General features: G+C 33.3%; 5 protein-coding genes across 9 annotated transcripts; all 5 read right to left on the reverse strand.

Moving 5' to 3' along the window:
- Nucleotides 1–2,093: 2,093 nt before the first annotated feature.
- LOC110806900 (uncharacterized) lies at nucleotides 2,094–4,736 on the reverse strand. Its single transcript, XM_022031889.2, has 2 exons — nucleotides 3,136–4,736; nucleotides 2,094–2,560 (listed from the first exon to the last, which is right to left on the reverse strand). Exons 1-2 carry the CDS (start codon nucleotides 3,782–3,784, stop codon nucleotides 2,223–2,225), a joined length of 987 nt encoding a protein of 328 aa, XP_021887581.2. The 5' UTR covers nucleotides 3,785–4,736; the 3' UTR covers nucleotides 2,094–2,222.
- A 2,662-nt stretch (nucleotides 4,737–7,398) lies between these two features.
- Nucleotides 7,399–20,998, reverse strand: RL2 (Root hair defective 3 GTP-binding protein (RHD3)). Of its 4 annotated transcripts, none has more exons than XM_022031876.2 (23): nucleotides 20,809–20,998; nucleotides 20,384–20,617; nucleotides 19,457–19,523; nucleotides 19,239–19,341; nucleotides 18,191–18,261; nucleotides 16,966–17,029; nucleotides 16,818–16,883; nucleotides 16,658–16,705; nucleotides 16,514–16,576; nucleotides 16,360–16,416; nucleotides 16,045–16,203; nucleotides 15,894–15,962; nucleotides 15,723–15,814; nucleotides 15,291–15,369; nucleotides 15,044–15,209; nucleotides 10,532–10,656; nucleotides 10,179–10,441; nucleotides 10,010–10,106; nucleotides 9,750–9,920; nucleotides 9,440–9,544; nucleotides 8,652–8,746; nucleotides 8,436–8,532; nucleotides 7,399–8,006 (listed from the first exon to the last, which is right to left on the reverse strand). In XM_022031876.2, the coding sequence occupies exons 2-23, from the start codon at nucleotides 20,529–20,531 to the stop codon at nucleotides 7,716–7,718; spliced, it is 2,496 nt and encodes an 831-aa protein (XP_021887568.2). In that variant the 5' UTR covers nucleotides 20,532–20,617; nucleotides 20,809–20,998; the 3' UTR covers nucleotides 7,399–7,715. The 4 variants fall into 4 exon arrangements, with proteins under 4 accessions (XP_021887568.2, XP_088069913.1, XP_088069914.1 ...); XM_088213787.1 differs by having other exon boundaries at nucleotides 20,384–20,656; XM_088213788.1 differs by having other exon boundaries at nucleotides 20,384–20,706.
- Nucleotides 20,999–23,415: 2,417 nt separating this feature from the next.
- Nucleotides 23,416–27,867, reverse strand: LOC110806891 (Haloacid dehalogenase-like hydrolase (HAD) superfamily protein). 2 transcript variants are annotated; one of them, XM_022031874.2, is made up of 11 exons: nucleotides 27,492–27,866; nucleotides 26,998–27,047; nucleotides 26,852–26,915; nucleotides 26,591–26,639; nucleotides 26,411–26,479; nucleotides 25,608–25,669; nucleotides 25,369–25,449; nucleotides 24,679–24,833; nucleotides 24,512–24,596; nucleotides 24,120–24,263; nucleotides 23,416–23,761 (listed from the first exon to the last, which is right to left on the reverse strand). In XM_022031874.2, the coding sequence occupies exons 1-11, from the start codon at nucleotides 27,758–27,760 to the stop codon at nucleotides 23,659–23,661; spliced, it is 1,131 nt and encodes a 376-aa protein (XP_021887566.1). In that variant the 5' UTR covers nucleotides 27,761–27,866; the 3' UTR covers nucleotides 23,416–23,658. The 2 variants fall into 2 exon arrangements, with proteins under 2 accessions (XP_021887566.1, XP_021887567.1); XM_022031875.2 differs by lacking the exon at nucleotides 23,416–23,761 and having other exon boundaries at nucleotides 24,116–24,263; nucleotides 27,492–27,867.
- A 1,483-nt stretch (nucleotides 27,868–29,350) lies between these two features.
- LOC110806896 (nucleotide/nucleic acid binding protein) lies at nucleotides 29,351–45,202 on the reverse strand. Its single transcript, XM_022031884.2, has 15 exons — nucleotides 44,855–45,202; nucleotides 44,543–44,650; nucleotides 44,310–44,424; nucleotides 43,294–44,090; nucleotides 43,054–43,185; nucleotides 36,962–37,051; nucleotides 36,682–36,805; nucleotides 33,935–34,258; nucleotides 33,752–33,816; nucleotides 32,351–32,525; nucleotides 30,868–30,972; nucleotides 30,678–30,779; nucleotides 30,413–30,586; nucleotides 30,103–30,234; nucleotides 29,351–29,963 (listed from the first exon to the last, which is right to left on the reverse strand). Coding segments are annotated over exons 1-15 (2,619 nt in total). The 5' UTR covers nucleotides 44,857–45,202; the 3' UTR covers nucleotides 29,351–29,789.
- A 5,205-nt stretch (nucleotides 45,203–50,407) lies between these two features.
- Nucleotides 50,408–52,346, reverse strand: LOC110806897 (LOB domain-containing protein 4). Its single transcript, XM_022031885.2, has 2 exons — nucleotides 51,858–52,346; nucleotides 50,408–51,136 (listed from the first exon to the last, which is right to left on the reverse strand). Exons 1-2 carry the CDS (start codon nucleotides 52,224–52,226, stop codon nucleotides 50,798–50,800), a joined length of 708 nt encoding a protein of 235 aa, XP_021887577.2. The 5' UTR covers nucleotides 52,227–52,346; the 3' UTR covers nucleotides 50,408–50,797.
- Between the last annotated feature and the right edge of the window lie 11,741 nt (nucleotides 52,347–64,087).

The raw sequence follows: 64,087 nt of genomic DNA on the forward strand, positions 1-64,087 counted from the left end.
TTTGAAGAGATCTCTTTCCTTATTTTAGTTATTATTGCTTTAAAAGATTTTGAGCATTTTCAAATAAATACAAAAAAAAAAAAAAAAACATATTTCTTAATAAGGAATTGGAAAAAAAATTCATAAGAATCAAATAGAGAGTTTGAGATCAGAGGACAACAATACAAATGTTCTATACTAAATATTTTATTAACTACTTCAATAAATTGTTTAAGTAGTATTATTTGTGATTTTACCACAGTTTACTTCATTTAGTCTTTACATATTAAAAAGATGGTTATTACATGTATATTAAATTATCTAATTAGAATATTTTTATTTCATTACTTTATGTTTTATGACATTTCACTAATTAAAAATAATTTGGATTGCATTCTTTCAACTAAGACATAGTGAAGCATATTATATGCTTAGCACTTGGAGTAAATATTGTTAAAAATCACAAGAAAATAGTTATATGTTTATCTCAACAAACTTATATTTATAACATTTTAAAGAGATCTTATACAAATAACTTCAAACTCGTTGACGCTTTAATGGTTAAGAGTTGTAACTTGAGCATAGGTCAACTCTTAAGGATCGAAGAAAAAGAGAATTGAATGTCCAAAGTTCTAATATGTAACAATATCGTAACTTAATTTATGAAATCTTTTGAAATAAGCACTTTAACATTTTGTATATAGTCGAATGGTCAATCACCATTAATGTTTGGTATTTTTTTGTTTTAAAAGAGAATTAAAAGGACACCCTAATATCTTTATAAGACTACTAATATATTTTATATTACTATAAAGACGACTTAAAACTCAAAGATTATAATAATAATAATTGATATCATGTTTAAAGGCATAATGGCACAAATAGTGTTTGTATTTACATATATCTCTACCATATTGATAATATAATATTTATTCATTCGATAAAATTTGTTGTTGTACGGACATCTTTTTCTTATTAATATCTATGATATCATTTTTATTCATTTCATAAATTTTGAGTCAAATCATATTGATTATGTGTATTCAATGATTTGAGTACAACTCATTTTTTAAGTGATTAAAGAGTGTTTTAGTAAATATGCAATTTTAGTAGAGTATAAATTAATTTTATGTAATGTACAATATTAATAGTGCACTCTTTGTTCTCAAACACTTTTTATATGATATGTACATGAAGATAAATATAAGACGAACTAAAAGATTTTTTATTTATGTATTAATTAATAGTAGTTTAATAAATTCTTTAACTTTTTAGGTTTTCAATACGTATATATTAGATGCACGGTGATGTATCGTTTTAAATTGATACAAGTCAATACGGATTGAAAATTTTAATCTCAATATTCTGATACTAATAACCGAATTACGTCGAGTTTAATCTAAAAAATCGAGTTTCGAGTATCCCTCGGTAACATAGAAATGAAAAGGGGAAAATGGGCATTTTAGATTCCCGGCCTACCCATCATATCATCATGCACCTCGTCTAGGAATATTAAAGAGAAAGGAAAAAAAAAAAGGCAACTTTAGTACACTCTTTGCTTTTTAGAGAATTTTACAGCCAAGCCTACCGATTTGCCCAATTATGGCCCCTCCTCCGCCTCTTTGTGAATTCTCATTATTAAAAATGAAGACAATTTATTTATTTATTATTTTAATTTTGAGAGGGAGGGGTCACGGCACGGCTTCTCTTGAGAATCCCGCGCAGGAGACGATGGTGTTGTCACCAGTAATAACAACAAAATGGCATTTTGGTAAATATAAGACTGTGGCAGAGATCCATTGACCGGTCGCCTTTGACCAGTTTCAGACAAGTACTGCTCACTGCAACCCTGCTCCTGCCTCTCTTTCTCTCTTATCACATTTCTAACACTCCCCTACCCCCTCCCTCACTTCTCCTTCCCCCGCGTCTCCCCCACGCTCCACCCGTAATAATACTCGTATACATGCATGTCGTCATCAACTGGTTATTACTCGGGAGACTTGGGTTAATCATATATAATTAACATGCATGCAAGAAGTTATAGTAAGGGAGATGGGAGTTATAGTATTATTGAATCTTATTATATGGGCAACAAATTAAATGGGGATTAATGATGAAAAATAAAGATAGCTGTTTATATATTACTCTTGTAATGAGATGCTTACATTAATATATATCTGCAAAATTATAGATATTAATTTAATATGGTGGGTGATGGATGGATGGATGGATGGATGGATGGATCATTTGGGAGGAGAGTGATTCTTGTGAGAAGCCAAAGCCATGATAGAATTAGCAAGCTTGTTAATGGCATCAACCAGACCATTAATACCTTGTCTGCTAATCTCAGTGTTAGATTCTTCAATCTTGAGTCTTCTTTCATGCAAACTTACAACTTCTCTGTGTCTTCTCTCTTCTCTCTCTTCACAAGCTTCAAGTGCTTCTGCTATAATGCTTGCACTTTTCCTTATGGCATTCCCCACTTCTTCACCACTACTGCTTCCTCCCCCATTGTAATCTCTTCTTGATCTTCTTCTTCTCTTTGCTCCTGATGTCTCTGAATCCTCACTTGTATCACAATCTGAATATTAATTGAACCAAATATTATCAACATTGTAATTACCAACAGTCACCTTATGAAATATCACCAGACCCAGAAGGCAAGAGATAAGAAATTTCAAAAAGACACTAATTAATTTACTAAAGAGTTGCCGCTGTTATTTTCTATAAAAGAAAATGTTTGCAGTGCATTCTGCCATATTGCAGAAGCTAGCGAGAGAAAAAGGCAAACCCATTTCCCATTGGGATACTACTATACTAGAATGCTTACTTAATTATTTGCTGTTCCTTAAATGTTCAATGCATGAAGAAGAGTATTAACTGACCAGCAATTTAGAAACTAATTAAAAAAATTTTTCCCTAAATAATCGGAATATGATAAATCTTTTCTAGTTTGTTTGTTGAGATATTACTGAAAAATACATTAACGTTAGAAAATCATGGGAATATGGAGATCATAACATATATCAATAAGAGAAGAAGAAGAAGAAGAAGAATAAGAAGAAGAAGCCAATATGTATAAATATATATATTTTTATGTGTGTAAGATGGATATTAGAAAGTTTTGGTTGAGAAAGAAAGAATGAAAGAGAGTACCTACTGGTTGAGAATGCGAAGGAGGAGATGGTTGAGGTTGAGGCATCGGTGGCTGAGGTAGTACTAATGGCGGCGGCAATGGCAACACTGCAGGCATTAATGGAGTAGAAACTTGATGTTCCAACAATGGAGATGTGATCAACATCGGTGTCTGAACATTACTACTAGTCATCACATGTGCAGCTTTCTCCATCCCCATGTAACCTAAACTTGGATTCGTATTTATATTATCATGACCTCTTCTCTCCACAACCTCAACCAAACCTTCATATATCTGAGCCAACATGTTGCTGGGTAAGTTTTTTGCTTTTCTCTCACCCTTCTCCATTTTCCAATATGATTCTTCACCATCTCTACTAATCTTCCTCTCGTACTCTCTCACTTTCTTGTAATCTCTCATCAGATTATCCCATTTGTCGTTACACTGGTTTTGACTCCTTAAACATCCTTTTCTCCAACAGTAATCTTCAACCCATTTCCATCTTAGCTCTGCTCTTTTGTTTCTTCCTTCTCCCACATCTCCTACTCTCTTCATTCTCCTCTCCTCCTCCATTCTTTTTGCTTCTATTAACACCATAGTTTCACTTACCGTCCAGTTTCCTTTTCTGTACTCTGTCATACTACTGTTGCCACCTTGCTCAGCCATCATCAAAATGCATGCAAAACACCACCGTATAATGGCTAATGGAATTAATTAGAGATGAATCAAAATTTTGAAAGAAAAAAGAAGATGGGCTATCTTTGCCTTGTGTTGTTCTCCTTTTGGAGACTTGATTTGATGTGGATTTTGTTTTTCAAACCAGTCAAATCTAACTAAGGTTGCCAAATTAGGCAAGAGATATTAATGGGTAACCCTAAACAAACATCAATATAAACTGTAAACATCAGTCTTCTTAAAATGAATCCTCCTGCTAATTTCATGGCCTCTGAGCGAGAAAGAAAAGAAATTAAAGACAAAATTATTTGGTGATTTGATTATATACGATGATCAGAACATCAAGAGATAAAAAAAAAAAGAAAAAAGGAAAGAGAAATATTCACTCCGATATATGTAGCGCCTGATCTAATGACTCCATATAATTACAAGAATTACTAAAACTTCCAAGCTTTATTACTTGATCAAGTACTTGGGTTTGACTAATCAAGACAGGAATCAGTCTCTCTCTACTTAATCTTGTCTTATAAAAGGAAGAAAGAACGAATCCTCCATGGCTAAAAAATTGAGAGTAGAAAAAACCCACCTAAATACTCAGCGTAGAGAAAAGTTTGAAGAGAGAGAGAGATAGAGAAAGGGAGAGGAGAAGTCATGTGAATTATGAGGAAAGGCCAAGCAAATCCATTAAAACTGACATGGAAGAAAAATTTCACCCAGAGCTAGATGGAATCGAGGGAAGCAAGGAAATTTTTCTTGGGAGAGAAAGAAAAAGAAAATTGAGAGAGAAAATTAGAGAGGAAAGAGAGATGAGAGAGTGCTGCCCACACACGTGGTCTAGGCACCAATCATGATCACATCCTTTTGAAGTAGAAGAGGTGGTGTTCAACACTTTAATGAGCATTCTAAGATTTTGTGAGCATCCTAGGCAGATTCTAAACTCTCTTCAAATCCTTTTCCCAAACCCATTTCAGTTATATATATATATATATATCTCCACTCATTCATAGCCTCACTTATTAATTATAATTCATGCATGCGCCACTATAGATAAATGGCGTACATATATATTGATGGTTCATTTTGTGATTGGCTTGCTTATGAATTGAAATTCCTCAATGTTCCCTTTTCTTTTCCATTTAGATATATGATTTTTTTTTTGCAAAGTTTGTGTATGTGTGTGTATATATATATTTAATATTTTGTCGGTGATGTGACTTAATTTATAACATGTCTGTTATTAATGAGATAGCCACACAGTACTTACATAAATATATAGTCCCATGAGAGATTCAGGAATCAAAATTTTCTTCATTTATTCATTTTGTTTTCTAGCTTTTAATGACACATTTACTCTTCCTATAAATCATTTGCTTTTAATTTACCTAAATGAGATTAGCCTCTAACATATCTTTGGATTGTCAACTATATATATATATATGTACACACACACATTACTCACCAATCAATACTGAATTTTAGTTTTGTAGTGAGATATCTCAATTAATAATAATAATAATAAATATAAATTATCTGCACAGTTAATTTAATAAATTATAAACGTAAAACTATAAATATACCTATTGTTGAAGATGACTTTAACATTATATTCTATATTTTTTAAAGTTTTCTTTTTGAGAGTAAAATAAAGCTTTTTTCTTTCATAATATCTTCTTCGATCTATTCTCAAATGCAAGAGGAGTAAAACATCTACTCGGCTTTCGACTATTCTTCTCAAGAGCAAAAACAAGACTCTTTCTTGGTGTATTTCTCCCAAAAGTAAGAGCAAGTATTTTTCTCTGATATATCTTATCAAAGTTTTTTTGATAAACTAAAAATTATAATCAAGCCTCCAAAAACTAAATAAGAGTTCTCGTTAAACAAATCATATAAAAAATTGAACAATCTTCGTCTCTATTTATCGACATTCAATGATTTAAGAATAATTATTGGTTCCTTCAACGGATTATTCTCCACCAAAAATAACAAACAGTTAGAGATTGAAGGAAGGAAATATTGTTCTATAAAGAAAAAATAAGGACAGAAATTGCATCTCATTTTCACAAAAATATATATATTTAGATTTTTATATGATTGTCGTTAACATACAGTATATATATATGTGTGTGTGTGTATATGTAAAAGGCGAGGCCAGTTTGCAACAGTGGTCCATGGTAGAAATTAAATTAATGATACAAGACTGTCAAAAAAGATTCTGGCAAATATAGTCTACTTTTTCTCGTGAGAAAATCAAAAAACAAGAAATCTACATTAAAAGACTCAGTAACATGTTTATCATTTGCTTAACCTCGTAATCACCTCCACCTCCTTACCATGCAACATTACTGTTACAAATATTTTATATTAACACCAAAACAAATATGAAATTACACGAGGAGCCCCTGCACTTTCTCTTAATTACTAAAACAACCCCCCCAAAGATGTTTACTGTTGTTTGGGGATGTCCTTTTAGAAAAATAAGTAGGTCAAAATCGTCTTTTTATAGAAAAGGGCGTACGTGCATCTAAAGCCCGTGTGCCACGTCAGCATCATTTTTGTTTCTTTTTCTTTTTCTGTTTGCCAGGTAGGACACGAGAGAGGGGTGCGGTTGGGTAGGAAAAGTTCAGGCTCGGTTTGACTAGGGCTTGACTGAAGTGGGGACCACAGAGCTCTTTGACTGGTTCTTTTCGTTCCAAGTTTTTGGACTCTAGCCTGCGTTACTCTCAAAGTGTATTATGTATGCATACACAGTGGATCTCTGGTTATGTTTAAATTTTATATCAAACAAAATTTACCCAAATTTGCTACTTTTACTTGTGTCTTTTCATATAATATTTATATAAATGTTGTTAGAATAATTGTAGTATTCATAATTCAATTTGATTTTATAACAAAATAATTTCAGTTGTATCAATATATTGTAATATTTGTTCAAGAAAAAAAGTTTAATTTAAATTGATTCATTCAATTCTAACTATTTACAACTAAATCTACTCATTTAAATAATCTACTTTTCGTTGTTTATCGTAAGAATTAATAATTTGGGATTTATATGAATAATTGTCTTAAAAATTAATAAATATTTAGCAAATTACTAAAGAAAATTAAAATAAAAGCAATTAAAGTAATCTTAATTTGAATAGCAATAAGATTTACATTAATAGCAAATTTCAGTTGATTGTATCTGTTTTATTCTAATAAATGTATTAAAAGTAGTTACATTAAATTAAACATAAATAATAAATTCATATATTATTTTTAATTATAATTTTTTTTTTTAATATTTATTATATTATGCCATAATTATTACTAAAACATGCTTTCTTTAAAGTGTTTATGTTTAATATATTTATTATTCAATAAATTTTTTAGATTATATTCATATGCAGCAGCAGGTTTACTGCGTAAATTTGTAAACAAATAATCATTTATAAATTAATGTGACAATAAAAAATAAAATAAATTATTTAATATTTGAATCAACATCAGGTAGTCAAAGAATTTTGTTAAAAAAAATTAGAACTTGTAACCCTCCTTGTGCGAGGCTCTCATAGGTCTGATTAATTCCGGTAGCACCAGCACAAAAAGTGCACTTGTCTGTTTCACAAAGATGAATCGATAAAAGCAGAATCGATTTTATTACTAAATCAAAAGGACATTAACGTTGTATAACTTACACATCGCCCCAAAATTGATTTTCTTACAGTTAAAAATACACGTTAACGCTGTAACGACATACATATTTTCTCAGCATTTCTGGACTAACTTGTTCACCCATCTGAATATAACAACAAGCAGTTCATCCAGTCTTAAGACTCTAAAATGGTCTTCCACTCCCCCTTCTGTCTTCGGCAAGAAAGCTACAGTATTCATGGCCAAGTAGAGAAGCTACCTTTCTTCGATACATTATTCAACATGGGATTTCAAATTAAGAGAGTTCTGCCTCCTGGACTTTGATACTTCGCCTCTGAGTCAAACTAGGACTCGTGTACTCGTCTCCGTCATCAGAAGATGCAATATTAGATGACACTGATGATCGAGGCATTGAACTTGATGACAGGGGTTTAAAGGATTGATTGCCCAAACTTTGAGAAGGAAGAGACTGAGATGGTCTCGAAACTTCTTGGGTTTGATGACCTTGTGCCTCCTCTGCAAGTCTTCTTAGAAGGTTCATGATGGTGGGAAGAAACCTTGACGAAAGGGAAAGAAGTCCAGGAAGCTGATAATACAGGCAACAAAGCATTAGAGACTAGTTTTAAGGGGGAAATTTATCAGCCAAGTAAAGTTTATTACTGGATTTGATAAATTTTTCTCTTCATTACCCTTAAGCCAAGGCTCAAGGAAAAAATTTATTGCCCAAGGGATTGTCCAGCGACACTAAATATAAAAATCTTGAAAATTTCACAATCCATGCTTCAAAAAGAAATGAACTAGGGAAATGTGGATGATTAAAGAAACAAACAAACAAATATTTTCTTTAAAACTAATTCATGTAACCAAATAAGACAGACAGATACTTGGGGATACTGCTGAGTATGTGCATGACAACATTTTAAGCATAGGACAAAATAGCTGAAACCTCATCATCTTTCTAGTGAAAATGATGGTTAAACGTGAAGAGCATTCAAATGCTCAATTTCATACTCACAACGCCATGCTGAAAGTCCCCTGCAATGTCCAGTTGCACCCACAAAGCTTTGGAAAATAAGAAAATGACAAACAAAGCCATAAGATAAAGAGGGTTCCTGTTTCATCAGAAGAAAAATGTCAATGATCACAATTATTAATATGGAAAGCATAATATACCTAAAGATAAGCATGCTTTCAAATTTGTATGAGTGGTAGAAGAATCAGGAATAATTACTTCAAAAGGAGCATGAACTCATTAAAACCAAGGACAACCATGGCAACAATTGCCCATGGTGGAGGTAACCAGTTGTTGCTTCGCTTGTAAGCCTCCTGCAACCAAAAAAAAAGAGAGCAAACCAAATCAAACCAAGCCCAAATAAAATACACACAAACAGGCAAAAGTAAACTTTCATAACCATAACATGTTTGGCTTGCCAGACTACTATTTGCCATAGCATTTAAGTATTTCATTTATTCGACCCTAAGATTACTTCAGACTGCTTGTGTAATTATCTGAAGAAAACCATCCTGCTCAACATAAACCTGGCTACAAAACATTTGCTTTGGTAGAAGTTCCCGGCTGGAGTAAGGAACTATATCTAAATGGCTAACTGAAACTTCGAAGCCTCAAACAAAATGCAAATGAGTTGCAGAGAGAGGAAAACTTTATTTTGGTTTATGATAGATGAAGAAAATAGTACTAGCTTATCAATCTGAAAGACATGCTGCAAATCTTTCATATATGGTCAACAAACATTCATTTGCGAAGTCACTATCTGAAAAGCGATAGAAAAAATCATGGGTTGTGCTGTAAGTCTTTTGTAACAGCTACTAAACATTCATAACAAAAGCTACAGAGTTGATTAGTTCTACACAAACCCCTTCCAGACCCCCAATAACAACATGTGATTTTTTTCGTAACTACAGTTTCAACAAAAGAATTCTCAATGTTACATGTTGCTATTAACGTGTATATGTTAAATCCAGTGGCATTTGGCCTAATCATATTTTTACAAACTTTACCTGTGCTGAAATTGCTTGAGTAACTGTATACTCTGTTTCTGTTTTGAACTGTCTCCATAATGATTTACATTGCACTGGTGTAATCACCACATTCTTTGGGGGAACCTGAAATACATTTGAATCCAAATTAATTAACTTCAATAACAAACATATATTTGAGGTAGCTATCTTTTAAATTCTTAAATTCCATAATTATCATTGGAACCAAAATTGATTCTCTTAGTTCTCTACAAAGTCCTCAAGTAAGATTTTCTCATATTTAGATTCTCTTCCCAAAATGCCGCATATATCTACAAGAACTAAGCGCTACCTCCTCCCATGTGCTTGAGGCTAGGGGGTCTGTAGAAGCTCCAAAGCTCCTGTCCAGAGAAGATGGAAGAGCAACGGTTCTATCCATTAGAGATGCAAGAAGAACATTCTCAATCTTATCTGAAGTCTCATCCAAGCGTATGGCAGCCATAACAGACAAAAGGCTCAAGGCCTGCAACAGAGTAATAGATGAGGATCCAGATATTACTGTAGAGGTAACAGCAATATTCAAATCCCATTTGCTAAAAACTCACGCATTACCGAAGAACGGGCCTCCTTGGTGATTGCTTTAATGTCCTCTTTTCCAGTCCAAATCCTTGGCATCGAATCCTTGTCATGATTGAAGACGGTTGAAAACCTGAACATATTCCAAGAACAATAAGCATGACCATAGTTCAGAAAAAGAAAATATCTAGAATAAATTTTCTACCTATCTTTCATGCGAATCAGAACTTTTGCAGCTTCTTCCCTCGCCTTCTTCTCCACCAAATTTCTTGCATAGTCCCTTAAATTTTGCACCATTTTATCAACTGTAGCTGGGTCCAACTCAAAACCAACAATGAGATTTGAGAACTCTGATACAGCTGCCTCAGTCTCATGCTTAAGGAGCTCCCTTATCGAAGCCCAGGTGTCTTTTCCAGCAGCTTCAAATAGACACTCCACAGGAGCAGTAAGTGCCTCCGAAAGTTGTTTCTGTTATCAGTAAGGTATTACTTCACTAAACTTCAAAGTCTTATTAGCTACAGGACATGCCCCATATCCTACATCTATAAAACAGATTACCTCATAGTTGACTGTAATGGCAGACAATCTAGAACTGCGAACCAATAATGCATGTGAATCAATATCACGAGAAAGTTTTTCCCTGACTTTGGAAGCATCCCATTTAGCCTGTTGAATAGTAGCATCTGAAAAGGGGAAACACAAATGTCATGGAAAAGAATCATATTTTCAATGAAAAGAAGCTATAGAATCTTAAGGAATTAGTTAACAACCCTAAAAATATTTTTTTTAATGACAAGATTCATTAATTCACAAGAAACAAGAGAGTATCAATCCATATATAAAAAAATATTTACATGTCAATCAAAATATTAATAAGATTCTCAAAATCCTCCACTGTATAAAGAGGATGACCCTCAATAAATATCAAAAGTCTGAAACCACCTATTTCTAACCCTATCAAAATCATCTTTCACCTCCTGAAAAGCTCTCATGCTCCTCTCTTTCCACACCATCAAAAAAATAGCAAACATAATGAGGCTCACATGTTTCTTCCCTACACTAATACCTTTCCACCCAAATCTTTTCCCTCACTGATCTAGCCATCACCAACCAATCCTCAATAACCCGTAAGCCATGGTCCATAACTTATACCTAAGCAGACACCAAAGAAGGATATGATTACAGGACTCTGCCTCCCTCTAGCATAGAAAACATCTATTTACCAATATTTTTCCCCTAATCAATTTATCAGAAGTAAGGATACACTTACAACCTGCTTCCCATGCAAAGAAAGCAAATTTAAGTGGAGCATTAACCTTCCAGATTTACTGAAAAGAAAAACTAGTCTCTGTAACATCATTCTTAATTACATAATTATAGCAAGACCAAATTGAGAAAGATCTTCTAGTATTAAGTCTCCAAATTGGTTGTTCATTACTCTTATTAATTAAGGCAAACGAGAATATATGAATGAGAGTCTCATAGTCAGTAATTTCCCAATCATTAAGGTTTCTCATAACTTCCATATGTCATTCCTTCCTCTCCCCCCCCTCCCCCAAATCTCTAAATGACTCATAAATTGATATATTCTTATTTCACGCAATAGCATAGATTTGGGGAAACTATTCGCTGAGTCTTAACCAAGCATTCTACCAAAAACTGAATATGTCCCTAGTATCAACCCTCCACTTGATAAAATCCTACAATTTATTCCTATACATGCATATTTTTTCCACATCCTCTTGCTGCGCGGTCTAATCAATACTCCAAAATACCACCTTCTATCTACAGTTATGAATTTTTCCACTATCAATTTCCAACATAGGATACCGTTTTCATTCATGAATTTCCATAGCCACTTACCATGTAAAACCAAATTCATCTCCAATTCTCAAATATGAGATATTGGTTAGGGAATCATATTGACATATTGTTGAGTAGCATATTTTATTATTTAATTATTTTAATTTATTATTCAATTATTTAATATTATGTAATTAGAATTATATGAAAATAATAGTCTCATATTTTTAGAAATATAATAGAATAAGAATTTCTCTGTTAATAGGATAGAAATTCTATAAATACCTTAAATGTGACAATTTTAAATGTTGATAAATAAAATTATTTAATTTTTTTTCTAAAATCAATATGATATCATAGTCAAATAAAACTATTTAAGATTTTAATTTTAAAATTTTTTTCAAACCCTAAAATAACACAATAGGTTAGATTAGTACTCATTTATCTAAATCTATCATTATCACTATTCTAAACAGCGTCGGAGCCTCATCACAAATCACATTAGAGAGAGGGGAAACAGCGGCAGTGGCAGTGCAAGCGGCAGTGGCGGGCGGAGAATCAGACAAGATCACACACGAGTAGCAGCCAGACTAGTGCGACTGCGTGAACCCAGAAAAGACGAATCGCGCACGGCGGTCGGCCTTCTATGTCTGTTTGTGGACCTGCCCCGACAGAAGCGAAGCGACGGCGGGTGATCAGAGAAGCAGATCTGCGTAGTGGAGAAGCAGGTCGGATCCGTATCTGCTTGAAAGGAGCTGTTGGTGCTTCTTGTTGTGGCTAGGAGAGAAGAAATGTCGGCCTATGCGCAAAACCAGAGCCAAAGAGAGAGAACGCACGCCGGAGAAGATGAACCAGCACGGCAACAGCCAAATTGTGTGAAGCCCGATCCGGGGCGTTTCTGGGCGGTTTTCAGCCCAATCTCACCAAATCCGTGCTGGATTTGGAACCGCTGGCGTTTTCTGTGGTATTTCAATAATTTCCAGCAGCGATGTGTGGTGATCAGCAGCGGTGCGTGGCTGTTCTAGTGGATGCACATGGGCGGTGCGTGGTGGTCCAGCGGAGGCACGTGAGACTCTGGTGATTGCAGGGGTGGTGTTTCTGGCAGCAGTGCATGGCAGCACGTGGCTGTCCAGTGACTGGGAGTCTATCAGCCCGTGGCAGCGTGTGAGAGCTCATGTAGTACTCCATTTTAGAAGCGAGCCCGAGCCATTCTAGAGCTGAGCCCAAACCATTTTGAACCAAGCCAAGTTGTTTGAGCCAGGCCGAGCTGTTTTGAACTGAGCCCAGCCATTTTGAGTCGAGTCGAGCCGAGCTGCTACTTGACAGATTTGTTTACAGTTTGCATCACTTTTTTGGCATTCTTTGACACTGGTAAACTATAGAATGGCTCTTCAAAACTTGGTTTGCAAGTTGAGCATATGTGATACCTCTACACCAACTTGAGAGAGATGTTGAGTATTATATTTTATTATTTAATTATTTTAATTTATTATTTAATTATTTAGTATTCTGCAATTAGTATTTTATGAAAATAATAATCTCATATTATTAGAAATTTAATAAAATAAAAATTTTTCTATCAATATAATATAAATTCTATAAATATTCTAAATATAACAATATAAAGGGGGAGAAATAAAAATTAATATTTTTCCTCCAAAAATCAATATATATAGATGTGCTTTGATTTGGTTCCATTTGCGTAATTAGTTTCCTATTGTTTCTTTATAACAACGAATATAGACTCCCGTATTTGCTCCCTCTCAAAGTACAAAAAATTCATTTTTTCCCTAAATTCCACAATAATATAAGTTTAACTACACCAACCTCCCAATCTACTTTGTGCAGGAGTTTGGCAGACCTATATGACAGAAGGGAAGATCACCACAACACTCTTAAATCCAGGAGTTCCCGGCATTCCTTCCCCAGCACAACTAACTCATCTCAATTTGTGAAAAGAATGTCTAGAGCAAAGATGAAAGATCATATAATGAAGGGATTATGCTCTTATTTTGATAAAAAGAGACACTGCTGAACATCAATTCAAGAAAGCTCTTTTGGCTGGAAGGGTTCGACAATCCAGATATCATGGCAGATCAACTGGAGGTGGCCAAACCAGAATTCTATTAATTATTTCCAACAGAGGAGCATTTTCATTCTTTCATCCCAGAACAACAGCTGTTTTAAGGAGGGAAGTAATCTTAAGGCCTCTAATAAAATAACGCAGCAGCAAGCACTTTAATTAATCTCTAGTGTTGAAAAATTATAAAAATTATATAGGACTGCTACAAAATAACAAGCTTGTCATTACACAAAATTATATCTATCAACTAAGTTCAGATTGTTAATAGATGTAAAATGATAGTTCAATAAGTATTTTTGAGATAGAAAATATGGTGTGATTCATTCATTCACAAGCACCAATGTGGTGCTAATCCATTTACAAAAAATAGATAGTTTGATACGTATGACATAACAATTAAATGACTGTCAACTAACAAAACCAGCAACATAATAAATGATTCTGCTTAGGGAAACACAGAAATAATTATAATTTTAGCTATATGGTAAAGAAAACAACTAAAAAGAGCATAAAAATAACATAAATTATGTGCAGAATTTTTTTTCTCAAAAATTTTTAACTATAAAATTGATGAAAAGGCTATGTTGATATTTCAAAAAAAAAAAAAGAACTATAGATCCAGTTGCAATTAGACCAAATCCTTTAGAACTTTTGTCTAATCAGTTACAGACAGATCAGTAGATGGAAGATTCAGATGGACAATTCAGTTGTCTGTTTACTTTCAGTTTTATTTTTAAATTTAAATGTTCAGTTATTTTTGTCACTTTGTAACTTTTCTAGGAGAAGTTCTTGAGTATATGTTGGCCGTTACTTCTGCCATACTGTGCTGTAACTTACTCTTATGTAAGTGTTAGTGGAAAGATAAAACAGGAGGCAGAAATTTCAAGCGAAGTTTTGAATACTTTCTTACTCGAGCAGATAGTTGGGTTCTTTCTTGATACGCCCAAATCTTTCAAGACAAAATAGCTCAGGAGGGAGGCATTTGCAAAAACATTCTGCAGACCTCGAATCTGATTTTTCAGTTCAAAGACCCTTAACCAGATCCAGGGCATGGATCATGATAGAGATTCAGTGACAAGCATATGCATCTTACAACTTACATGGCTTGAAACTAAAATATATATGGACTTTAGGATGTGAGTGCAAAAAAGTAAGCAACATCTACTTTTTGCATGCAATAGTACCTGCACATCCTTGGTCAAATTCATGCATAGAAGATTCAATGCATGTACGGACAGACGCTGCAAATCCTTCTCCTTTATTAAGTAAGTCTTCCAATCTAGCTTTGAAACTTTCAAGAGCTCTAGATCTTAGATGCCCCAACATGGTAATATAAGCAGGATGCACAAACTGGGAAATTAACGAGACAGTGAGTCATACACAAATGTTCATGATTAAAATTATTGTGATTACTAGAATGCATTGTCTTACATCTAATGCTTTTGCCTCCAGCTGTTGCCGCTTTGAGTTTCTCACACCTTCATCAAAGTACACTGCCTCCATATCATATCTAGAAAAGGAGAAGATGCAAAAAAGTAAGATCAAGTTCGAAATAAAATGAATAAGGGAAGTACTTGACGGGGTTGGACGTACAAACAACTGGCAGAACATTGTAACAGCAAATCTAGATTCTTGACACGATAGTTTGGTTGCATAGTCAGAATAAACACTTTAAATCACTCTAAACAAAATATCATTCAAACCTGGCTGTTAAATCACTTTAAATTCCCAATTTGATACCAATTATAAATCCACCACAAGTAACAACTTTGTCATATGGCATAACAAAGTAGAAGCATTTTGACAGGAACATCGTTCACATTATTTGTTTCACAATGTAAGCTGTAAAAAAAATCAACTTACTCCAAGAAGTAGGTTTCTAAGATAGAACTCAGCTTTTTCCCAAATCCAGAAACAGGGCCAGCTTGAACAGCTTCTTCCAACGCCAACCAAACCTAAATCCAGTCCATTAGTACTGACTAAAAAGACATCCCATCAAATAGAATCATGGAAAGAAGATATGTTCGACCATACCTCATCGGATGTCAAGCGCCGAAGTGTCTCGCTTGCAATCTCTTCACACCGAACAGTGGCAACCATTACCTAACAAACACAAAGAAGATGTATGCCTATTAGAAAATAAGAGCGAATTTCGCTCATAACAGTAAGAGACAAATAAACAAACCTTGTGTGCAGGAAGATCCAGGTCCTTGTTTTCTTTTATAACTCTCCATATCTGCTGAGAACTAAAAGAAAATCCTGAAGCAGGTACAACACCCCGCCTGTCACCAGCAAGTCCCCCTGGAGATATAGAATGGAAAAACCGCTGCCTCAGTTCAGCAACCTGCATATGAGATAATAATAATGTTGTAAGAAGTACAACTGAGTAAAGTTTCAAATAAAACTGAAAATGTTGCCAAAGACTGATGAAATCTAGAAGTAATGTCAAGAATTCAAGGCTCTACAAGCTGATCTGTTTATTGAAACATTTAAGAACTACCTGTTCTTTAAATTGCTCCTCTTTCTCTTCATAACTTGATAATGCGGTCACCTCAACCTTTATGCCATACATTGGAAACCAGAAAATGGTCAAGACTACAAACAGGCCTATATGGTCAAAATATAGAAGATCAAATAAGAGGATGCCTTCTCACATTAAAGAATTCACTTAGAGGAGTATATTTATGGGCCTCAGGCTTGCGAACTGCATCCCATATCTGCAAAATCCATACATCAGGAAAAGAATAAAAAACGGCACACAAGCACAATGCCATATAAGAAACAATGCACTAAATTACCTTCTGAATATCTTCTCTTAGAACAGGTTCCAAAAGTTCAAGTGGGGTCTACAAAAACATAAAAAAAAGATTTAGTACAAGAAAAAGGGCACGTTTTAGAGGTGGAAAATGAGGTTCTAGGAATCATCTTCCAATAAAATTTAATGAAACAAGTCCTAACCTTCGTTTTATCACGTACAACAAACAAAAGAGTAGTTCTGCGAGGACTAAATAAACGCATCATGACCTGCAATGAAACCAGAATTTGATTGTGAAATATGTTAACCCAAAGACTGGACTAGACCCCATAGCCAAAATAGCTTGAGTACCTGGAAAACTGTTTTTAAAAGAGGTTTGTTGGCTGCCTGTTCCCGACCAATGTCATGACACCACCTATAATATTCAACATCTCATTAACATCCCAAGATGACTAATGAAATTTGTGTGCAAGTGTATGCAATTGTATCCTTGTGTGTGTTGAGGTTGTGCTACACATTAGCTTCTTTGAAAAAGCCACAACAAGAATATCTGATTCCTATAGAAAACACCGAGAAAATAGAATCAATAAGGTGTCTGAAAAATCAGCAGGCCAAGAGGATGAAGAATTCTGGAATTAGGAGAAAAATTCACTACCAATCCATCTTGTTGATTAATCATAATTTCCACAGGGTTCGCTTGTTTCCTTTTCGTGTATTGTGGAGTCACTTTTTCTCTTTCATGTCTCAAAATGTTTACTTCCAGAAATAATACATAACGAAATAGAGATATAGATCAATCATGTTGAATAATTTCAGGCTTTTCATTTCTTTATTGGAAATTAGAAGTTTACTTTCTAGATGGCCGTTGCTTATTGATATCCCAACTTAAGATCCGCTAGCAATGTAATGAAGTGGGGCCAGGAGACAAATAATAGTAGGTGAAATCAAGTTGAGGAAAATAGAGAAATGAACCTAACATGTCAACAATTGTCAACATTTTTATTTCAAAAAAAAAAAAATTTGTCAACAATTCTTCAAAGTTTTTGTGAGGTAAACTTGCTATCCTGTCTTTCAGCTATTTTATCATGACTCTTAAGTTTTCACCGAATTGAAACCTACTTACATACTTGGCAGTGAGAGAATTTTACTATTGCACCAGAAGAAACTCTTACACCAACCTGCTTTTTACACAGATGGCAAAAGATCATCTTCTCACTATTCTTTTCTATCCTTAACAGCAAGGAAAAACCATGTCCAACTCAAACCATACCCATATCTATTATTAACAATTAGGCCAGGTTCAAGATGATTTCAATCAAATAAAATCACCAGCATGTATGTACAGAAGTGGTAGCTTACAGCAATATGCTGCAATTTTTATTCCAGTGAAAGAAACTTGACAACAACTGAACCATTTCCCTAATTCATACTTATTCTGGATTATTTTCAAATAAGGATGGAGTTTGCCTTCCTAAAATCAGTAGTGAGAGTCAACACCTCTTTTTCTGCTAGAAAAGGAAGGCATCATCAAGCAGAGAAATAAAATCAATAACTGTACAGCAGAACTCAAACTCACATGTTTATCAGCACAATATCTGCAACAGCCAAAGCAAATAAGGCACTTTGTTTCTCAAATGTAGTGTCATCCTGAAAAACATAAAATCCAATAATGCAAGAAAAAATTAGTTAGAAGGGGAGAAGAGAGAAAAGGAGTAGATAAAGAACAGACTTATCAGTTAGTAAATTCAGGAAGTGAGACATCATAACCTCTTTCACTCAGCTGTCATAATATACATATAAAAACATATATCTACCTACAAGATATGAAACTAACCTGATGCAGATGGATTTAACCTGGATTTCCTAAATGCATTAGGAATCATATTCCTTTTAAATCAAAGTTCTATGGTTAAGATTAGGACTACAGCAATATTAGAATTTCATTTATGCTTTAAACTTTTTTAGTTTCCTATTAGGATTTCTAGTTATTGTTAGATTAGGAATAAACCAGAGCCCTATAAATACTTTATAATCTTATTATTAGAAGCCATCATTCACCACCAAAAATGTTAGAATTTTATCAAATCCTGTTGTAGGATGCAATCAACTCCTGATTTCATGCCAATGAACCCTTCTTCTTAGACGTGATATCCACAAAACTGAGGCGGGATATCAAGGTTTAACCTGTTCCTCAGGCAAGTTAATCCTACTTTGTCATACACCATAATCAATATCTGACAGGAACTATCCCTAAGAGAGATAAAAGATATGTCTATTTCCAGAATCTTGAAAACAAGAACATGCTCCAGTATAATACAAATCCTACTATTTCATAGTGGTAAAAAGAATAAGGTACCGGTGCATAGTTTTCACAGAGCTAAATTTTAGTCCACTTGGATGCATTTTAGAGATGCATGTTCCAACATATTCTTGAGAAGGCAACTCTTCTAGAAGTTTAATCCCTTATTTCATGTTCATCACCAACCAACCACTTTGAGCAACAAGGATTTGAGCCCTGTCGATGGTTGGTAGTACTGCCTATAAAGTTCTGCTAAAATACTTGCAACATAAATGTAAAAGGTGGTTGAGAATTTTTTAGAATTTCCCAGAATGATCGTTTTTACCTCGCCTCGCTCCCTTCCATCTGTGCCCTCCAAATCCATGGCAATTGTGCATGGCTCAATGCCAATACACTTGGCTATCCAGATACCTTTAGTTGTTTGACTCCTGCAAAAGGTTAGATTTTTTTAGGAGTATTACTAAAGAGATAGTTTATTGTCCATCACTCTCATGGAGTGAATCCAAGAGCACATATTCTGTTGGAAAACCAGAAGCAACCAACCTTCCTCTATACGCATCCATCTCCCTGAAACTGGTATGGAAAAGATGGTTTAAGAGGGTGCTCTTCCCTGCTCGCAGGAGAAAAAGACAGATTCATCCAAACTATTAGATCACTGACATTGACAAACAGAAGCATGCACAAATAAACGTCAAGTTGCATTCACATCATGCGTACGCACACAGACATGAAAGCAAACAGAACACAGTGGTAGTTAGAGCCTATAAATATGTTATTTCCATAAAAATCTCCTGACAGCTACATCCGTCTAAGATGTATGCAGTTGGAATGTATTCATAGAAATACATAAGAAATCCAACATGTGCTAACAAAGTTAGGAGAAGATCCCTTAATTTGTGACTCCATACATAAATATTTATTAATATGTAATGCATACACACAGCTGCAGATTTGAGCGCACATGAAAAACAAAAAGATCGAAACAAAAAAAAAAATGAAATAACAGAACTTGTACATCTCAGAATTGAGTTATGAATTAAAAGCAGGTTCCCATGAAGATGATGCCAGCCGATTCCTGTTCGCTGAGAGCTAGAGCAAAGGCCATCAGCTAAGCATGTCTATTGCCAAGTCTAATGATGTCCGTAACTCGTCAATTTATTTTCTTAGGTTCAAATAATTATTTCGTCCCCTCATCCATTTATTTAATTCCCGAGAGGGTAGTAATGGCCTAAAACTAGCACATCCAAGACCAGAAACTCATCCAACCTCCATTTAAAACTAACAAGGGAGTATGACCAACTCTAACAAGCTACGAATTCTACAAAATAGCTCAGTGAAGCTAAATTCAACTTAAACAAATATAATCAACTATTAAAACAATTCCAAGAAGCAACTCTGCAACTTCACTATTCAGCAACAATCAATTCTAAAACATGACTAAATTAACAAACAACTTCATTAAACACATACCGCTACTCTGCGGTCCCATGATGGCAACCACCGCATAGGATAGGCCACAATGGACAAGCTTAGTTCTGTTCACGAACTCATCGAGCCCCGCCACATTGAATTCACCATTCCCGTCGATAAGTTGCGTGGCGCAGCAGTCTTCTTCCATGGCCCCGATTTGTTTCCACTACTTGTCTGCGCGCAGTGGTGAAGACGAAAGTGAATGATCAAAAATCGGCAGAAGACTAGGGTTTACTGCAACAGCGAGCAGAGCTCAGTAGAGCTAATACGGATCTGTCAGGTAAACAAACAGTAGCAGATGTTTCGTGATCGCTTTCGCTTCACTATCAATGAAGAATAATCAACTATTATCAAAAGCTAAAAGAAAAAAACAAAAAGCAATTCAATAATAAATTTATAAATACGTAAATAGAGTGAGTATTTACTTCAACAGTGCACTACGTTCCTCTGGATTTTCTCGGGAAAGTTTAAGAGAGAGAGAGAGAGAGAGAGAGAGAGAGAGAGAGAGAGAGAGGAGAATGAGTAGAGGAGAAGCAAAGAGCATATAAAGAGAGAGAGAGAGAGAGAGCAGGGATCGAGTCCGTGGCAGTGAAATCAGGGAAGGAGAAATTCTACCGGCTTCGTTTCTACTTTTTTTTACAATGATTCAACCGTCTTGTTTGGTATGCCAAAAACAGAAAAAGATGAGAAAATCATTTCGCATTGACTTTCCAAGGACGATTATCAATAATAATCTTGACCATACATAGTCTTTAATTTTTTTTATTTCATAAAATTATTTTTCACATGTCCATTGCATGGTTTAGTATTATTTCTTTTCTAAGGGACACTAAATAAAATGTGAAATTTTTTATAAATATATAAACTATAAATAAGATATTTATAAATTATTTTTAATATACATAATGTTTAATATTACAAAATGCAATAAATTTGATTAATTAAGATGTCTTTATTTAAAATGTAAATAAATTATTCAAATTTTAATTTAAATAAGTCAACTAAATTATAAAAATAATCATTGATATGTAGTCAAAAAATAACTTTGAGCTAATAACAAATGGCTATCTAAACTTGAATTAGAGGTGTTCAATGATGTAAAATTGAATCGGTGCACATTAATACAAACCAAATCAAAAGTAAAAATTAGAAAAAGTTTGAACCTAAAATCAATAAGAAAAATATAAAGGTTCAGTGTGATCCCACGAACTATATTTTATAAAATTAAATAAATGATAATCTTTACATTTTATCTCATATGGATATTTCAATCGTCAAATCAGTGAGAGAAAGAAAATTTTTTAAATTTAAAGGAGTAAATGTGAGCATAAAAAGAATAAAATATTTATTTTTATTACTTATATGTAATCTAATCTCATAACAGTTTAAAGTTAAAAATAATATATGTAATTTATGACGATAATATAAATATAGTAAGAACATAATGTTAATCATAATAACTTTGGTGTGATAGTGTAATATAATTAATACTATCCAATTATGATCAGTTATAAGATAAATGTAGGTTACTCCTGAGAAAACTTAAATTATATGGTTACAAGTTATCATATAACTTTTAGATTTTTGATGTATCATATTTTTCACTTATTGTAACATGTGTTTCATATCTTGCTATATATTTTTTTATTTGATACATAAGATGTGACATACTTTTATTACCTTACCAGCTTAGTAAAAATATTTAAAAAAATTACTTTTAATTTTATAAATTATTATTTTTCTAAATTCTTTTTTAAACAAAAAAAGTTTCTAGAAATACTCTAAAAATATAAAAAGAAAATTATATATATATATATATTGGATGGATCCATTGCCTACCCTTAATTAATTTTTGTTAGTGGATGGACAAATTTGTCCCTACTTACCAAGTGAAAAGAGGTTGACATTTCTATTTATCTTCAATAGGTGAACACTTATGTTCGTCTTTGATGGCAAAGATGTTATTCACTTTTAGGGATGAATGGAATAAATTGTTCAGCCTTTTACTTGTATGATTCAAAAAAACATAAAACTTAAATAATTTTTATCAAATTTACTTGAAAAGAAATCGTTTAAAACATTTAAAAATTTTGTGTATTTACCTTAAGATTTTATTAAACTTTTTTTTGTCTTTACAAGATTTATGTTAGAACTACCTTGATTTAGGCTCCACATTTTATGTTATTTATGTATTCATTAATTGATTACCTCCTGCCTCGGTCCTATTTCTACCACAACTAATTGGTTAACCTAGGAAAATCTTGAACTTAAATGGCTAACATGGAGGAATATGAAGGAAGACAAATTATTTTGGAAGCAGTTAAATTCCTTACCCCTAAGAAGGTTATTCAAGTTTTTCGTCCCTCTACAGGTTCTTAAATCATATATTATAATAACTTTAGTTTGTTATTATTATTTTATCTTATTATTTAATTATAATTATTTACACTATTATGATACTATTGTTATCTCTCATTATTATTCTATTACAATTTTTTGACAATATTATCAATTGTGTTACTATGATTTTTTTTTTTTTTTACCATCTTTATATGTAATACATTAAAAATAAAAATTATACGTGATATTGACATATAATTGAGTATAATCCAAGTAGCATAACAACTAGCAATTATAGAATACCTATAAATAAGTTGATCAATCTTTTATTAATGCTAAAGGCAATGGAGTTTAGGTCCCTCTAAACTTCCTCAAGCTCCACCGGCATTTGATCGAGACTAATCAAAATGAAAATTTAAAAAAAAAAAAAAATAGTTGCAGTATAATAAATTTTTTTTTTTTCAAATTATTAGTACAACCGTAAGAATGATTATTTACTTCATACCAATCTACTCAATTCAATATTAAAATAATTTTAGTTGTACAACTAATTACAACTTATCAATATTAAATGATTCTAGTTAAAAGTATAATTTTAAAATAGGTTGTTATCCAATTCAATTGAATTTAAAAAGTTAAATAAAATAAAATATATTTAAAAGAAAAAAAGGAAAAATGAAATTCAAAAAAGAAACCACAAAATCTACTTGACAAACTTTATGAATGAGGGATTGTTCACAAAGAATACTGCATATTCTACTAAACAAACCTTATGTTCAATGATCTTACCATCCTTCTTTTATACATTCTAACATGTACAAGACCCATTGGCTCTTTTTTTTCTGACCGTCGGATTATGATCTGAAGAAAGTAAAAAAAAAAAGAAAACACATCTCAATATATCAGTTTCACAAGCTAAAGTTCTCGAGTCCATCTTATGGCTTCCTCTTGTTCCGTAGCTTGGAGATTGTTAGGTCTGCACCTCCAAATCCGTCCAGTACTGCATTGGCTGAAGGAAACTCAGCTCTTGATGTCAAACTGCCAGAAACATAATAAACAAAACATATGGACCGACTTTAGCAAGACTTCATGGTTGAGAAATTAAAAACATAAATGAAGTTGATGTAACTATACAGAGAGTGCATAAAATTATGACCAGTTTCTACATACCAAATAACTAGGATTTAGAAATTAAGTTTGTTTGAAGTTTGAACCAAATGTAACCACAAAAGAGTATGCATATGGTCCAAAAGAATTCTTTGGATAGCAATGGAATTAAGTGATTAGCATGGAGAAAATTGATTGTGTTGGGTTTGGAATTTATTATCTGGGTGGGTCTGCTTTCTGATAAGATATTCCAGAAATTTCATTTAAAAAGTGAGAAATAAGTATTTACCTGCTCCGTAAAACAACACATGGCATCCCTATTTGCGCAGCTCCATTTACCCCAGGTTTGCTTCCAGCAATAAGAATGCAATTTTGAAAAGGTAACCCTGCAGATTCTGCTCCCGCACGCAGTGTGGCAATAATCTTCTGTAAACTGGATAAAACAAAATTTTACCAAGATGGCAAAGAAAATTTTGGATCAAGTAATTTGACCATGTGGATTAGGCCAAGTATTTGCCAAAATGGCAGGTAGACCCCCTAGTCTTAATCTGTGTTCTATCTGCCATTTTTGACTCAACCAAAAGCCTAGAAATCTTTTGCACAGAAAGTCTGAAGATATTTGTTGATCCTTTTAAATAATGGAGGAAAAAAGAGGGACAAGGAAAGTAGAAAAATACTAACCGTTCAGATGAACTCGTGTCAAGATCAACACTCAACTTTAGTATGGATGCAACCTCCTTGGCTATCCTTTGTTTCTCAGCAGAAGCTAGCCAACAAAGCAAGAAACAGCACTTAGCTCATGCTATGTACAGTAAAAGCTGTCAACCAACACATGCTCAAGAGCCTACCCGCTCTTTTTACTTCCTCAGCTAGTTGTTCATCCAAATCACAAGACATTCTTTTACCCAGTACAAGTTGGCCATACAAACTCTGCTCTACCTCCTCAATTCCAACTATCTTTATCTTTGAAATTCTTTTGTCACCGAGCTTTTCAATAATAGACCTAATGATTTTGAGCCAATAGAATGTAATCTTAGTAAAAGAGCTTACTGAAGTATGACAATTAGACCATATTCATAAATCATATATAAATCACATTCTTTAATTTATATTCAGATTGCACTGCTGTATCTACTGCAGAGCTACCAGAGAAGAAAAAAGCATACTGGGAAACTAAGATTTCATCTAGTACATTAAAGTATTTTTTGTTTTCATTTTTCTAAATTTATTTATAGTTTATTCATGAAATTACAAATAAGTTAGTTAACAATTGAAAGCATGATTGTGAAAATGATGAGAAAAATTAGAAGATTTTATAATATTGTTTCTAGCATTTTCTAGAAAATTATTTTGTTTGTGCTTTATTATTCCACAATTATACAACTCTTCTATATTTTAATAAATAAAAACATACATATATACATATAATTGAAAATTAAAAAATACTCCACGAGCCGAAGGGAACCTAAAAAACTCAGTAAGAGTTAAAAGTTACTTCTAACACTTCCAAAATACTACAACTAAGTAGAGACATGTACCGAGCCACTTTCTCCCCACTTTTGCAATAGGCAGTCAGGACAATCACAGGTACACCCTCATTGTTTGCTTCATCTATGAAACTGCAAATAAGCAAATTATGTTTTAATATGTCTTTCCACATAATTCAGGCAGCAATTTCTGATTCATGTTCGTTGCCTCCTATATGATGGATTCTGTAACATTCGAAATAACAAATAGATATCACAATTTCATTTTTCTGTTAAGTGGGACAACTCACTCTTCAAGTCCAGGCCTCAAAGGTAGACCTCCCGAGAGCAGAAGTTCATCCATTGCATTTTTCTGCCAACAAGCAAGCAATAATACAGTAGGTTACCTAAAGTCTGGTCACATAGATTCTGAGAAATGGAAATCAAAAAAGATTACATCATTGTTTGAACAAAAGCTGAAATTCAACGTGCTAAACCACAAAAAAAGTTGAATAGATAGAGAATTGAAGGCTAAAGATGAAAAGAATAGAAGTATTTTTTCTGACATTCAACTCGATGTGCAAAGTTCACTGAACTCATCCATAAAGATCAATCTTATTTCTGGCAAGGTTGTTTATGGAAGTCTCTAATCTAATAATGAAAAGAAAGTTCAGTACATGATTCTATAAAAATTCAACCAAAGTTGGCTGATGGAGTAAAACTAAGGAGATACGATGAAGAGGGCTTGATATAATCAGTTACGGAGAATGTTCAACTTTAACTTCTGTTTTTAAATGGTTTTCAGGATAAAAAATCCTAACTAGAATGCTGCTTATGCCGCATATGTGAATCAGAGAGTTTAGGCCTAATAATTAAGTGTCTCCAGGGGTATATCCAATCAATTTTCCCAAGTAGCATAAGTAATATTACAGCTATCAATTTCACTTTTCTAAAAATCTAATTTGCTGCATTTCTAGGAAAAGAGAAAGGAAAAACACATGGTACATTCGTAGGCAGCCAAGACAACTCTCCATCAGAGAACTTAACATCACAACTATACGTATATTGGACCCCAAAATAGCTTTGTATCATTTTATTGGAAAAAAAAGTGTACCTTTTCTCTCAAAACACGTTTCACAAAACTTTCCTTCTCACTGGTGGGCAATGAAGTAGGCCAACCAATCTGCAAAAGAAATGGAGGAAAAAGAAAAGGAATTAACCCAATAAGAATAAAAAACAGAAACAAAGAAAGTTGCAGGCTCTGACCAGAAGACTAGTCACAAGAGCAACTTACACGGTTAAAAAACAAAAACAGCATCCTCTCCTCATCACCAGCATTCTTTCTGTAAAGCAATCACAAAAAACATTAGACGATAGATTCTCCATTGATAGTTGAAAATTAGGAAAATTTTCCACTAGCAAAAAAGAGAAAAGATTGATTAAGAAAAATAGATGAATAGTGGAGAGGAGGAATTCGCATTGTAGAAAATGAAAAAGAGAAACCCATAAGAAACACAAGATAACTATGAGAAGATAGGTCTTGATTGAGATATACTTGACAAGGTCTGCATAAACAGGCCCCGACCAATTTGCACAGTCAAGTCCAAGCTTTTTAAATGCTGAAAATAAAAGAAAATTAGCATGTCTACTTATAAACACAAACAATAGAAAACGGCATATAATTATATAATCTGATCACACCTGCATTAAAGGCCTGGCGGTTCCCAAAGCGATAAGCATCAACAAAGATCCTGGAAGATAGACGAATACATTAAAAAGCAAAATCCAAATAAAAGAAACTAACATGCCGAGAATCCTTTGAAACAAGAAAGCAAAGAAATCTGGTCAGAGAAGAAAACAAAAGAGAAACATCTCTCAAGAAAAAACTTGGGATGGCGAATACGACAGCACAGAACAGTAAGGAATCGTCACTAAGCGCGAGGAATTTGTATGTAAATAAAAAAATATGATTTGGCAAATGCCATTCTATAAAGCGAAATGCGAGAAAGTGATTGAATCGAATTCCAAAATCACCAAGAAAGCAACAAAGGGCCTATTATTATAATGTAAATAAGAAAACAGCAGCAGTCGAGAAAGTAGACAACACCAGAAGCGAAGAAAGAACAAAGAAGCAGTCGTATTACAGCAATAGCATGGGATAAACCAACAGTTTAACAGAATGATTTGGCAAGTACCCATCAAATTCAAGAAGAACAGCTAGTTCTTGAGAAGGGTTTTCGCTTTCTTGATTGGGAAGTGAGCTGAAAGCAGTGAACCCATTGAACTGCAGAAATTTTCTGGGAATCTTGAAGCTTATAGGGAAAGTAGGAGGAGATAATGAAGGAAGACAATCGAAATTGCTGGTTCTTGGCAGTTTTTGATAGCTAAAATATCTGTTGCTAGTAATGGTTTTGGTAAATGAAATATGAAGAGCTTGAGGGATTGAACACGAAGCTATTTCCATGGCAACCAAAAGGAGTTTTTCGTTTTCCTCTTTCCACTGCAACTGTTTGCTGTGGCTTCAGAGTTGTGGTAATACATCAAATTACGGTTTTATTTTCAGTTGAACTGTTTTCTTTTTTGGTTCATTTAAGTTTAAGATTTTTGTCTATTCTTCCGAAAAAAAAAAAGCAAAAGTGCTCTCTATAAATAAAAATAGTGGCAAATCTTCACTGTATATATATATATATATATATATATATATATTTATGGTGCAGTCTACCATACTTGGTGATATTGGAAAAGTTACAAAATTATTTCAATACAAGAAATTGGATGTATAACAATTATTTCTAAAGAAGATCTTTTGTAATTTATTAATATGTTGATGATTCCATATATTATCTTGCTGCAAAATATTATATTGGCTCTTTCTAACATAAGTATAAAAGATTATGGAAACTGATTTTGTTTTTATTGTTGATAAACCCTAATTCCATGTTAGGAATTACCAAAAGAAAAACACTCTTTTTATAATCTTTTCATTTTAGTATATTTTTCTATTACATTAATTATATTTGATACTTTAAATTTAAACAAAGAACACATCCTTCTATTAAAATGATTTAGAATATCTATATGCAGTGATCTATGTCGAAAAGATGTTATTTAATTATATATGATGTACCTATACAAATTCTCAAAGTATTTCGTAATTTTTTTTTTAAAAGAGAGAATAAAGAGAGGTTATTTTTGTTAATGTAAAAGAAAAAGAAGAAAAATAACCAAAATTTCATTATTTTGTTATGATAAATCATTTTATTATTATATATATTTTATTTAAAGTTAATAGAAAAGTCAGATATTTTTGTAATTTCAACGATATGATACTTGAAATTTTAAATTTTATAATTCAAATAAAATAGAGTTTTAAAAAAATATATAATTACATTGCTTAAGAGTTCATCCTATATATATAAAAATAAAAATAAAAATAAAATAATTATTATCTATTAAGAGAATTAAAATAAAAAATTTATTTAAAGAGCAAAAAGATAAATTCACAATGTTGATTATTTCTCTTAATTTAAAATAAGGGAAGAAATTCTAACATACATGCCTATAAATATATGTTTAAAAATAAAAGCAAAAAGATTTTTGTATGTCCAACACAACCTTCATTTAGTGAATGGAAGATAATTTCTAATTTTCCTCCTTTGTTGGCAGTTGAAAATACAAAACTAAAAAGATGGTTTTAAAAATTTAAAAAAAAAAAATGCCTCGAAGAGTCTGAAATATTTTATACTTTTTGAAGGACAATAAATAGACACCCACTATACATGTTTTCTATCTTCTTTTTATTTATCATTAAACCAATGATATCTTCTTCTAAAAAATCCTATTAACTCAAAACAAACATTAAGCATATTCATCCATAAGTCAAACTGGATACGTAATTATTGAAACCATTTTTGGAGACAAATGGCGGACTTAGGCAGCACATGGTGTTTTATATATCCATTTATTCTATTATCTCTTGCTTGCATTATATCATTTGTCCTATAGGCTAAATTCTCCTTCACCCTTTTCTTTTTTCTTTTTTTTTTTAAAAAAATTTTAAGAAGAAGAGAAGATGCATTGAATTGTTTGACAGGACAGTTACCAAATCAGAATCATACAAAATCGTCTTGCTTTCTGGAAAATAAGATCTTTTGTTGAATAGGAAAAGAGCGAGACGTAAGTAAATTCCGTTCCTTTGCGACATAAATTGGGCTCAGGACTCCGTCAAGGTTTTCTTATCTCTTCCATTTCTCTCAGCAAATGATTTCTAACAAGATGCAACTCCATTTTATGTCTTCGCTCTCTACTAGCAACAGCCACCGGGCTCCGATCAAGTAAAACTGGAGCCATAAACTTTGTAATATAAACCATACAGGGTGAAAGAAGAAAAGAAAAGCCCCAGAAAAGGGGAAGGGAGGGGAGGGAGAAGGGGGAGGGGGATAGGTAGTCACTTATAACTTAAATAGTACATGAGAATGTTTCGTTTAAGGCTTTTATTCAGCAATCCTTTCAAACCTCATGCTGCCTTCATCTAAAATGGCCAAGTGCTTTCTCTTTTTGGATAATTTAATTGGATTCTGAAACCCAGTTTGCTCATCTGTAAACTGAGCAGCTGTTCGAGCCCGTAACTCTTCCAAGCTCTCACCTTCCTTTGCCCTCTCAAGTATCTAAAATATCACAGCAGAGGTTATAGCTGTCTTCTTATTATGTTAATAGGCATTAATCACATGCTTAGCCAGAAAAGAAGAATATAAGGGACCCAAAAAAAAGCCACAAGGATGCTTGTGAACAGTTGTAGTTACTCACCAGATGCCGACCATAAAGGTGGGTGCTTGAAAGTGCTTGAAGTGCATTTTGTGCCTCTTGCTTTGTAACATATTCCACAAATGCAAAACCTCTGTGATTTCCAAACTTCATTGGCAATCGCAGGCTCTTGATCTGCAGAAGATAGAAATATATATATATAGAAGTCATTCATTTAGACCGCAAAGGGCAGACAATTTTCTGATTCCTTGTGAATCATGCATAAAAGATATATGTGCTGTCACAATTCTCTATGGGCATCAATTAATTCCAAAAATATGCACTACCCCACAAATCAAAATCAAACAACCACCTGTCCAAATGGGCTAAATAGCTGTCTCAGATCTTTTTCTGTTGCTTCAAAAGCTACATTTCTCACAAGTAATTTTGTCAAACTCTTATCTTTCTCAACATTTTTCACAGTTTGTTCATCCTTCTTGGTCTGACAGAGTTGCAAGATAAGAGCATGCCCATCCAAAATGGTTCCCTGAAGGAGAGAGGGAAAAAAAAACTATAAAAAGAACTTCACAGTTAACAAAATAAATTTCCATAGCACAGATCACAAATTTTGTTTTTACCTGTAAATCTTTGCAAACACTGGTGGCTGTTTCAACAGAATCAAACTCAATAAAACCAAAACCCATTGAGACATTCTTTCCATTCTTTAAATGTTTCTTTATCTGCAGATGGTTGGTGCAAAACCACATCAAGAGGGCATACTGTTAAGTAAAATCACAATTACGGTTCTAAAGAATCAGATTAAGTTACCCTGACACTTAGGATTTTTCCCCCCTCCACGCGTGAACTGAAATGCTTTTTCAAATTCTCATCAGAAGTCTTGAAGTTCAGGTTCTTCACAAAGAGTGATCTTGACTACAGCATAACAGAAAGTAAAGAGTTGGTGAAAATACATATTTGAACCGGAGAACAAAAAACAACAATTACTTTGATAATTAAAGCAGCAGACTTTTGAGCTAATTCAAACATCATTAGAGATGTTTTGCATGTTTAGGCTATATTTGGAACAAATCCAAATTTTTTTCTGAACTCGTTTAGAAATTCAGAATTAGTTCGGTAAGAAGATGGTGAAAATCCTCCTTATTGCAGAATTTTGTATGGAATTAGAAAAGTGAATTCATCAATTGATGAAATTTGAATTACGTTGTTCCAATTCTAAATAGAATTACACGTGAGGTCGAATTTTATTATCTTGCAAATAGAATTTACATAATTTTTTTATTAAATTAAATATGCTTTACAAAATGAATCCACAAAATTCCTTAACTTGCTACCCAAATAGTCTTAAGGAATCTAAAGTTTGTTTGCCTACACCATCCCAACTGCCAAAGTGCTCTCATCTATTTTTGTACCTAGTACCTTCTTTTTTTTTCAAATCATGATATAAACAGAAGATTATTGTAATCAAGCCAGCAAAGGGTTGCCGAGCAGGAGTGATTTTTCATTCCTAGAAAGATCATTTTCTTTGCCTTCCATCTTCAGAGCATTATTTCTAGCAAAGCTGATCTTATATACTTATTTATTTTGATTAAATATCCAGTCTTAATATTTTACTTTTGTCTATTTTTCTGAAATCCTACTCTACATTGTATATCTTTATTCAGCCCTCATATATAGGAACTAGACTTCTTTAGTCAGTGTTATATTTAACAGTATAAAAATCTTGATTCCGCCTGCCAGCCCATATTCCAACCAACAAATATTCTGACAAAACAGAGGAGCCAAAACCAACCTGCCAATAACATAATAAGAATAATTTCAAATGCTTAAGGCACCTTAAGCTCCAGGAATTCTTCACAAAATGAATGATAAAGTAATAAGGATATTTGAAGAAAATGACACATGCTGGTTACCTAAAAATAGCTGAATGCATACACAAAGAAAATGACAGATTAAAGTTTCTATCAGATGGGTAATGTCAAACATAGACAGAGGCACAAAATAGCAAAAAGCTTAAGAACATATCCTCATGTAAACAAGAATATAAGCCTTATGCACATCGTGCACATTGAAGGAAGTAATAGATGAAGCAAGGATCAGCAAGACCATCACCCAGATTCACCAATGACCATTGCTTAGAACCAATTGACAAATATAAGCTATTGAGAAGACAGATTTAATAAACAGGTAAGAATTAAAGAAAATAAGGTAATTCAAGTATATTAGAATATCCGAGCAGTAAAGTATGAAGAAGAGGGAAAATACTTGCAAGAAACATATACAAATGGCACACCTCAATCCTATCTGGATCGATATCCATATCTGATGTTCCTTCCAACTGTTGTTCCAAAATCAATCTCTTGGCATCACGTTCACCAACAGCCGCGTTAGCCTTTTCACCGTTCTTGGTGGTTGATTTTTGACTAAGAATATTGCCAGGAGCCCACTCCAAATACAATGGAGCATCTCTGTATTAATACAAGAAAAGCAGGTAAAACAGAAAAGAACTATTCAGTTTCAAATCACAGCTTCCCAGAGTAAGAAATCCGAAGTTACAAGCAGAAAATCACACATTGAACAAAAACGTATTTATGTATGCAATAAGAATAAAATTATAGTCCAATTAGTATCTGTACATTCTTTGCCTCTATTACTTCCTGAAGATTACTTGCCGTGCAGGAATTCGGGAAAAAAAGGATGACTTAGAGGAGATAGTTCTATGCATTTATATGCGTTTATAGGTTGTCCTACATGCTTATTTAAAAAAAAAAAAGGCTGTCCTACATGCTATTTATCACTCCACATTCCCTTCGTTATTACATTTCATATAATTTTTTAAAATTTTAATTACCATTCTGCAGCAACATATGGACTCTATGTATTAGTTATCACTACAAAAAGAAAGAACAATCAAGTATTAAGTTGAGTTACTTTCTTTTGTTGTTTTAGAATCTTAGCCTTACATGGTGTCCTGTTTCTTTTACCGCACCAACATATGCTTGTAATATACAGCCTACTTTGACTCCCAACTCTATTTACCCCTTCTTGTCCTCATATCTACTTACGTTCCTTGAAAATATACTATGGCTGCTAGAGAGAAAGGAAATTAATCCATGGTAAACCAGATTTTTGGTTTCAAGAAACTCATACTTGAGCTATGGCTCTTGCTGCTGACAACTTCTCTTACACAGCAGCATAAGACCTCAATTTAATCCAATTGTGTGTAGCCTAAAACTTTCAACTCATGCTTTATGCTGATGACTATCATCTTCTCAGCATTTCAAACTAATAAGAGTTTTCCCCCTAACCTTCAAAAAAATGCACAAGTCACCCGAAGAGATGAAATATTAGCTCATTCATTCTCATTATGTTAAATCTCGATTCTGAAATTTATTCCACATCTGCTTATCATGGAAGAAGCATTTTATTATTTCTGAGCACATGTTAAAGTTTCATTCAAGAAAATTAGAACTACCCTACAATTTTTTTATGCATAGAGCCCAGTAGATCACAATCATGTTAACTCGACTTCAATCTGAACAACCAAGTATGTCTGTTAACTCCTAAAAGAGTTCCTTCGTTATTAGGATTAAAAGAAATCTTGATGACCTTCATGAATCTTTGGCATCGTAAATGAATTATTCAGTCTTATATCAAGAGTTTTAAACAAAGGCAAAAAAGAATATAAACTTACTTATAACGCTTGTATGCTAATCCTCTAAAAGCTGCACGAGCTTCAGCAGGTTCAAGAAAAATAACCTGAAATATGATGCATAAAGTGTAGAATAACAAACAAATGAGGAACTTTCCTCATTGTTTCTTTTTCGGAGCATAAATTCAAGGCACCACAAAACGAAATAAACAACTGAATGCATACCAAGGCCAATGTCCTTGTAGGAGGAAGAATAATTTTTTCTAAACTCCCAAACTTCCCGAACATCTTGGCGAGTTCATTTTCAGAAGAACCATAAGGCAAGTTCTTCACTAACAAAACATGGTTACTTCGTTTCAGACCATCAGTTTTCCCAGCAGCAAATTCCTCTAAAGCTGCAACATTTACTCCAGCATTTGTTAGGGCTTTTTTAGTCTCTGCAAGAACTTGAGTTTCTCCCAAAGCTATACGTACAGCAAGATCATCAGCTTCGCGGTCAAGTAAATCGCCCTTACTTACACCATATTTCCTGGCAATGTTTTCTATTACCTGTTAAATTGCCAAAAGGAAAATATAAAGATCTTTAATGAAGAGAAAGTTAAAAAACAATGGAATGAATGCAAGAAAATCCTCAGTCAAGTCACAATAATCCAACAGCTCTAGTTACATGATAAACTGATGCAGTCAAAGTCTCATCAAGGCTAAGTGGGGTACTGTCCCACCAGGGTTTTATATTGTAAAAGGTACCCCACCTGGCAAAGAGGATGACTTCTTATAAGTAAGAAGAATCCTTCAATTATAAATGATATGAGATATCAAAGAATGTTTTATATACCATCAAAGCCCCTTACCTGGGAAAATCTATATGGCCAGTATTGACCCCAAACTATAAGTCTATTTACAGGCTGTTGACAGACAGGTTCTGACAGACAATGCTAATGATGCGGCCAGAATCTCTTCAAGCCCAAGTGAAGTATTGCCCCTCAGAGTTCTATACTGACACCCAACTAAAGAGAGAAATTGACCTCTTATTATAAGTAAAAAGATTTATTCAACTCTAATCAATGTGAGATTGAAGACCTTTTCATACACCACCATAGCCTCTCATTTGAAGAAATCCGTTTGACCAATATAATCTCTCAGTATATGAGTCTATGGGTGAGTGCTCAACAACTAGGTTCCTACAGACCAGCTAATAATATAGCCAGACATATGTTGGGCCCAAGAAAGGTATTTACTTAGTTGTTTATCCTGTAAAATATGCCTCACTTGAGAGAGAAAGTGGTCTCTTCATACAAGAAAATTCCCTCAACTCTAACCAACATGAGATATCAAAGAATCTGTTATATATAATCAAGATGATATAAACCCAAGCAGAATATGATGCTAACAAGAATTGTAAAATACAACTATCGTAGTTTAAACTATTAATATTATTTTACTTATATTATAAATTTAGTTACCTTTTTACATTTAGATTAGTAATGATTCTTTTTCTATTTAATCAAGGGTTGCATTAATTTGTTTAGTACTAATTCATTTTCTAGTAATCATTATTCTTTCAGAATTAATGTTAAGAACACTAAAAGTGTACAAGTTCTATTAGTGGTACCATAAGACATTGGATTTTAATAATTGTATCATTCTTAACTATCTTCTTGGTAGATTAAAAGAATCTCTTTTTTTGGGGGGTTTGAAAACATAATAAATTCTAGGTTATCTTTCTGACCTCAACTAATCAAAGCTTCACATAATGTTGTACAATATATGAACTAAAATTTCATAAGTATATTAGGGATTGTTTTCTTAGCTAATCTCCAATTTCTTACAATAATATGGATAAATTAAGTCTTTACTAGCTTTAGTATTTTGTTTATCTTTATATTCCTTTTAAGTTATAACTTCTCTGCTAGGTTTCTCTAACTGTAGTTATATTAGGATTTTATGTTTAAGCACTACAGATGATATGATAATCTCACTTTTTGAGATGGAGTAATGACTTTCTTTTGAGAGAATAACCTATTACAAGAGTTAACTCAATACCTTGGTTGCATGATGCAACCATGTCCTAAATGTCCTTAAGAACCCAGTGTACTGTATGATGCTCCTGGTATTCCAGGAGTTATTCCAGTTATCTTTTGGATTTCCATCCAACTTTGAGATTTGATATCTAAGATTTCTTAGTTTACCCAAAATCCTTGCTAAGTAAATTGATCTTAATTTGACATTAATTGGTGTCAAGACCTAAAATTCCTAACACCCAAAAATTCCTAACCCCACCCGCAAGTGGTCCTAAACCATTTGGAAAAAAACAACAGCAAAAGAAATTGCAAACCCAACAGAAATCACAAACCCCCAACAATCCAAGAAGGAACTTGCACACCAATTTGTCAATTTATTGACTTTGTCCTACATACAAGGCTTCACTCTCATTATTAATTGTCTCTTTCCATTGTTTTGCTTCCAATAATGTTGACCAAGCGCAAAGTTTGATTTTTCTTTTTTTTTTGCTAAGCTCCAAGATCGTATTATTGGATACTTGCAACTTCATCATTGGATTAGGATTAGTTGAGCACTATAAGTTCCTTCGCAATCTCACTCTTAAGATGAAGCCGTAAGTTAATAAATTATCATGAAAGTTCTCCCAATACCCTTGTTTACGTGATGAAATCATTTCATGCTACTTATATCTGATTTCTCTCCTAATTTTTAGGTTAAGCATTCAAGAATTCCCAAACTTAACCCAAGATCTAAGCAAGGAAACTTATCCTCAATTTGTTCAACATCATGTAAGCTTGAATAATATCAAACAAAGTTATTTGCAATTCCATCTTCTGTCAGAACTACATCAATATCAAGACAACTATTACAGTTAGCAACATCCTTCTAAACTAAATGGTTCTGACGATAGCCAGGGTACAGAGGAAGTTTGGTGATAATTACTGCAAGTTTTTCATTATAATAGAACATACCGTATCAGAGCGCATAAATAAACTATTCCATGCTTTTGTATCTCCACTAGCTTCAGATGCCTTCCTCTCTTCCTCCCTTCTTTGCTTGAAAGTTTTTGGACCTTGAACTGTAGAAACATCATTCCTACAGTGGTAGTAATGTCATAAAAAATTCTCTCAAAAGAATAATGTCATCAAATTACTAAGAAAAGAAGCAATGCATTACTAGAGATCAAAAGTTGTATAGGTTATACCCACACAAGAAAAAAAAAATTGAATAGGTCAATGTAGCACTACTTACCCTTCTCTTTCTGATGAATGCTTTAGTTTTGCTGGCATTACATGCAACAATCTGCCTTGGAAAATTGAATTGTCTAATTCTTCTAACGCTCTGTATTCCAGAAAAATAAAAGTAATAATTCAATGAATTGATTAAGAAAGCGAGGAATACATAAGGAAAAAATATAAAATCCAACTCAAACACAAATCTTGTATAAATGTATTGTGTAAATGCTACTAGTATCTGCTAACAGCTGACAGTTACATAGTTTGAATAAGCAATGTAAATTTTAGTATAAATGTATAGGAAACTAAAAATAATGAAGAATGGATATGAAATAGAACTTCTAAATTGATTAGAAATTGTATCTCCCGCTAATCTACAATTTAAAGTAATCAGACAGATTAGACTAGGTGTTTAGTAACTTTAAGATTTTATTTACAGATTAGATTAGGTCTTTAGTAACCTATTTAATTTCACTATTGAGATCAAGATATCAGTTAACAAAATTATCAGTTAATTAAAATTATCAAGATAGTTTTCTCAATACCTTGATTGTGTAATTTCTCAATACCTTGAAATGTATGAGAACTGGCTTGCGAATTAGAAGAGGAATTTCTTATCAAAAGATGGAAGATATACTCTCATCAAAAGTACACTTGCTAACATTCCAATATACTATCTTACCACCCTAACTATACCGGTCAGCATTTCAAAAAGATTGGAATCAATTCAATGTCGCTTCCTATGGGGGGACGGTATTGATAAAAGAAAGTATCATTTGGTGAGATGGCCAGAAGTTAAAAAACCTCATAACATGGGGCGGTTTGAATATCAGATCTTTGGTTCATATGAATAAAGTACTTCAAGGCAAGTGGCTGTGGAGATTCTTTAAGGAAGAGAGCATATTATGGAGAAAGGTGATAGAAGCTAAATGGTGCAGTCTCGATTTTGCTGGGGAGTGTTGCCGTGACAGTAGGGACCATGGACTGGTCGAGATTTAGAGAGTGTATCGGCTGGAAATTGGGTAGGGAAAACTGCATAAGGTTTTAGCATGATGAATGGTTGGATGGGGGATGCTTGAAAACTATATTCCCTACAATATATGCCATTGCACGATCCAAAAACATGAGAGTTAAGGAGGCGTTTGTGACGGAAAATGGAGGTTTGCCTTTGACGGTGAATGTCTCTAAAAATCTAAATGATTGGGAGGTTTTTGATTATGAAGAGGTTTTCAGACTGGTCTCACAATGTCAAATTAGTGATGGAGTGGACCAGCTTCGATGGAAACCATTCAAAAAGGGTGAATTCTCGGTTGATTCATTTCATTGGCAGTTGGTGGGGGCTGGGCAGGATAACATACCCCTTTTCCCTTCAAGACAGATTTGGAAATCCAGTGTTCCGCCTAGAATTGCTTTTTTCGCATGAGAGGCTTGCAGAGAAAGTATATTGACACTTGATAAGCTGAAGACTAGAGGCCAGATTGTGGTTAACGGGTGTTTTATGTTCAAGAAGGCTGAGGAATCTTGCTGCCACTTACTTCTTCACTGCGAGGTGGCCCACGATTTATGATGCCAGATTTATAGACTGATTGGGATCAATTGGGTCATCTCTGGTTCGGTTTTTGATGAGATCTGGGCTAGGAATGGGATTGATCTAAAAAAGAATATTATTAAAATTATCCTTTTAACCCTTTTTTGGACCATTTGGAAACAAATGAATAAGAGGGCGTTTGATGGTATTGAGAGAGATATTAATAGACTAAGAGAGTTATGATTTAATTATTTTGGTAACATTATGTTAGCTTATAACATCATTAGAGATGAGAATTTTAGGGATTTTATTGACACCCTAACAACTTTATAAATTTGTAAATGGGTGGTACTCTCATTGTTACCTTGTTAATATATATTTACACTTTTTATCTCCAAAAAAAAAACTTTGATTGTGTAATACAATCAACTGTTAGGTGTGATATTCAAGAAACTGTCACCTTACGTGTGATGCCTTAAGGGATCCTAATGTAACTCCTAGTTCATCTTGTGTTATTCCTATCTTTAATTTTTAGGTGAAATATCCAAGAATCCCTAAGTTAAGCCAAATCCAAAAGTAGGCAAACTAGTATTTATTTGTCCTACATCAATGGGTATATAGCTAAAAGGTTCTATAACCCAAAATCTCACAACCTTGTCCAAGAAGATCTCACCATCTGCGTGCAAACAAAAAAATCAAAACTACAAGAAAGCTAAACTCTCATAGCGTCACTACCTCAAATCACCAACACTGCCTGGAAGATGACTATCATAGCCACCACCACTAGCCTTAGACAAAACCTATGTTGCTCCCTCTCCTGGTCACTCGCCCCAAAACCCGAGGGAAGAATGTGTCACTTGCCGAAAAGAGCCTGAGACACTGCTGCACAGCAGATCAAAATTGTCCAGCCACAGAATCTCACATGGGTTCCTGATCTGTAATACCCATCATCAAATAGGTCAACCATCAGAATTTGACATTTTGATGCGAAATCCCAAAACCTTTGCTTGAACCTTAGAACTTTTCAATCGGTTTAAAACAGAATTTAGATCACAAGTAAAAAAGAATCAAATTTGTTCAATCACCCAAATGGTAAAAGTTAAATAGAACCCCCAAGAAAGATAAATGATATCCCTTGAACTCAATCCAAACAAGCACCAAGAACAATTGAAATAGGAAATCAAAACTGAAATACAAATAATAGCAATTGTATTTCAAATCAACACCTTATGCATAAAGTGAAAAGAAAGTCAAAACGCTCTCAACTCAATTCTAAAATATCTAATTACAACTCTTGATATTCACAAAGAAGAATTTCTTTGATATTTATAACCAAAGAAATCAATGATAAGTTACAATACAATAATTACAATTGTAACTCCCACAATAATTAGGTTAATTATGTGATAATTACAATTGTAACTCTAATAATAACTAGGCTAATTATAGGCATGTAATTGTTATATAACTTCTTGTAACTCCAATCTTCTTAACCAACACCACTAATTGTTTGTGACACCATATAGTTATGCGTTCATTCTTGTAATAACACTAAAACAAGACTTAAGCTCAAAATGAGTTACACTTGACTATATGAGCTTAATTAACTCAAACTAAAATAAAACAATCCAAAATACTTAAAACAACTCAACTAATTCAACTCATACACAAGACTTATTCACCCATTACCAATAAAACTCAAACAAGCCCAAATTATCTCAAATCATTTAAACTCAATTAAAGTTACGAATTTAGGATGTTCAAAAAACTCATATTTGAACTTCTCACAATTGGTCAGCCCATCATCCACATATTTTTGAGTGAAAACTTGGAGCAACTCTTTAAATTTCTTTACCTTTGATCTTGTTACTGGTCCGCTGAAACTTTCCAGATTTGGAACTCTATTTGTGTTTACGTCATTTGAAATTTACTCTAAGTCATCTTTTGATGCTTTTTGAGTATTTTGAATGTTTTTAATCTTGTTTACATCACAATTTCTAGTGAACTTTGATCAGCGAGTGGACCCCACAAAAAAGTGACCCAAGAACAGCTCTGTTTTAGCTGGTTCATATATATTTAACCGGTCCAATTAAACTCATTCAACCTCTCCAGACCAATTTTCCAACAGTTCAAACCAGTTACTAAGTGTTTTGGCATGCCCTTTTTGTACTTCTGCTCTGTTTGATCAGAATCTCACTCTGCAGTCCTCTTTTAGAAGAATTTTAAATATGGTAAATATTGAGGAAGAGAATAAGCAATCACTAATAGAGGGTCAAATTGGGGTCATGGCATCTACTTGTAATGGGGACTTTGGGGGAGTAATTGTCATGTGGAAGAATGCATATTGGAATTGGTGGATTGGTTCAGGGGTAAATGCTTGGCTACTTGCATCCTAAAATTTAGGACTTTCTAATGTTGCTAGATGTTTTCAAGGGTGTACACTAGGGGGAGCATGAAGAGAGGGAAGTCATGTGGGATAACTTGGAGGTAGTGCATGGGAAATGAGATTTTTCATTGGTGGTTGGAGGTGACTCGATATAATTCTTCATGGCCAGAGAAGATTGGGTGAAGTTTTGTGCGGGTTTGTTCTGAAGAGTCTGAAGACTTATTAGACAAACTCGATCTTATTTATCTCCCTTTATCAAGCAAGAGATGGACTGCTCTAACTTAAGGTAAAGGCCTAGTTTTTACAGAATTGACCTCTTCTTTGTTATTGAGCATTTTAATTCTCAGGTTCCTAGGTTAGTAGAAAAAATCTGATTGTACAGAACTTTGAATCACTTCCCTTTGTGCTTGGAGACTAATAGTATTAGGTGGAGCCCAGCCTAAGATTTGAAAGGAAACAGTTATGCACCCCAGCTCTAGGGATAAGGTCAAATTGTGGTGGGAGGAATATACAGTGACCGGCCATGCAAGCATTAAGATTACAAGAAAAATGAGCACACGGCAACAAAGTAAAGCTAACTTTGGGGATATGGAGGCCAAAAAAGATGGGTTGATGCAGGAGTTCGATCGATTTGATAAGCTAAAGGGTGGAAAGGCTTCATACAATGCAGAGAAGAATCCTCAGAACAGTGCAGAGAAGAATCCTCAGAACAGTGCAAAGTGGTAGTTGCAAATCTTTTACTGCGGGAGGAGATTGCTTGGACAAAGATCTAGAGGTACTTGGATCACAAAAGAGGTTAGAAACAAAAGGTTTTTTCACAGCCTTGGTAGTCATTATAGGATATGTAACTTTGTGGTAAATGTGGAGACAAATTGTCGATCTTTTTATCACAATGGGATCCTTAGAGAGGCAGTTAAAGGCTTTTTGAAGGAGCTTTATAGAAAAACCTTTTGTTCAGCAACTTTTTTGCGATGGCTTAGCTTTCAATTCCTTGGAGGGCATGAAAAGAGATTGGCTGAAGAAGCCATTCTTTGAGGATAAGACTTTTGGAACTCTCCATTATTGTAAGGGTGAGAAAGCCTCAAGCCTCCCATGGCTTCTCTATGGATATTCTTCAGAAGCATTAGCTGTTGGTTGAAAAGGATATTGTGATATGCTCCCTGATTTTTTCAAAGGATCCTTTGTGTCAAGTCTCAATGCTAATTTCCTAGCTCTCATCCTGAAAATTGAGAACACATGTAATATAAGGGACTTCAACCCATCAGCTCAATGGGTTGTGTGTGCAAGCTTCTTCCCAAGGTACTTGTTAGAAGCCTTGGTCAGCTTATGGAAGTGTGGTTGGTGAGTTCCAAAATACTTTTGTCAGAGGGAGTCTTGATGCCGCTTTTGTTGGCAATGAAGTTGTTGACTCTTTGAAAACAAAGGAGGGGGTGGTCTAATTCGCAATTCTCCCAAGGAAAAAGCTTATAATCACATATCTGGGAGTTTCTATTCCATATGTTATGGAGACTTTGGTAAGTAAAATGGAAGTAGTAGGTCTGCAAGTGAAAAGCAAGAGTCCATCAAACAATGTTTTCTTTTTTCGGAACTTAAAATATATTGATACCTTCTTTAAAGGCTTGTAACCCATTAACCAGACATTTAGGAATTTGTAGTATGAGCATTCATCTTCTTGTTATAGCTACAAAAAAGATCTATTCTAGATATCTTCTCATAAAAAAAGAACAAGAACCAATGAAGCATAATGTACCATTAAACTATTGAAGTGTTTCTTATGATCTGATTAATGAACCTAATAAGTGGTTCAATGGAAATATGGATCAAAATAACATACTGACTAAGCATACACCCTTTAGACCAAAATTTAGTATAAAACATATTTCATATTCATGCCCTGTATCATGATCCAGACATGTTTTAGATAACAATGTTCTCAATACATTGATTGTGTGATGCAATTCTAAGTGTCAAATCAATTCCACTTCTGACTAATATGTTAAAGGGCACAGAAGATTCAAGTCTAGTGGTGAGTGGCACATAATGGTACATATACATGGCCTCAGATTAAGATAAATACAAGTTTCACCAACTTTCAAGTTGCTTCTTGATAAACTAAATTCCATTGCAAAAAATAACAGAGTCTAGAAAACATAAAGTAGATCTTCAGGCTTTTAAGCAACAAAAAGCTTAGTACCTTGCTGCAGATTCTGGAAGTGCATATAGAATATAAGCAAGTCCCTTGGACCGCTTTGTATCTTTATCAACAACCAGATGAACCAGTGAGACGTCTCCATATTTGCTAAAGAGCTCCTGAATCTCATCTTCACTGTTATAATAAAAGTTCAATGATAATAAAGAAACAAAAGATGTGTAGAGATATGTGTAGCATTAAAGAGGAAACAATGAGAATCAAGCCAAGTGCAAAGATATATACGTTGCTGTATATGGCAGATTACGAACAAAAAGGCGACCAGTCTCAAGAACATCGACATTGCTATCTTTCAAGCTTGATGATAGGTTCTCTGTAGGACGATGCTCATCATCACCATCTTCTAGAGAAGCTCTTTCAACTGCAACCTGCGTAGCATCTCTTGTAAGACTTTCATGTTCTCCCTTTTGAGACATTTGATAATCATGGGCCTTGACTTCTTCTTTAACAGAATCATTGTCATCTTTGTCAGAAAGATCATCGTCACCTTCAATGTGATCCTTACTATCATTGACATCACTATCACTCCCTGAATCTGACCAGTTTGTCCTCATTCTACTCTTGAAGTAATCCATATCCGAAATCACTTCATCATGAGCAATATTTTGTGACTTTCCCAAGTCATGAGAACCGGCTACTCTTCTGTCTTTATTAGACGCTACATGCACTGAGGCATTGTTAGACTCTACCTGCACCAGAGCCATGCCCTCTCTGCTTTCACCTTTGGCAGTAGAATCTTTCGTGGTGATTTTGCCAGTTTGGTCAGCAGTGGGAGCAATCAACATATCATTTGCCCACATTTTGGACTTAACCCTCGGCTCCATGACCAGAAGAAATTCTTGAAGCTGAGGGTCCTCAATTTCCCTTGACTTTCTATCTTTCTTTTTCTCTCCTTTAGCACCCAAAATGGTCAAACTTTTGCTGCCAGAGTTTTCTTCAGTTTCTGTCACTTTTTCTTGTTTCTTCAAAGAATACCGACTCCATGGACGAGGAGTATTTGGATCCCCAACTTTTCTAGCAATCTGGAAGTAAGAATGCAGAGTTAGTCACTCTTAAAATTTCCACTTATATTCATTGCATTCTCTTAAGTGCTAATTACTTACCAAAATGATTTAAATCTCTCATTCCAACAAACATAACCAGGTATTAACAATTTGAATAAGAATCCAATTTGTGATAGTCCTTCCAATTGGAAAGCTAATGAATTATCAAAAGTTAAAAGAAACTGATAAAACACATACCTCACAAGTTATCCTACAAGTATCAAGGTAAGACTTGTTGAAGTACTTGATAGCTTCAAGGGCTTCATTCTCAGTTCGGAACCCAATGAAAGCAAACTGCCTACTTTTACCATCTCTGAAATATGCATTAAAAAATCAAATATCCCCCTCAGCACAATCAAAATAAAAATAAAAATAAAAAATAAAAAACCTCCAACCAAATACGAAGAGTGGTAAAAACATGGAAGTAATACTTGGTGCGCATCAATTTAGCGTCTGTAACTTCTCCTTTCTGCGAAAAAACTTCACGCAATCGATCCTCTGCAACATACTTGGGCAAATTCTTCACGCATATTCTAGACCTGAGTTTAAAAAAGAAAAATAGAAAACAAGCTTTAACAATTACACAACAAAATTAAAACAAAAAAGAGAACTTCAATTTTGCAAAACACTTAGCTATAGCAAAGTTGAAGAATAAAAAGGAAACGAGCTTGAAATTTCACATGATTCAGCTATTCAAAATAAATAATTTACAAAAATAAGAACTAATGAGAAATTTTTCTTACATTCTTCCTCCTCTTTAGTTAGGGAGTTTCGAGAGAAGGATTAAGAAGGGTTTATACAACGCCACGCTGTCGAATACGATTTTTATTCTCGGTTTATATAGTCAAGACTGACTCTAACCCTAGGATATCGCTCGAAATTGGAATCTCTCTATGCATCCGGCAAACCGATTGCAGTAACGCGAGCAGAGAAGGTGGTGCAGATGAGGAAGAGAATTACTAAGAGGCGGCGTGAAGGTTTTTGGTGGGAGGGAAGTGCTCCAGGGACCGGCCTTGTTCTGAGTTCGGACGTTTCCAACGCGGAGGGCCTGTTTGATTGAGCTAGTAATTTGGGTGGTTTTTTTATTTGAATTTGATTTGATTTAGTATTTTACATAATAAAAATAAGAATAAGTATAAAAAGTAACATGCATATATAATTATAATTTTTTAACTAATTCAATATTCACATGGTGTGTAAAAATAAGTACAATGCAATTTTTTAAATCAAACATATTAATTCTGTAACAGTCCGAAAATTTAAAAAGAAATACATATAATAATCCGAATGCGGAAGTAAAATAAAAGATTAAAATTAATATCCCTTACACAATAATTTAAAAGTACTAAATAAAATCATAGAATAAGTTTTTTAAAATAAAAATAAAATAAATTATAAGGTATCTATCATCTACTCGCCGTCTTTTTGTAGATCGATCTCGGGAACCAGGTCATCCTGATCTGAAATGATTAAATAATGAATGAGTTACACTAACCCAATAATGACATCATACTAATCACCGTCACAGAAGTAAAGATTAGTAGAAAATTAAAACAACCAATGAAGCAGTAGATTTAAACAAATTTATTTATCAATAATCAAATTATTTACCGTCCACTTACCATAGTGAGATTTATAAAAACAACCTATGCAAACAATAATATTATAAATATCATGAATTCATATATAATCTGTAATATAGCATATATCATACTTTTATATTCAAAATATCAAACAACAATTGCCCCTTTTATCAGCATATTAGTATCCATGGGGATCCATAGGGTTCCCCACTACACGTGAACCTTTCCCTTTAGCAAACTTAATTCCAGGGTCATCTCCATACCCCGTCCGGTATGAGTGTCAAAACAATAAACCTCAATACCCCGTCCGATATGAGGGTGAAGCGGGTCATCCCCATATTCTGTCTGGTATGAGCGCCAAAACCATAAAGTCTTCATATCTCGTCTGATATGAGACAATGTTTACGATAGGGTTCTCTATGAATCTAGTCCGTCCACTATCTCCTAGGATATATAGTGAGGTTGTCATCTTATCCATTTATCAAATCACACCCATTTCATATTTTTCCTGCCAAAACTATAAAGTCTTCATACCTCGTCCGATATGAGACAATGTTTACGGTAGGGTTCTCTATGAATCCAGTCCGTCCACTATCTCCTAGGATATCTAGTGAGGCTGTCATCTTATCCATTTATCAAATTACACCCATTTCATATTTTTCCTTACTATCCATTACTAACTCAAACATGAATACATAAACAAGTAACGTACATCCAACAAAACAAGCATATATTAGATTTCCAAAATCAAATAGTAGTGAAGTAAGCAGTGATTCATGCATTCAAAATCATAGAATAAATAAACCAGATATCATAATGCATTTAAACTGTAAAATAAATCAAAAAGGAATTGACAGAGAAATATGTCAGGTTCGGGCTCCATTAGCAACCGAAATTAATTATGCATATCTATTTAATTTGTACAAAATACATTATTATCATTTATTCAAACTTCAATTCTATGATAGGAGATCGGGTGAGGGGTCCTTACTTGATTTAATGCCGAAAACTAGATTTTCACTGCGCCTACGGGCAGTCCCTGGGTTCCCTAAATTTTTTTTTCGAAAACTGAAACACGCTTACGGTACCTACACATGTCCCAAATAACCAAAAAATCAGACTCAGGGCCTACTCGGCCAATTTTAGAATTCCAGCACGGCGGCTCTGCCGTGCTCCGGTGACGGCGCCGCCGCTCACGGCGGTGATCCGCCTCGAATTGGTTATTTTCGGTCGAATTCAACCAAACTTGCATCAGTTCTTGTGAGAAAACACACCTAGGACCCTCGGTGGGCCAAAAAAATATGAAAAACCGAAACTTATCTGCGGTGGGACTCACCGGTGCGGTGGCTCCTCCGGCTCACGTCGCAGTTAGGTGTTTTGCTCCGGTCAACCTGTAGATGAGAAAACGGTAATTACAACGGTAGAAAAATCACATCGAACAGAAATCAAAAAGGGCCTCATCGGAGGCAAAAATCGAGACACTCAGCGGCGGCGCCGCTGAGCTTCGACGGCATTTTTCAGCCAATTGGCCGGTGCTTTCGCTCCGATTTGGCCATAGGTGGATTTAGAATCGAATTTTGAGCAAATGGTAGAATTTTTACCTCGTTTAACGGCCGAAAATTGCTCCGGTACGGCGGCGGGTGGCGGCAGTCGGCTCCCTGGCAGCTGGGCTCTCTTCTCCGGCGAGGGCCTCTGGCGGCTAGGGTTAGAGTTTGGGTGCGGATGAGATTATTTATATCCATCCGCTTTTGATCTCAGCCGTTCATCGCTTTTAATTTGTACTGTCCGACTGCGATTAAATAGAAAATAAATCTGGGCCATTCATCACGATTCAATTTAAACCGTTCGTGCACGATTCAATCTGGACCGTCCGTGCACGATGTAATATGGGTCGTCCGTGGGCATTTTTGATATGGGTCGTCCGTGCGCGCGGGAATGGATCTCAACCGTTCGATCGCGCGCACGAGGATCGCTCACATGGCTCCCTTCCGTGTGGCCTCCCGCGTCAGCGTCTCTGCCACCTGGCGCGTCCTGCTTGGCCGAGGCTTCTGACCGGACAGCTGACGTGGTACAATTTTTCTAAATTGTGTTTTGCCCCCTCCCCCCAATTTTCGATTTTTCTTTCAAAAATACCCACAAAACCCAAATTTTCACTCTTTTTCTCTAAAATTATTTTTAATTAAATTCCTAAATAATTTTTATCCCTTTTATTATTATTATTATTATTCTCATTAAAATAAATTAAAATAAATTAAATTCTATTAATATTTATTTATATTTATATAGAATAAATTAAAATAAAATAAAATAATAATAATAAAAATAAAAAAGGAATTTTTTTGGATGTTATAGAATCCATTTGAACAAATTATAATAAGGTCATGGAAACAATTGAATTGAAATAGTTACATGGGCCAAAAAATTCCTTTTTATTTTTATTATTATTATTTAAGGTCATGGAAACAATTGAATTGAAATAGTTACATGGGCAAAAAAATTGCAAAACAAATTATAATAATGCATCAAAATTGCAAAATAAGGTCGTGGAAACAATTGAAATAGTTATATGGACAAATATATATATCTAAAGGATTAAGTATGTTTGTAATGAAAAATACTTGTATTAGTGAGCTAGTACCAAATTAAGCTAGTAAGTATATACTATTTGATAATATCGGAGAAAAATCTCAAACAATTTGTTTTAAGAAATTATATAGACATTAATCAATGTTTAGACTTTCATAAATCATGTTGGTATCTCTCTTTATTTTTAATTCATACATTATAAATATTTATAATCGTGAATTAATTTTAATTATTTTGTTCTTAGATTTTTATTTTATTATTTTAGATTGTTTAAAAAATAAAAAATTATTTAATAGTTGATGCAACAATATGAGCCCAGAACTTGAGATGATCTCTAATATCCACTTGATTCCCTTTAATTGAAATTCTCCAATTTCTTAACAGCTTATTATTAATCACTTTTCGTTTACCCCTCCATAACTTCGATAGATAAAATATTGTCATTTTAGACTTTCTTTTTTCTTCTTCTTCGTTATTATATCTCTTTCAAAGTTTTTGTTTCTCTTAAGTCTTTATAACCTAGGAATAATAAAAACTAAGCTTAAATCCATGTCTTCCTCCAAAAACAGAAACTCCATATCCATAAAACTTTTCACCTCCTCGAACTCTAAATCTATTAAGTTCTGTTTGCTTTTTTTTTTTTAAAATCTTCCTCATCATTCTCTCCTCCATTTTTAAGCTTTCAGTTTTCTTCTCCATCATTTTTCTACCATAAAGTTTATAGTTCTTGTGTAATTTTTTCATTAGTTACTGGGTTTGCTTTTTCTTGTAGTTTTTTTTTTCTAAAGTTTGCCAATCCAAACCAATTTATATCGAAAAGACTTAAAATTTCTTCTGCAGTCATTTAAAGAGATTTACAGAAGATAAAAAAGATTAATTATACTATTACAATCAATAATTATTTTGTTTGAAAATGAAAAGCTTATCTTAATTATTATGCCACACAAGTTAGCTAATGTCACTATCTTCTCCGTCTTTTTAAACTTAAACTGAATTTTCGTTAATAATAATAACTAAATAAATATTTATTTATAAAAAAAAATTAAATAACAATTGCTCCCGTTGAAGAAAAACTTGTTGTAAAACTAAAACAGTCAATTTTTTAAGAATAAAAAAAATAATTTTCTTTTCAAATAGACCAACGACTTTGACTTTGACTTGTATTCGTTTTCATTCACGTGTACTTCACTATAATATAAATATTTTTATAAGAATATATTGTGTTTATATACTATATTAAGATAGATGGTATTGTTTATATATGTTATTAGGTGTGAAATGAGTCAATTTAGAAATTGAGACAGAGTGCAAAGACCCTCTAAACTAATTATTTGAACCATATAGTGCTCAAAAACACCAAATAAATTATGTCCAAACTCTAGAATATTATTAATACAACATATTGAGATATTTTAAACATAAAACTATGCTTATTTACTAGAGATTAACGAACTAGTACCTGATTAAGCTAGTAAAACTATGTTATTTGATAATAATAGAAAGTTTTAAGGTGAGTTATCTGAAGAGATACCTCTATAAATTGTGTTTGCAATCTCTTTTACCAATTTTAATTTATTTAATTAATTTCTCTGGAGCGTTGATTTTCTTGTTTTAAATTGCTTAAATTTGGGAATTCAATTTATCTGCATTTTAGGTTGCCATAACACTTGGACTAAATTAAAATAATAATAATCATACATAATTAAGTAAAAATAAGTTATTTAAGTATTTGATTTGATTTTTTTTAGCTAAATTTAAGTATATGGGATCAATTAAACAAAATAAACCAATAATATAATAGAACAATTGAATTTAAGTTCACTTACATCATAAATTTGGATTGATATAATCATGGCTGTGAATTTTTACTACGTCCTAGTTGGTCTACATTATTATACATATCTTGCCCTACCTTACTACATATCCAATTTCAACACCGAATTTCAATTATTTTAAAATTTTGAACAATTTGCTCTAACAACTTTGACACTTTTGGACTTCAGAATTTTCAACTACACGTACATATATGCATATATATGTATAAAATTAACTAATTACTGAAGTATATTTATTTAACTGTTGACACAACGTGACAGCCAAACCAAGTCATCTCACATCACGTGGAGCTTAGAAGAAAATTCATGTATATTAATATATAATTTACTCACTATATTTATAAATTATAGGTTAAAATTATATACATATACATAGTCAATGACCAAAAAGACCCTCAATCCAAAAAGTAGAGCTGATCACTCTCACCATATCTAACAACACCTCTACTCAAGTAAATCTATAATTATAAATATATATCAAGTTACCCTTTTAAAAATATGCCCACGATGCTTTTACATATTTAATTACCGCTAAATAATAGTTTATATATATTTTTTAAACGGTAATTAATTATAAGAGCACCGTGATTAGAGGGTAACATATATATATATATATATAGATATATGTAAATCTAGATGTGTATTAAGTATTTTAACAAATGATGAAATGAAAATTATAAAACTAGCACGACCACATCGGCTCTCCCAAGCTGGCCTGGTCCATTCCCATGTCCATGTCAAAAATTGGCTTGGGTTGTGAGGTGATGAACCTGGAGGAAGGCGAACCGCTACTACTTGGGCTAGTTGGGCTGAGCCCATGAGCTGAGAAGGAGGCAGTCTGCCTCAGCCGCAGCTGCACCACCTCAGCCTGGGCCAAAGCCAACTGGGTTTGAAGAATGTCGATCTGATGTTGCAGGGACGATATGGCTCCGACACAGCCATAAACTGGGTCTCGGACTCTTGCATTTGCCTCGTACACCATGCTGCTAACGGCATCTCCCCGCTGGTGCTCTGGCAACTCCTGTAAAATTCAGTAAATTAGGCCCATTGAACGATTGCCAGGGCCCAATATTTATTGGCCCAATTTTTTTGGTATACATCAGGGTGACATCATTTAATGACTTTAAAACTTTTTTTTTTTTAAAATAAATAATATTTACTTGTAATTTATTACCATTGCTCTAAAGTTAATCCTAGTTATTATATTAGAAAAAAAAAAAAATCAATGAAATTGAAAGAAAGGGAAAAGAAAACAAAAAAACAAAGAAGCAAAATAATTTTGGGGGGCTCACGTGCAAAATAGAATAATAAAATGTGATACAACACAGATTAGGTTGTCTGTGTATATATCTATGTGTATGTGGGTGAATACTTGGCATATAATCTTGTAATTTGGACAATATTCATTTATTTGCATCTGCAGTTTAATAACTTTACAAATCACCAAGAAAATAATTTTATCTCTAGATCTCTGTTTTTACTGAGTGGGTGATATATCAGGTTTAGCGATCATCGTCCCCATAATTCCAATTGAAATGTAAAAGGAAAAAGGAGGCATCACAGGGAAGAAGAACTGTATGCAACGAATGAGATGGGTTATAAATATACAAATATAATATATATATATATATATATATAAGTAGGCACGGAGAAAGTAAAAATGGAAGTAATAACTTATGGAAAAGAACAAGAATGTAAACTTAAATTTGAAGAAAGAAGAAAAAAAAAAATCACAAAATTACCTGAAGCATCTTGTTGACATTGCTAGCCCCAAAAACTTTATGAACATTAGCAAATTTGTGAGGCTCATCTGCAGGAAAATAAGGAGCAAACACACAGTCCTGTGCACATCTTCTTCTGAGAAGCTTGCATGCTGCACAAGGTGAAGCTGCACCCTGTTTTCTCCCACTTTCCTTCATTTTCTTAAAATTTTTCTTCTCAGCCAAACACAAGTACAGAAGAAGAGAGGAGAGGTGGGAAAATAAAGAAAAAGGTAGAAGGGGGACAAAGGGTGGAGGGTTTTTTATAAACCTAAAAGAGACATGCAGGCCCCCCCCCCTTCTTCCACAACACAAGAACCCTTTAGATTTTTGGTCCACAAAATAAAACATCTCTCCAAAGTCTCATCACTGGACAAAACTTTTTTATTATTTCATTATTCTTCTTCTTCTTCTTCGTCGTCGTTTTCTTCTTCTTATGCTCAGCTACTCTCTCTCTCTCTCCCTTCAATATACATACATGAGACATGATGTATGATACATATACATATACATATACACACACATAAAAACAAACATATACGTATATAATCATTTTGCTCATTGCATGATTTCATAATTTTATTTTGGTGGGTCCGTACTTTATTTTATTATTTTCTTTTTAAAGGTGGTTTGTAGAGTAGATAGTGTGAAAATGATGCATATCCTTCGAACTTTTTTACACTTAGCCTCTATATACTCTTAGTAATATATATATATATATATGTATATATTAAAAAATAACAAAATAAATTACAAACTAACACAAGAAAATTCTATATATTAGAATACATATATTTTTTTGGGTTAATTATAAAGTAAATTAACATGGGGGGATCCGATGCATGCAGTTTTCCATGTAGAAAGTTCACATATTAATTATTATCTTCCATGACTTTCTAGGATTTAGAGCTTCATGTGTTGCATGAGCCTTTCTAATTTCTCCATCTTCCAGCCTCCCAACTTTTACTACTTTTTTTACTCATGTTTATTTTAACATAAATGTTTTTAATACATCCCATATTAATTAATAGTGGAAAATTTTAATTACTTAACAAAGAAATTTAATTAAAAATATAATACAAAATTTCATTTCAATTAATTGATAAGAAAATGATATAATTAAGTATTTTTTTTTTTTTTTTATAAAAAAATTGCATGGTCACTTTTTGGATTTGTATATGTGTATAGATCAATTTAACTACTCAAATATCATAATAATGATCAATAAAAAACTTGTGCATGCGTAAGAATATATAAAATTAATTAATGAATCATCCAACATTTTTTTTTTCTATTTTATAATAATTAATTAATTAAACCTCGTCCTTAACCACCACTAATTAAAATAATTAATTTAATTGCTTAATTAATTAATTAATTTTGGAAGATGATATTAACTAATTTCAAAGAAAGTGGCATTGCCTGTACACATTGAACCCCCCCACAAAACCAAATATTTCCTATTCTTGACATTTGGAGATAAACAAGGAGTGTTTAATTGACTTAATTACTACTTTTATGGAACACTATTTGTGCTTTAAAAGTTATTTCTTTTAATAATTAAATTTACTATAGACGTTTTGAATATCGAAATCAAATTAAAAAATAATCTAATTAATTGGATATATATAACAATAATAAGTTACTTATGTCATAACATGCTCCCTTATATAATAAGTATAATAGTTTTATACGTATTGAATAAAGTTTACTGAAAGTCTAACAACATTAAGAAAATATCAATCATTTTTAAAATTAACTTAATTAAAAATAATTTTATTATTATTTTTAGCTTATGAATTTTAATTAGATATTTAATTAATACAATTCATTAATTAATAGAATATAATCATAGTAATATATAATTGATGCAATTATTCACGTGTATTAGTTTTAAAACAAGTAATATACGGTTAACATATATACATACACATTGTATATTATTCTTTAGTTATCTGTAATTATTAGAATAAATTATTTTAATTAATACTAATTCAATTTATATTTTATCTATTTATTTTTATGAAAATATGTACTTAAATTTATTATTACTAACAAATTTTTTCTATATGATATTTTAGTTAATATAATTTTAATGTATATAGAATAAAAATTATGAGTAAATAATAATAACACGCATACAAGTAGTTGCACTATGTTATTTGTATTCAACCAAACAACAAAAAGTTTTTATGATTTTTAATTTTTTATAATAATCAATTCCAGACGTTCAACAACAAAATATAATAAATATTAATTACATTAATTATACATTTTAACAAACAACGAAAAGTACATATACATAGTGTGTGTAAGAAAACTGATATTTTATACGTGCTGAAAACAATAACATTCCATGTAGTCTTAGAAAATCATTTTAAATATTTATTTTTTCTACACCAAAGCAGTATGCATATTATTCAAAAGTAAAAATAAGAGTAGAAAATGATTAAAAAAAATATATAAATTGAGCTTGAAAAGAAATTTGAGTTTGAAAAGAATAATTTTGTTTTCCTCAAAATTATGTCATACTTTTTACTATAATTATCCAAATATTTCTTTTATTTTCACTAACTAGTAAATCTCTATCACTTTGGTATAAAAATATACATTAATTTTCTTTTTTCTTTTTATAAAAAAGAAAAAGAAATGATTTCAAATGAACTATTTGCAATAAGTCTATCTTGCAATTGTTGAGAAATAATTTTATATGTTCTCCAATAGTTGATCAAGAAGTCAAAGATGACATTGAGTGTGGTTGCCTAGTAGATATATGCATATATTGTCTTCATGGTGATTATACATGAAAATATTAAATTTCTCAATTCTTATTAATGAAGTCGTAGATCTATATCTCAACAAGAGAAATCAGTACCTTATAATTGGTCCACCAAAGAAAGAGGTATTTCACATAGAGGGAATTAATTTTAGTTATGAACTTTTTAATTCCCTTTGTCTCGTGCCATCCTCAAACCTTCCTACACACCTTAAGTCTCTACCTCAAGGGGCTGACTATTCTCTATGTTAGCCATAAAGCCCAAAATCCATTATTCATCATCACAAATTAGGCCATTTGTCGAAGCTCCCAAGTCACCTCTTGCTTCATCATCTATTTTAAGTTAAACCACTATGTCAGATGAACTATTCTTTTAACTAATGGATATCAGTGGATTATCAAATTAAAGGTTTGTATTTAGGTGAAGGTTGGCTTCTTAGAATTCTATTTTTGTTGTACTTATATCTGCACTGGTAGGCATGAGCTCTTGATGTGGGTCCTCATGAACGAGTTCATTTTGTTTCTTCTAATAGATCCACGTTATAGTCTTAAAAAAATGTTTTCCAACTCAAATTTTATTTTATTTAGTTAACTTGTCTAAAGAAAAAGTGGAAAAAAGAATAATTGAATCGAGCATTAATTAAATTATTCCAAACCTGTCTTGCCATTGGAAAATCTCAAATAACATGAAGGATGTTTTCACTCTGCAAGTTATATCTTGTATACTTGTTATCTTGGATAATATATCTTCTCCTTCTTTCTTCATTTGTTAGAAGGTAATCTATACTAGTAGTCACATAAAGTGGCATATCCATTGGGAGAGTTAGAGTCCTAATAGCTTTTTCAAATAATGCTCACCTCATAAAAGAGTTACATTTTTTTTTAAAAAAAAAAACGTAAGTTGATTTAGATTAGAGCATTTTATCGCTAGATTATCACCAAATCAGTTAGTGTATATTAGTTTATACGGTGATTCACATCCTTATAATTTCCAAACATATGAAGGTAAGGAGGTAGGATGGAAATTCAATCTTATCTCTACACCTATTAAGGTTTGCATAAGATGTTACTATTTTCTCTAACTATTCTAGTAAGATTAGATTGGATGAGTAAGCTTAAAGAAGCTTATCCCCCTACCTAAGTATCTTTTTAACATCTTATTGACTTTCCATCCTCTGCTCTTTGTCTTAGCTTTGCAGTAAGAATTTTTAATACATGCCCCTTAGCTATTAGGTGAAGGTCTTGCGGCATCTACCTTATTTGGTTTTCTAACATATTTTTATTTTTTTAAATAAATATTTTTCTTACAACTAACAAATCTTAACATTTGAACCATTGAAAAAAAAAAAAATCAAATAAAGTTAGTAATTACTTATACCTAAAGTTTAAATCAATAAAAAGATGTGTTGAAATCTAAATTAACTCATCATCACCAATTTAGGAATGTTAATACTTGGATAATTGTTAAGCTCACTTACTATAGTTTCAATGGTGCTAAAGCACTTCGCAGCCAAATGGGAGAAACTAAAATCATTTTTTATGAAAGTGAAAATTAAAGTAGAATGATAAGTGCGGATAAACACTAAAATAACTCAACATGATATAAGGTTAACTCAGAAATATTTGTCACCTACCTAATGTGAAGAGATAAATTAAAAAATATGCATGTACATATATATATATATATTAAATTATATAGAAAATAAATGTGATTTAATTAATAAAATAAGAAAATAGTTGTGATTTAACTTAGGATCCCGGAGCATCTTAGATTATTTATATACAATTATTGAAAGACAAATATTCTGTATAAATGTATATGTAACCGTTAATTAGGAGAAAAAAGACAAAGCGTAGGGATCTGTGGGATATGCAGCATGTGCATGCACATGTCAAAGGGGGAGGGAAGACAACGTGATCTGTTTGGTCAAACCTTCCATCTTCAAATGTTTTTACTTGCAGACCATTCGAGCACCCAAATTATTCAGATAGCGGCATGACTTCTTCTACTGATTATTCTTTTTAAAGATATATATATATATATATATATATTTTTTTATTTTTTATTTTTTATTTTAATTTTTTTGGATATTGATAACCATAATAGTTTGATTACTTTAAAAAAAAAAAAATTATTGGTCATTTATTAGTTGGATTTAGATAGAATTTGCCGAATATATATCTTCTCTCTCTTAATTTTGTCAATTAATTGTTCAGGTTAGGCAAGGGAAGCAAAAATAATTCATTTTTTTTTTTTTAATTTTTCAAGTTAAAAAGAAAAAAAAGAAAAAAGAAGGAGATTGTTTGTGAAGTAAACGATAATGGACTCTCTATTGATTAAGAATGTTACATTCAATTCAAAACTATAAAGACGCTTCAAACTGAAAATACAGACTATCAACATTTACCATATATCAGTCTTCTCTTTTCATTACAGAATTTCGTTGTGAAGTTTCTACACAAGAAAATTGATGGAAGACCTCTCATTAGGAAATTATTGTAATACCATCACTTTATTCTTCAGAAAATACATTCAAGTATAAAACATGTGCAATCATCAACAATTATGAAAAAATATATGTATTCATTATACGATGATATAAAAAAGAGACATCATGTGTCGCGATGTATAAGTTTAAATGGATTTTGAGACACGTTGTTGTGACAATTAAAAGTTAAACGTCTACGTTTAGCTAGAGGGTAGACATGATAAATACATTTATCCATGCACCTAGAATTAAGGAATTGTAATTAGAGTATAACAATTCGAGTATAAAAAATGATAAATGTCCTAACCACTTATGTCGTATTTAAACAGTGACTTTATTGACAAAGACAGGATTCGTTGTTGCTGATGAACACCTTTAAGAAAATAAACGTAGATATTATTCCATTTATCGACTCTGCTAATAATCTTCTTATTGTAGGGCTCCCGAATCAGTTAATTATTCTAGTTAAAACTCTTAATCTGTTCTTTGTCAAGAGCAAGATTTTCATTACTTTACTTCAGTCGGCATAATTATATCTGGTTAGCTGTTGATACATCAACACGATGTTAGAATTATTTGAATAGTCCAAAGAGAAAGGGTTGTTTGGGTCATCGAATGTGTATTTACGTTGAAGCTAAGAGAAAATATCTTCCAAATTTGGTTTATTTGAAAGAAGAAGATTCAAGAAATAAGGTTAGGGTTAAATAGTCAAGAACTGAGGTTATTCTAACCAGAGTTCTTGTAGCTTGTTTATCAAGAAGGGAAGTCGGCAGAGAATCAAATGTTTTTTGAGAGATTAAAAAGACAAAAGAAGAAATTATTGATAAGTGTTCCGATATATCAAAATCACATTGATACCATATTATGAGGGTAAAAGGCTCAATTCTTGTTAATTGAGTGTTAATATATACATAAGGTGTCTTTATATATATATTACCACTGACAACTAGCTAATCAACTAATTAATAACAATTAACTAATTTAACACATAATTTGTAACTAACTAGTAATTAATCTAACTAATAAAAATGGTGGGAGAAGTGAGCTTGTGCATGTTGCCAAGGATGACAAAGAGGTCAGAAGTGTTGACGGGAATGTAGGAGGTGGTGAGGTCATTAAAGAAAGAATGATGTTGAAGAGGTGGAGGAAAAAGTGGATGACAATAAGGAAAATGAGGGGGGAGAGAGAGAAAGAGGTCAGAGGGGAAATGGGTATTCTTTGTTTTAAGCTTTTAATTTTTAGTTTTTTCATTAAAAATAATTGAAAATTAAATTATTTTTTACACATCAAATACTAAGTGTCATCTAACTTGAAAATTTACTAAATCAGAAATAACTATGTATTTGATTCAATGTCATATGACAAATGTACTCACAATATTAGTAGTATTTAAAATAAATATAAACTAATACACATATCTTTTAAAAGTAGATGACCAAAAAAGTAAAATTTAGTACATCGACCAATTTGCATATTTACAAATAATATAAAGGCTAATTTAATATTTAGTCTAATGAAAATATCATGAACAATGTACATATAACATCTCATACTCTCATTTAGAATTCTAACCGAATGCTCACAATGTCATGATAAAATAATTTATATGAATATTTCACACAACATATTTTAAAATAATAAAAAATACATCTCTTGCATATTTAACTCAAAATATCAAATATTTATAAGATATGTCTAAATTTTAAAATAAATACTCACTAAAAAAGAAATAATTAAATTTAATTACTGTTCAGATTAAAATAAAAACTAAACGATCTTCTAATAAGTCTTTAACGGTTTAGAAGTGGTGTTCTGAATATCTTGATCTAAAAAAATAATAATAAATAAGATGAATTTAATATGCTCGGTAAGCATATAAGTACCAATAAATAATAAAATAATCTGTCCAAGTTGGTAGAAATCATAAAACTACCAACGGAGATGATTCAAAATAATTTTCTTTTTAATTCAGAAAACACGTAATATCTGATTAGAAGATTTATAGTAAGCGCATCCCTTCTCTCTCTATTTTCCTCTCTCTCTTCCTGCACCGATCTCCTTCCCTTCGTTTATGTTTTATAGGGAGCGGATGGAGGAGTCTTGCACGACCCTTCTTCCTCAGCGTGCAGGTCTTCTCTTCTCCCTTTTCAGCCGGCGGTAGAGGTATACACGCCTCTGCCTCTTCACCTTTCCCGACCAGAGGCAAACACACTTCTGAATTTTTTTTATTTATTTACCTAAAACGGCACCATTTTGAGATTTCTCAAAATGACGTCGTTTTGGTCTGTTACAGTACATATTAATAATAATAAATTTGAATACACATTTTTATTAAAAAAATACAAATATGATACAAGTTAAAATATCATTAATAAAAAAAGTTTAGATGTTTTAATTAAAAACTTTTTTCTTTTTCTCTCAATAGCAGAAATTTCAACTAGTTAAATCTCCGTTCCCTCAAAAATCAAAAACACCATAAACTTCATTCATAGTTATATCATTGTTTTTTTCCATCAACCTATATGTCTAGCTCCCTTTGAAGCTCAACATGTTTGTAATTACACCTACTATGTCTTGCTTAGTTTTTGATGCCTTTATAGGTTATGATTTCAGTGGCTAGATTATTGTTCTTCGATTAGAAGACAAAAAGGTTAAAATTGATTCATCGTTTGAAAAGTTATTTTTACACCTTGCTTTCACACTCTCACTCTTTATTAGAGAAGAAAAATTTAGATCAGATTATAATACGTTGTGATTACCCCAAATAAAAGAATCTAATCTTAATGAATATTTCATTCATCTAAAATTATAATAGATTTATTTTCACACTACTTAGCATCATAAAACCATGTTCATATATACGTATCTATTACAAATATAGTTACTTTCCTTGAAGTTTTTTCTTCAACATGTTATAAACATGTAGAAACCTAGTATTTTATCTTATGTGTATTAAGTTCAACTCTAATAAGTTCAACACATTAAGATTCAATACTATTGGAGCACTTTTCTTCAATTAAAATTTAATACTGAAAAAATATTTTAAAAATTTTTTACTTAACTTCCGAACCACACAATTCAAGATTGAGAATGTGAATTTAAAATTATAATTTATAAATTTTTTGGTAGAATTTTGTTTACCAAGCATGCATAATTTCTTATTCAAAAGATAAATTAATTCTTGGGGATGAAAATATGTTAGTTAACATACATATATATATATATATATGTATGTATGTATGTATATGCACGTGTGTGCGTACGCAATGCATAAGTCGATGGATAGAGTAATGAAATCAAATAGATGAATTATATAGGGGGAAAATTCAATAGTGGTAATGATTAGAGGCAACGTGATGAATTGAAATTATTTATAATTATGTTGAAAAATAAAACATTCCTACAATATAGAATCTCAAACTTAGGGCTACCGCAACTTAGAACTTAACCATATATGTATGTATATGGACGGGTGTGAGTCTTGGAGCAACCAAAAATTAAACCAAATCCATTGAATTCAAAAATTGTACCCTCACGTGCTAATTTTAATAATTGTATTCCATTAATATATACATATACACATATATACAGTAGTAGCCTCATGTTTTATGCTTATAAAGCCTTTTGCAATTCAATCGTTACACAATATATTTTTCCTCTTTTACCAGCCCACTAGTATCCATGGGGATCCATACGGGTCCCACTACCCGTTAACCCTTAATACTTGAAATCATATTTCAGGGCCGTCCCCATACCCCGTCCGGTATGGGCGCCAAAACTAAAAACCTCATTACCCCGTCCGGTATGAGGGTGAAACGGGCCGTCCCCATACCCCGTCCGGTATGGGCGCCAAAACACATAAGATCTCCATACCCCGTCCGGTATGGGAGACCACAATCCCGGTAGGGTTCCCTACGGACCCGGTCCGTCCACCATCTCCCAGGATATCTAGACAGGCTGACCACATTATACAAGTATCAATTTACATAATCTTTCATTCTCCTTTTTCTCAGTCAGCATCATCAATTTACATACAAACAAGCAAACAGTAATTTATGCCAAACAAGACAACATACAGCATCGGTTTCTCAGTCATTCAACCCATAATCAATAAAATAGTAAAATATGCACGCGAAACAATGAAATGAAAACATCAGACCTCATACTGCATTTAAAACTGTAAAATATGCCAAATAACAGTTAACCGACAAACACACTAGACTTGGGCTCCATTAACGACCTTAAGCAATTTCACACATTCGTTGATTCAAGAAATACCGTTTTATCATTATTGAACTTTAATAACGTGATAGGAAATAAGGTGAGGGGTCCTTACTCGTTTCGGGGTCCTAACACAGCTTCACAGTGTGCCTACAGGCTGTCCCTAATTTTTCCTGAATTTTTTTTCAGGGAACTGAAACGCACTATCGGTACCTGCACGTGTTCCAAAAAATCCCAAATTAGGCCCAGGACCCCTTTTTGGCCAATATCGCAATTCCGGCACGGCGGCGATTCACCTCGGGTTGGCCGTTTTCGGTTGTTTCTGGCCGAATTTAGCCACACTTGCATCGGTCCCTGCGATAAAACAACCCTAGGGCCCTCGGGGGGCCAAAAAATTACGGAAAATCGAAGCTTACCGGCGGCGGTGCTCTCGAGTGCGGCGGCTCTCCGGTCAGGTTCGTGTTTTGGTGATTCGGCTCCGATCAACCTGTAGAGAAAAGAATGGTGATCACGGTGATATAAAAATTGCATCAAACGGAGGCCGGGAAGGGCCTCATCGGAGGCAAAAATTGAGGAGGGGCACGGCGGTGCCGTTGGGTTTCGGCCGTGTTTTTCGGCCGTTTGGCCGGGATTTTGGCTCCGATTTGGCCACAGGGGAAATTAGCGTGGAAAAACGAGTCGGGAATATGAAATTTACCTCGATCGGCGGTCGAAAATCTCCCCGGTGCGGCGGCGGGTGGCGGCGGCCGGCTTCTCCGGCGTCTGGTTTGTCTCCTCCGGCGAGGGCAGGCGGCTAGGGTTTTTGTGGTTAGGTGTGGGGGTTCTATTTATACCCTTTTACCTTTTGATCTCAGCCGTCTATTTTGATTTAATCTGGGCCGTCCGTTTTTGATTGAATCTGGACCGTCCGTGCGATTGCATCTGGGACGTCCGTGCGCACGCTTGATCTGGGTCGTCCGATCGCGCGTACGCGGATCGCCAACGTGGTCCGTCCCCGGTCGACGTGGTCTTGCCACGTGGCAGGTCCTGGTTGACCAGGACTGCTGACTGGGTCTGCTGACGTGGCTGCTGACGTGGCGCTCTTTTTTTTTAACTTAATAAAAATAATTAATAATAAAATAACCAAAATTTTCCAATTTTTCGGGCGTTACAAAACAACTAGGGAGCAAATATTTGCTTCATTGCTTATGTTCGACATGGTCTAGATATAATATGATCTGAGAAACTAGTTGTAACACCCCGGTTCAGAAAATGGAACCCAGCCCAAAACAGGGCATTAAGAAAAGCAAGGAACAAAATGACGCTGTTTTGGAAAATCTCAAAATGGCGCTGTTTTGATTAAAAAGGAAAAAAAACATGGCAACCACGCCTCTGGAAGTTGAAGAAAGAGGAGAAGAAGGACACACCTGCATGTCGGAGAAGATGGAAGAAGAGGCGTGCCCTTCTCCGCCACAAAAAGGGAGAGACTCGTTCTATGGGAGGCAGATCTCGTGCGTGACGAGAGAGAGAGATCTGTGCATAGAGAGAGAGAAAGAGAGTTGTGAGAAGAGAGAGAAGGAGACTTGTGAGAGGAAGTCGCGGCTGCCATCGACCTGCGCGAGGCGATCTATGACCGTGCGCGGCTTTCCTCACGACAAGTTTAGGAGTCCAATCGGCCGAGTATCTGCCCAATTGGAAACCATAAGGAGAATCGTGTGACGACATGCATATGAAGAAGAAGGACATCCACTGTGGTTGATCGCATGATTTCGCCTATCTTTGGCTTCTTCTAGTGCGATTTCATCATATACACACTGGATCTAAGTGCACAAACTGTTTCATGGTGAATTTCAGTTGATTCGCGGTGGCTCGCGGCGGTGGTCCAGCTTCGGTGCTCCGCCAACAGTGTTTCGACAGCAACACGTACCAAATCAAGGACACCTGTATGGTGGTGCGTGGCGATTCTACTGACCAGGATCGCACTACTGTAAAGCTCGATCTTCTTTCTATATTACAATTATTTTTACAAGTATCCGTAATTAACCCATATATTTTTATGCGTAAACGAGAGAATTATCTAAATAATACCGGATTTAGAGGAGAGTATAAACTCAATCCAATAAGGATTCTGATATTTTTGATTTGACTGTAGGTAAGGAATTAGGTTAGTCTCATTTAGAGGCCCTCATATTTTTATGAAACTTTATTTTCCGTTAAAATGAATTGTTTACAGACTTTACAAACTGTATAAGTTTTCTACCACGAGTTCTGTGAACTCATCATATGTGTGTATATACAATTGTATATGATTGGAGACCTACGTGATATTGTGTTTGACGTATATTTATGTATTCATATTGTTACTTGTATGTATATGCAAATTTTATGCATATTAGTTATCAAGTTATAGGTGTGTTTGACGTATATATATGTGTATAATTATAGGTTGTGTAACGTGTGTATGTATGAATGAAAAACTTGTATGTGTCTGCTTATAGAATATATATATGTCTTGTATAAATATACAAGTATATTCATATTGTATGTGTTGTGTGCTTATATATACTTATTTGAGTCAATAATTATGCGTATCAAGTGTATATATTATACTTATTATGTAAATATGTTGATGTATAATATATATGATATATACGTAGGTGCATGCCTGAGTGGGTCATTTAGTGATACACCTGATTAGTAAAAGAATAACATAAGAATCTTTAAAAGATGAGAAAATTCGTTTAACC

The sequence above is a fragment of the Carica papaya genome, chromosome 2 (genome assembly GCF_054855325.1).
Source record: "Carica papaya isolate Zhongbai chromosome 2, ASM5485532v1, whole genome shotgun sequence".
Classification (NCBI taxonomy): Eukaryota; Viridiplantae; Streptophyta; class Magnoliopsida; order Brassicales; family Caricaceae; genus Carica; species Carica papaya.

Coding starts and splice junctions, on each gene's coding strand:
- LOC110806897 (XM_022031885.2), bottom strand. CDS start 52,226: ATGTTTTATTTTGTGGACCAAAAATCTAAAGGGTTCTTGTGTTGTGGA. Junction 51,137..51,857: donor ATGTCAACAAGATGCTTCAG/GTAATTTTGTGA, acceptor TGAATTTTACAG/GAGTTGCCAGAGCACCAGCG.
- LOC110806900 (XM_022031889.2), bottom strand. CDS start 3,784: ATGATGGCTGAGCAAGGTGGCAACAGTAGTATGACAGAGTACAGAAAA. Junction 2,561..3,135: donor TTCGCATTCTCAACCAGTAG/GTACTCTCTTTC, acceptor ATTAATATTCAG/ATTGTGATACAAGTGAGGAT.
- RL2 (XM_022031876.2), bottom strand. CDS start 20,531: ATGGAAGAAGACTGCTGCGCCACGCAACTTATCGACGGGAATGGTGAA. Junction 19,342..19,456: donor ATGGATGCGTATAGAGGAAG/GTTGGTTGCTTC, acceptor AACCTTTTGCAG/GAGTCAAACAACTAAAGGTA. Junction 10,657..15,043: donor ATTTGACCAAGGATGTGCAG/GTACTATTGCAT, acceptor TCCCCTTTTCAG/ATGCTACTATTCAACAGGCT.
- LOC110806896 (XM_022031884.2), bottom strand. Junction 43,186..43,293: donor AATCTGCCATATACAGCAAC/GTATATATCTTT, acceptor TTATTATAACAG/TGAAGATGAGATTCAGGAGC. Junction 30,235..30,412: donor TATTTAGCCCATTTGGACAG/GTGGTTGTTTGA, acceptor TATCTTCTGCAG/ATCAAGAGCCTGCGATTGCC.
- LOC110806891 (XM_022031874.2), bottom strand. CDS start 27,760: ATGGAAATAGCTTCGTGTTCAATCCCTCAAGCTCTTCATATTTCATTT. Junction 25,670..26,410: donor AACGTGTTTTGAGAGAAAAG/GTACACTTTTTT, acceptor GCTTGTTGGCAG/AAAAATGCAATGGATGAACT. Junction 24,264..24,511: donor GACACGAGTTCATCTGAACG/GTTAGTATTTTT, acceptor TGTTTTATCCAG/TTTACAGAAGATTATTGCCA.